This window comes from Podarcis gaigeae, assembly GCF_964106915.1.
Source record: "Podarcis gaigeae genome assembly, chromosome: 12".
In the NCBI taxonomy this organism is placed as follows: Eukaryota; Metazoa; Chordata; class Lepidosauria; order Squamata; family Lacertidae; genus Podarcis; species Podarcis gaigeae.
Window position 1 is genome coordinate 52,841,839 of NC_139688.1, and position 72,089 is coordinate 52,913,927.

The 72,089-nt window shown below is 43.9% G+C and overlaps 1 protein-coding gene across 2 annotated transcripts; it reads right to left on the minus strand.

Annotated features, from left to right (window-relative positions):
• Positions 1 to 24,763: 24,763 nt before the first annotated feature.
• Positions 24,764 to 56,225, minus strand: DCLK3 (doublecortin like kinase 3). Of its 2 annotated transcripts, none has more exons than XM_083706275.1 (6): positions 55,912 to 56,225; positions 37,451 to 39,330; positions 31,105 to 31,237; positions 29,366 to 29,533; positions 25,249 to 28,475; positions 24,764 to 25,108 (listed from the first exon to the last, which is right to left on the minus strand). In XM_083706275.1, exons 1-5 carry the CDS (start codon positions 55,997 to 55,999, stop codon positions 28,279 to 28,281), a joined length of 2,466 nt encoding a protein of 821 aa, XP_083562401.1. In that variant the 5' UTR covers positions 56,000 to 56,225; the 3' UTR covers positions 24,764 to 25,108; positions 25,249 to 28,278. The 2 variants fall into 2 exon arrangements, with proteins under 2 accessions (XP_083562401.1, XP_083562402.1); XM_083706276.1 differs by having other exon boundaries at positions 24,764 to 25,128; positions 25,264 to 28,475; positions 55,912 to 56,142.
• Positions 56,226 to 72,089: the final 15,864 nt, after the last annotated feature.

A 72,089-nucleotide genomic window follows, 5' to 3' on the forward strand; every position in this document is an offset into this window, starting at 1 on the left:
CGTAGCAGTAAGGTTGTAAGGTTGCGGTTAGGCATTGGTTTATGGTTTGGTTGGTTGAGGGGCATGGATTGGCTGTGCCTGCCCCTCTAATGCTGCTGCTGCAAGGGATTCCGTTAAAGGAATTGGGGGCTAACTATTGCTTGTCCACTCTGTCAAGGGGGCTCGGGCCATAGCAATGAGCTCCTGGTTGCATTTGGGGTGAGGGCAGGTTCCCTGCTCCGCGTAACCCCCAAGTGTAGTCCCCCATTCTGACTTTTGCATGTGTGCGGAATGTCAGACTGTCCCCCATGGTGGGGGCAGCTAGTCGCAACCAATGCCTAAGCAACCACTCACAAATTTGTATTTTAATAAAGTTGTGGCCAAAATTATGCCAAAACCTTAAACTAAAATTTTGGTGTGATGTGTGAGTTATTTGGGGTGGCCCTGGGGACCTCGACACGCATTAATTATTTTATGTGATGTGAAAGACTGGCATATCAGTGAAATCAACTTCTTATTCAAGGCTTCATGAGGGTTACATGTCTGGTGACCCTTTTATTCAACATAAGCCTTAGTTCACAATGTTTTGGAATAATAAATTCTGATAAACTAACACATAGTGGGTGGCATCTAAGAAAGTTTTACTCAGAATAGATCTATTGAAATTAATGGGCCTAACTTAGTCATGTCCATTAATTTCAATGGGTCTACTCTGAGTAAAACTTCATTGAATGCCACCCCATGCTGTGTTCTCTCTCTTGTGGCAAAATTAAGGAATTTGCAGTAAATATTTATAACAAAAAGAACTGCCGAGTATTTCCCAGGACAGACAAAATTATGCTTTTTGTTGTTGTTTTTATATACCTCCCTGCATCTTCCTGAGGTGGAGAAGCTCAAATCAGTAATTTGGGCCACAGAGAGACTTGTGAGGAAAGTGCCATAAGCAATCTCCATTGGGCTCTCTCGCTCTCTCTGTAGATAAAGAGATAGATCAGAATCTGTTGCTACGACCACAGCGTAATGTGGACACCTGCTTAGCTTGGTTAACACACAAAATCTATTGGTCATGGTAATTTGAATTCAATTAAACTGCCTCCATTCCTAGTCCTTCAGGGAATCTCCCTGTTTTGAAAGCTTTTAGCTCACTAGATCGCTTAATCACAGACCATCTGCATACTCTGCCTGAAGTAGAATGCCTTCCGTATCATCACAGAAATAATCACAACAAACTAGATTTCTAATTGTAACAAGGGCCACTGTGCCTTTAAACAGGCTCTCACTCTCTGAGAGAGGGTATGTGTGTGTGTGTGTGTGTGTGTGTGTGTGTGTGTGTGTGTGTTTAAAGCACACATCATCACTACTCAAAATAGACCAGGGGTCAGCAACCATTCTTCAGCCATGGGCTGTCCCTTCAGACCATGTGGTGGGCTGCACTATATTTTGAAAAAAACCCAATATGAACGAATTCCTATGCCCCACAAATAACCCAGAGATGCATTTTAAATAAAAGCACACATTCTACTCAAGTAAAAACACCAGGCAGGCCCTACAAATAGCCCAGAGATGCATTTTAAATAAAAGGACATATTCTACTCATGTAAAAACACGCTGATTCCCGGGCCGGATTGAGAAGGCAATTGGGCTGCATCCAGCCCCCAGGCCTTAGGTTGCCTACCCCTGAAATAGACCATGTCCCCTGGAAATCACCTCAACTTGCAGGAAAGAGGGAAATGAGACATTAAAGGAAAACACCTTGGCTCCAATTTCATTTTTCTCTCTTAAAGCAAATACCAGAAAGCATTTTGAGGGAACAATTTACAGGTGAAAGGAGATGCCTAATCCTTCCCTCACCTGCCCAGGCAAATTCCTCTGGCTGTAAAATCCAGTGTTGTGACCTCATTTAATGACACAGGTACCTGAGAGCAGCAGGATCTGGCCTCCTTTTACACCTGGATGATGTGCCAAGCAGAACACAGCCCACTTGTTCAGTCCGTGCCTTCCAATTCAAAATTATATGTGCATAAAATTAAAACCACTATATAGAATGATAATGTTTAGGGAATGTTTAGGGAAGCTTTTAATGTTTGATGTAGTACTGTATTTTAATATTTGGTTGGAAGCCACCCAGAGTGGCTGGGGAAGCCCAGCCAGATGGGCGGGGTATAAATTATTATTATTATTATTATTATTATTATTATTATTATTGAACGTAATGACCATTAGGTATTGGGGGTTAATTCTCTCTTTTTTTTAATAAATCATATTTTATTAATTTTCCATACATTCATGCCACATTACAATTTCTATTAAATTTTCAGTTTTTGACTTCCTTCGGCTTCTCTGCCAATCATCCAAATTCTAATTTCTTTAAATACACATTTCCAAATTTTGGTATTGCCTTTATACCTACCCCTCACTTCTATTTTGCCTTTTTACAATATTTCTTATGCTGTTACAGAGCTTCTCTAAATGCCACTAACGTTATTCCATTATCACTTATACAAGGTATTGGGGGTTAATTCTCAGTTCCTTGTTTAATTAATGTTGTACTTCATATTGATCAGGGTAGTGAAAGAGGGAAGAAGTGTAATTCCAAATATATAATCCAAGCAAGGGGTTAAAAGGGTAGAAAACTCACTGTATATGGCGACGAAGTTCAAATTCTTGGCTCTTATTCCAGGGATTAGACACTTAGAAATCATAGGTAGTCATGAACTAGGCTAAGGTCAAGCAGCCAAGTTCAAAGTCTGCTGGTCGATCCACACAAGAAAAGTAAAAAAGTCTGAAGGTCAGGAAGGGATGTTCAGGGTCAATCTTAGTAGCCAAGTCCAAGGTCCAGCAGTCAGGATACAGTCCAGAGTCAAACCCAAAGCAATCCTGTGGAGGTCTAGAAGTATCCAAGGTGAGGTCCATCAACATGGGCAGTTGAGCCAACACAGCACCTCAGCTCTGCTTCTGTTTTGTCCTTGTCCTGCTGGTTGCAGCTTCTGGGCTTGATGAGGCAGGTGACCCTCACCTGTGGTGAGCCTACTGCAGCTGAGGAATCACCACCCAGAGCTAGCGAGCCACACCTGGCAGGCTAGGGAGATGGCCTGTGGGTCCTTGCCTGTCTCAGCCTCCTGGAATACCCTGCCCACTGCTCCCTACGCCCCAGAGCCCACCACGTTTGTGGAGGCAGGGGTCCCTCTGGCTCTGGTGATGGGTCCTGCTGCTCTTGTTCCTGTGCACTGACCCCCACCGCCTCATCATCCTCCATCACCCCATGAGTAGTTCCTACACCAACCTCTCCTTCCCTATCCCCAGCTTGCCCCAGGGTGGCCCAGTCCCGGCTACACCCCTCACCGGGATCCTCTTCCTCCTCCCCGTTGCCCTTCTAGTTCACGACAAGTGCCAGCATATCTGAAATGATATGTCACCTTTTATATAGCCAACCGATCACTGTGTTCTGTAAGGGGAGGGCCTCCTGCAGATACCACCCTATCTTCTGAGGAAATGCAGTATATAAATGAAAAGCGGCCTTTAGTGTGACGGCATCTACCCTTTGGAACTCCCTCCCACTAGATTATCAGACAGGCATCATCTGTGTTGTTTTTGTGGCGCCTACTGAAGACTTTTCTAAGTTAAGGTTTTTCATCACAGTTAGTATTTGTGTTGAATTTGACATCATTTTATCTATGAAATTGCTTCAATGGGTTTTGCATGTGGATGTTTTTATTGTCTTTACTCTTTGTCGTGAAACTGTTTTGAGATGCTGCATAGGAGGCGGTTCATAAATGAAATAAATAAAATAAATAACACGTTTCTGGAATGAGTGTCTTCAGGAGTGCCAATAAACTGTTCATATTTACCAGGTACCCAGTAAAGAACACTCCACAGCAGGTGATTTATATAAGATTTGGGAAACAATCCAGATGCTTGAACTAAGCAATACAGAAGCCTGTTTCTTGGCAAATGCCCTCACGACCATCTGGCAGAAGCTGCTGCTGCAAAGGAGATGCTGGCCTTGACAGAGCATTGATATAACTCATTGTGATTGTTTCTGTGCTCTTGATAAAACAGGAGCTGTATATGACAAGGATTCCCTCTCCCCACTTGATCAGATGACCACGGATGAAGTGAATCCCATCAGAAACCTGAAGCTTTTCTTTCAGGGATTAAAGGGACAGAAGTTCCAAACAAGATGATTAAGGACTCAGCTGTATTAGTCAAAAAACAATGTTTTGAATGAGCTATAAACATGTAACACCAGATGGCGCCGGAGAGCACACAGAAAAGTAAGCAATTTCCCATAGCGTTTTTTCCTTTAGTTATAACGATTTAATTTCTGACTTATTTATAGTGGGGGGTTTTCCTGTGTGTAGATATACCCTAAGTTGTTTATGTATGTTACAACTGCAGCTAGGACTCTATGCACAAAAATGGAAAGAAGCAGAAATTCCTAAAGAAGAATGGATAAGTAAGGTGATGGATTATGCAGAATTGGCAGAGTTAATTGCTAAAATAAGAGAGAACTAATAATGAAAGTTTTGTGGAAGAATGAAACCCTTTTTGGATTATTTAAAGAAATATTATAGGACTAACATGTGATCAGGATTTGAGCTATGAGCAACAGAATGGATTAAAGATTCTAATAGTTTTGTTAAGGTTTCAGAGATAGAAGATGGGGTGCAGCACTGGGAAAGAAACAAAAAACACCATGGAAAAGGGGGTGGGAAGTCGGGGAAAAGTTTTTGTTATGTATCGAAATGCCTGTGTGAAATTTTGGAAAACTTAATTTAAAAAACTTCACATGCAGAGAAATTACCGTATTTTTTGCTCTATAAGACTCACTTTTTCCCTCCTAAAAAGTAAGGGGAAGTGTGTGTGCGTCTTATGGGGTGAATGCAGGCTGGGCAGCTATCCCAGAAGCCAGAACAGCAAGAGGGATTGCTGCTTTCACTGTGAAACGATCCCTCTTGCTGTTCTGGCTTCTGAGATTCAGAATATTTTTTTTCTTGTTTTCCTCCTCCAAAAACTAGGTGCGCCTTGTGGTCCGGTGCGTCTTATAGAGCGGAAAATACGGTAAGTGAATCCCGTCAGGCCCTTTGCTCTCTGGTGGCAAAGTCTATCTCCATGATTAACTAAAACCTGTGTAATTGCAGCATTGCGAGAAAACCGTACAACTTCAATTAGGACAGAATCGGTGTCAAACAACACTGCCCACTAATTGGCCACCAGAGTCTATCCCAGTCGAGACTTGAACCTGGGTCCATGTATCCCAAAATGAAAGGCCGCAAGCACTTGAAACAAAAGAAGAATTCTCACTAGCTTTGTTATTTGTTTTTATAGCATTTCCCTCTTCCCGAGCCTCCAGATTTAGGGTGACCTAATGTACAGACACCAGTATCTGTAGGCCCCTCACCCCACCCCTCAGGAGGAATCAAACTCATGACCTCTGGCACCAGAAAGACCAGTCCCTGTTCTGCGAGAGCAACAGCTTTAGCAACACATTCCATAGAGAGAAGCAATTAATTAGCAGAACAGATGGGAGATTCCGACTAAGTAGCTAGGGCTACACAAGGTCATCTCCCAGTGGAACTGACTCAGCCTTTTACCCTTCTGAGATAAAATGAACTCTTTACAGGCTTCTGTGCGTAGATCATTCGGAGAAGGCTCTTGAGAGCTAAAAAGGCACACACCAAATTCTGCACACACTTCAGCACCTCAACAGCCACTCAGCTGATGTTACAAAGGCCAATTTGGTGGACTCCCTTGTGTATGCTCCCTTCTTCTTCTTCTTCTTCTTCTTCTTCTTCTTCTTCTTCTTCCACCCAGCAATTTCAAAAAAATTAACTACAGTGGTACCTCGGGTTGCATACGCTTCAGGTTAAATACGCTTCAGGTTACACACTCCACTAAGCCACTAAGAACAGAAATCGGGCTCCGGCGGCGCGGCGGCAGCAGGAGGTGCCATTAGCTAAAGTGGTGCTTCAGGTTAAGAACAGTTTCAGGTTTAAGTACGGACCTCCGGAACGAATTAAGTACTTAACCCGAGGTACTTAACCCGAGGTACCACTGTAATCCATTCCATAGTCAGAAGTATCTTTTGAAAAGTAAGTTATTGTGAAAGGATGTTTCAGATCTAGGCCATTTCTACAAGTTTGTTGCCCCAGCTCATAAAGCAAACACACCACGTCATCTTACTAAGCAATAATGTAGGGTGGTTGCATCAGACCATCCATCAGGTCCGTGAAACTGAGCAACGTCTACTAGGGCAGATACATCAGAGTCCAAGTGAGTATCCCATCATGCTACTCGACAAACGAGGTGTTATATAACATCTGCAGCATTTTTAAGCCTTTTTAGTAAGCAATCCAGATTCTGAACTTCAGGCTCATTCTCAAACATCACATTCATTGCAAACATTTTTTGTCAACGGAAATAATCCAAGTCAAATCCACAATGGATTTGAGCAGAATTTCTTCAATTTATTCGTAAGGATCCCAGGGGAGTTGGGAAAAGAACATGAGGCTTGTTGTTGCTGTTCCTTAGATTAGTTGCTTGTTGCCCAAAAGTCTTCAAGTGTCTTACAACACTGTTAAACACACGCACACAGCATAAAACAAAACAAAGGCAGCCCCAGTAAACCGTATTGCAGCAAGGATACCAGTGTTATCCCTGTGCAGATAAGGAGCTCCAGCCTAAGCTGATGGAAAGCTCACTGCACCATCGAGGCCACTTAGATCGCAAACCCCTCACCCCCAGGCTGGCTGAAGGCTCCAGCAACGTTAAGCCATGGGGAGCAGAAAAACAGGAATACAGAAAAATCTTCCTGAAGAGGTAAAGGGAAAAATAGAGTCCAGACTGCATGGAAGAAGAAGAAGAAGAAGAAGAAGAAGAAGAAGAAGAAGAAGAAGAAGAAGAAGAAGAAGAAGAAGAAGAAGAAGAACCATAAAGAAGGCTGATCGCCAAAGAATTGATGCTTTTGAATTATGGTGCTGGAGGAGACTCTTGAGAGTCCCATGGACTGCAAGAAGATCAAACCTATCCATTCTGAAGGAAATCAGCCCTGAGTGCTCACTGGAAGGACAGATCCTGAAGCTGAGACTCCAATACTTTGGCCACCTCATGAGAAGAGAAGACTCCCTGGAAAAGACCCTGATGCTCGGAAAGACTGAAGGCACAAGGAGAAGGGGACAACAGAGGACGAGATGGTTGGACAGTGTTCTCAAAGCTACCAACATGAGTTTGACCAAACTGCGGGAGGCAGTGGAAGACAGGAGTGCCTGGCGTGCTCTGGTCCATGGGGACACGAAGAGTTGGACACGACTAAACGACTAAACAACAACAAAGGAGTCTCAAAGTGGCTAACAATCCCCCACAACAAACACTCTGTGAGGTAAGTGTGGCTGAGAGACTTCAGAGAAGTGTGACTAGCCCAAGGTCACCCAGCAGCTGCATATGGAGGAGCGGAGATGCAAACCCGGTTCACCGGATTACGAGTCCACCGCTCTTAACCACTACACCATGCTGGAAGCCAACACTAAGTTAACGGGACTTCTTTGTCTTAGAAAGGGGTGGGGCATCTATGTACCTACAGATCTTCCTGGATTATAAATCCCATAAACCCTGGCCACTGACCAAAGGTATCCCACTCTGGTAAAAAGTTAGCCCTGTTTGCCTAGAGAGGATTTCATTTTACTTTTACTTTATTTTTTTTAAGCGTTCTGAAGAGTCAATGAATATTATGTTTGGAGAGCTGTTTACCACAGCCTCACATTTTGAACTCCGAAATGCAAAACTAGTAATACTTACAGCCACTTCCCTGTTTGTGAATCCCATATGGCTCAGCCTCATCAACGACCATATGGCGGCAGCAAGATCTGCTATCCAAAAGCTGCCATGGGATGCCTTGCAGGTTAGTTATGGTCCTTCTTTTTAAAAATTAAATAATTATTATAACAATATTCCTGTCAGGTGGCAGTGACCTGCCTCTGAGAGTCTCCATCTGGATTTCAACATGTTCCAGCCTTTTAATTCCCGAGGCTTGTAAAGTAAATTCAATTTTACATGTAGTTTTCATCCCTATTGTATGCATGTATTCACAAAGGCCTCTCTTCTAAGATCAGGAAAAATTATCAGGGATGCAGCCTCATCGACCAAGACATTTCTTTGTTTTAACAGCTATTTTGTGATCTTCCAACTCATCCACATTGCATTCAAGCCTCTCAGGCACCAGCCCCCCACCCCCCAAAATAAAGAGACTGTTTTAATTAAAAAGAAGCGCATGGATACACATTATGCAGCCAAAAGAATCCACCTTCATGGTTATATTTGTTTTCCCGTTACAGCCAGATAAAATTAAATGAATAGGAATTGGCAATTTTTGATATTAATTTATTGGTTATATTTTTATCTCCTCACCTTTCCCGCATCCCCCTAAGGTTCAGTCATCCACCACTAGGGACCGAGACTTTACTGTGGCAGGCCCTGCCCTGTGAAACTCCCTGCCACTAGAAGTTCGGCAGCAATCACCCCTCCCTCCCTTCAGATGTCTTTTGAAAACTTTATGTGTTCAGACAGGCCTTCCTTTACAATATGGTTTCTTCTCTTTAAATAAAAAAAATTCCTTCCAGTAGCACCTTAAAGACCAACTAAGTCAGTTCTTGGTATGAGCTTTCATGTGCATGCACACTTCTTCAGATACACTGAAACAGAAGTTTCCAGACCCTTCTATATAGTGAGAAGGTGGGGAGGGGTATTACTCAGAAGGCTGGTGGGAATGGGTGATTGGCAGATAGCTGTGATGAGCCTGTTGACGACTAACACGGACACTGGCACCAGAGCCTGCAATAAACCCAGATGCCAACTTTGCTGCCACATACACCCGGACAACACCATTACTGGCCCCAACAACATCACACATACCATCTCGGGACTATTTAATTGCTCATCGTCTAACATTGTGTATGCCATCAAATGCCAACAGTGTCCTTCAGCTCTCTATATTGGACAAACAGGCCAGACCTTACGCCAAAGAATAAACGGACATAAATCGGACATCAGGAATCACAAGACAGAGAAACCAGTAGGAGAACACTTCAATCTCCCAGGACATTCTATACAGGATCTCAAAGTAGCTGTTTTACTACAAAGGAATTTCAGAAATAGACTGGAAAGAGAAGCTGCTGAATTACAACTTATCACCAAACTTAAAACCATGGAGAAACCTGGCCTGAACAAAGACCTTGGATTCTTATCTCATTATACATGACAAAGCCATTTTTCACCTTTTCACCCCTTGCTTCTTCCTGTAAGACCTATTGCAGTCGTTAAGAGTCGTCAACAGGCTCATCACAGCTATCTGCCAATCACCCATTCCCACCAGCCTTCTGAGTAATACCCCTCCCCACCTTCTCACAATATAGAAGGGTCTGGAAACTTCTGTTTCAGTGTATCTGAAGAAGTGTGCATGCACACGAAAGCTCATACCAAGAACTGACTTAGTTGGTCTTTAAGGTGCTACTGGAAGGAATTTTTTTTGTTTTGACTATGGCAGACCAACACGGCTACCTATCTGTAACTTCTCTTTAAATGTATCACTATTTATTGATATTGGTGTTTTATTGACATTTTTAGAGGTGTGTTTCTGGATCTTTTCTCGATTTTATCCTTACATGCTATACTCCACCTTGCTATATATATTTTTAATGGGAACAGTGTTGTAAGTTCATAAATGAAATAAAGAATTTAGACATGGCATACATTCATTACTCCATTTTGTCATGACAACAGCCCTGTGAGGTTGAGAGATAATGACACCCCGAAGAAGCTGGCACAAATGTACAAAAATGTATCAAACAAGTGTTGGAAATGTGAGGACTGTAAGGGGTCATTTTATTATATGTGGTGGACCTGCAGGATGGCAAAGGCCTTTGGGGACATGATCTATAATGAAATTAAGGGGGGGAGAATTAAAAGTGACTTTTCCCAAGAGCCCAGAATCTTTCCTGCTCATAGCTGTCAAGTGTCCCTTATTTGAAGGGACAGTCCCTTATTCCAGCACCATGTCCCACTGCTGTCCCTTATTGATAGATGTCCCTTAAATGTCCCTTAAACGATGTCCCTTAAATTTCAAAGGAAGCAGCTCCTCTCCCTCCCTCCCTGCCGGCCAGGGAGGAGGGAGGCTCCAACTGTGTTGCTTGGCTGTGTTGCTCACCCAATAAGAAGTCTAAGAACGACTGGGGGGTGGAGCTTGCATGCCTTGTGTGTGGCTAGTTAATGCAAGCTGAGGGGGTTTTTGAATGCTGGACGCCATTTTGTTGCACATGCTGCTGCAAACCTTGCAGTGTAAAGCCAGGCCAGGGAGCCATCTTAAGGTGAGGCTGCATAGGCCTTGTGGTGCATGTGATTCAGATTCTATTCAGTTGAACCTCTGGTTACAAAGTTGGTTGGACAGTGTTCTCGAAGCTACCAGCATGAGTTTGACCAGACTGCAGGAGGACAGGAAGACTGGAGTACCTGGAACAGGTGAGGCTGCAGGTCCTTTATTTTGGCTGCTGGTCCCTTATTTTCAAATCTGTAAGTTGACAGCTATGTTCCTGCTAGGGATAGTGGACAGCAAAATCCCAAAAGAATCCTCAACGGTATTTCTGTATGTGAATAGAAAAGGAGGCACAGAAATGGAAGGAGGCGAGTACCCCCTCGAAGGAAGAAGAATGGTTGATAAAAATCTTGGCATAAGCAGAGATGGCAAAACTGACAGCACTGATGAAAGATACAAATGCAGAACCTTTTAAAGAAGACTGGAAACCCTTTCTTGTCTATATAAAGAGTTATGTCCCTTATGCGAAGACCACAGTGGAGTTGGAGGTGTAAGAAAACACTGTGTGTAAGTGCACTTACACTGTGTGTAAGTGTAAGAAAACACAAGTGTAAGAATATATTAAGAAATGTGTTCAAGAGGATGAAATTGGATAAGACAATTAGAATGATGATATGGTTTTATTTGTAGATGTGTGTTTTTGTTTTTTGTTTGGTTTTTGTGTTCTTTTTTTCTTGTTTGTACTGTTTTATTTTGGGCTCAATGTTTGTATTTTTTGTTGTAATTTTGCTTTGAAAATAAAAAAATTTTAAAAAGAAAAGAAATTAGATAAGACGGAACCTTAAAGCTCAATTGTATGTAATTTGGGTTATAAACATGGATGTCGGGTGAGCGTGAAGTCATGAGTTTTGTTGAACTGGAATATAACCGTTGAGTAACACATGTAACTTTCTATATGGAAAAAAGAATAAAATATTATTATTTTGAAAGAACCCTAACATTAGGAGGCAAGTAACATAGATAAATGAGCAACCTAGACAATATGTGACAGAAATCAGGAAAGACATTTTGGACTCTCTCTCTCTCTCTCTCTCTCTCTCTCTCACACACACACACACACACACACACACACACACACACTTCTATATGAATTCATGCCTGAGGGCTGTCTAAAACCCATGCAGGACAACAATACGATGCTACTGCCACGAAAAGATAAGTACTTGCAACACATGTACATTGTTAGAAGGTGAAGGCCTTGAATCCATTACAGCAAAGTGCTATTGTCCAGGCCTGTCAGACGCTGGCAGCTGAGTATTTATTTGGAGGACAACAGAGCCTGCTTCAGACAAAAGCCATATAGGCAACGCGGTGTTCTCACAGTGCTGGCTGTCTCCTTATTCCAGCCTCATTCATTTCACAGGCATTGGCATGGATGTCCATTCAAGGTATGGCTGCTGGCCTAACGCATTCTCAGAAACAAACCGACAGCAGGGGACGTCAAGGGGTTAGAACCGAAGGCGGAACGACTGTTGGGGAAAGCGTGCTAAAAACAGGCTTTGGGTCAGCATTGCTAAGCTTTTGCACCGGTTCGCCAGCTGACATCTCAGAGCATTTGCCGCTTCCACGCAGGCGCTGTCGGCACTTTGCAGCATGATCCTAAAATAACATTCTCGCCTGGCCAAAAGGTAGGCGAACCCATTCGCTTGCCTGCGTCTACCAGGTCCACTTTGCTTTCTCCTGAATCGTATTCGGTGGAGGCTTATGGGCTACAGCCACCGTTTTGCAGAGACAACCAGCTGATTACAGTGGTACCTCGGGTTAAGAACTTAATTCGTTCCGGAGGTCCGTACTTAACCTGAAACCGTTCTTAACCTGAAGCACCACTTTAGCTAATGAGGCCTCCTGCTGCTGCCATGCCGCCAGAGCACAATTTCTGTTCTCATCCTGAAGCAAAGTTCTTAACCTGAGGCACTATTTCTGGGTTAGCGGAAGTGTATGTAACCTGAAGTGTATGTAACCCGAGGTACCACTGTACATTGCTACAAAACCGACATAGAAACATTGTACCTATTTGAAAACCCACGGAATGTTTTCTCTAACAGCAGCCAAAAGGTTCAGTAAAGGACAGCATTTTTTGGAGAAAATGCAACTTACATTGTACAGTGGTACCTCGGGTTAAGAACTTAATTCGTTCTGGAGCTCCGTTCCTAACCTGAAACTGTTCTAAACCCATAGCTGTCCACCTTCCCTTTTTTTGCAGGAAATTCCCTTATTCCAGCGCCATTTCCCACTGCTTCCCGCTGCTATCCCAGATTGTTAGATATCCCGTAGACTGTCCCCGGGACAGGTGAGGCTGCTGATCTCTTATTTTTGAGGCTGCTGATCCCTTATTTTCAAATCTGAAAGTTGACAGCTATGTCTTAACCTGAGGTACTACTTTAGCTAATGGGGCCTCCCGCTGCTGCCGTACGATTTCTGTTCTCATGACCTGCCTCAAGAGGAAAGGGAACACTTTTTGGAAGACTGTTGGTTGCTTTACCCTCAAGCTAGAGGCACTTTTAGGGTAGTGCGACTGGTTTGGGCCACCACAGCGGGAGTCACAACAATGCTTCAGAATGGAGCACGAGAGGTGCGCTGAATTTTAGTGTCGCACAGGGCACCACCGCTGAAATTCGAGAGCTTGGAGTTCACCACTGCTCCAGCTTAGCCTGCCAGGGTAAAATATGGAAATGGTTCCTGGCATCTCCAAGCAGGGCTGGGAATGCCCCTTGTTTGGAACCATGGAGAGCCTGCTGCCAGTCAATAATAATAATAATAATAATATTTATACACCACCCATCTGGCTGGGTTTCCCCAGCCACTCTGGGCAGCTTACAGCACATATAAAAATACAGGAAAACTGCAAACATTAAAAACTTCCCGATACAGTCAGTGTGGACAATACTGAGCTACGTGGAACCAAGCATGAAGAACCTCGCAAAACACACAGGCCTTGTCTTAGGGCCCTTTCCTGCCGGCCTCACGCTGCAGCGGGGAGGAAAACGTCTGTCTTTCTCCCTTCGGGGGGGGGGTCAATCAGTTTTTCTCCATATTGCTTGCTGGACTAGGAGGAGCATCAGGCTGTTCACTACATATGAAGCAGCCAAGAGTCATGGACGATGTGATTTGTAGTCCACAATGTCCCTAGATATGGATCATGCAGTGCAGGGGTATTCAGAATGAATCTTGGGCATATCCCCCCAATGTGGATTCAGTAAATATAAGGGCGAGAGGTTGGTGAGTAATCGTAGCCAAAGCAGTAGCAGACTGGGAGGAAAACGGCAGAGAATAGGCTTTGGGGGAAAGTGAACATCATAATCATTCGGAGAGTTTCAATGACATACTGAATGCTAGAGAGAAAGAAGAGATTTCTCCCCAGAAATCAAAATGGGAGCTGCATTCATAAATACTAAGCCTACGATAGAAAAGCAATTTCGTTCTCAGAAATACCCAGCTAGAAAAGCAAGTTTTCTTTTCCTTTGCCAAGGGCTCCATCTGCCGGACATAACAGAGAACTGAGCGTGAGCTGCACCAGCAGGAAACTATCAGATAAATCGAGGGAGAGTGAAAGCCTTCACCAATAGCAAGGGCAATCGCTGTGCTACAACTCCTACTCTGACCGCTTATCCTTGACCCACCACCAATCCCCGGACTCTGAGCCTTCTTCCCTTGGGGTTCCCCAGCTAGTGCCTGACACCATTCCTGCATCCAGCCAGTCCTTGACAACTGATACAGAATAAATGGGAGAAAATGGCAAGTGTGCATGAAGTGGGCAGAGGGGACGTTGTGATGGGAATTTTGAGGTCTTAGATATATGGTAATGTTCATAAGCGTACCAACCAAGCACGGACAAAGATCAGCACAGGAAGACCAACCTGGAACCATTTTGATTCCTAAACTGAGCCAATGTTTTCTCTGCAAGGTCAAAGTGGGAAACCTCCCCATTGTCTCTTTCCTCACAAATCCTGTCTTAAGGGCACATTTAAGATATGAATAGGGTGTGAGCCTGTGACATTTATAATTACAGAAGACTAGCCAGGCTACCCAGGCAATCCAATCAAGTAACCTGCCAGACAGGAGATAAACGACAGGAGAAAAACAAGATTCAAATTTCTGTTTTAAGACTGCCTTTTCTGTGACGTAGGTATGATGTATCTGAGGGGTGGTCTTAGGTTACACCCCTTCTGTGATGTATGTATGATGTTTCTGGGGGTGGTCTTGATCTACAGGGTGGTAATTTCAAAAGTCTTTATAAGGCCTTGCATGCCATTTTTCTGGGTTCCTCCTCCTCTCCTGCAGGTGAGGGGAGCACCCTGTTGCAACAGATCAATAAAGATCAAGCTTACTAGCTGCTTTGCTTCTCAATATTCTCTAGTTGGCCTCTGTTATTCTCTGCTACCAATAGAGAACTTATGTAAGGACTCTATATGGCTCTTGGATACCCCATAAGGGAAAAGGGAAGATTTTTGTTTACAAGGTTCAGGATCTGGCTTCCTGGATCTGGCCCCCTTTGTTCTAGACCTTGGTATTCAGAAGCATTTATCTAGAATCATAGAATTGTAGCTGGAAGGGACAACCAGGATCATCTAGTTTCAACCCCCTGCAATGCAGGAATATTTTGCCCACGACCCTGTGATTAAGAGACACATCCTCTACCTTCAGAGCTATCCTTCATTAACAGGACAGTAATCAAAGCAACGGGGACGGGGGTGGCGCTGTGGGTTAAACCACAGAGCCTGGATTTGCCAATCAGAAGGTTGGCGGTTCGAATCCCCGCAACGGGGTGAGCTCCCGTTGCTCGGTCCCTGCTCCTACCAACCTAGCAGTTCGAAAGCACGGCAAAGTGCAAGTAGATAAATAGGTACCGCTCCGGCGGGAAGGTAAACGGTGTTTCTGTGCGCTGCTCTGGTTCGCCAGAAGCGGCTTAGTCATGCTGGCCACATGACCTGGAAGCTGTACGCCGGCTCCCTCGGCCAGTAAAGCGAGATGAGCGCCGCAAACCCAGAGTCGGCCACAACTGGACCTAATGGTCAGGGGTCCGATTGCCTTTACCAATCAAAGCAACAGGGACGTGGGTGGCGCTGTGTGTTAAACCACAGAGCCTAAGACTTGCCGATCAAAAGGTCGGCGGTTCGAATCCCCGCGACAGAGTGAGCTCCCGTTGCTCGATCCCTGCTCCTGCCAACCTAGCAGTTCGAAAGCATGTCAAAGTGCAAGTAGATAAATAGGTACTGCTCTGGCGGGAAGGTAGACGGCGTTTCCGTTCGCTGCTCTGGTTCGCCAGAAGTGGCTTAGTCATGCTGGCCACATGATCCGGAAGCTGTACGTCAGCTCCCTCAGCCAGTAAAGCGAGATGAGTGCCGCAAACCCAGAGTTGGTTACGACTGGACCTAATGGTCAGGGGTCCCTTTACCTTTTTAATCAAAGCAACACTGAAGCCTCTCTCATTTTCTAGCAGTTTTCTTTCTAGCTTTGGTCCATTCTCCCAAGTGTTCCTTTTCTATCCATCACCAAACATCCAAATACAGCATCCAGCAAATTATACGTTCCCCGCCCCCAGTTTCAGAGCCAGAAGAACTTCTATATCACATGCTGCTCCTTTTGTCTGGCATACCAGCCCTTTGAGAATTAAAAGTGACAATCTTGCAGGCACTTAGAAATAAATGTCAATGGAATTATTGCTCAGCTGAATCTTTATTCATTTATTTATGTGATAGGGCAGTGGCAGTTTTATTTTTGATAAAGCGGGGTTGTCTTCCCCTCTCCCTACCTCACATTTAGGAAGCAATGATATCCAAGGAGTAATGCTAGGGTTATTAAGAGTGTTTACGCAGAACCACCCTTTTCCCCAAAGCCCGCACAGCAAGAACTGGCAAATGGCAACTGGAATCTTAACCATGCAAAAGAAAACATTCTTTTATCTCACCCGCTAAAGACTTGTTTCAGTTGTTTACAGCATCGATTAACACAAGAAATTAATGGCGTCATGGGGAAAAGAAAAGGCCACTTGCCTAATTATTTAGACTTTGATCTCTTCTGCTTGGTGTTGTCAATTGTCTTCAGATGCCTCTTCAAATTTATATTTTAACGTGCAGTAATAATACATCATACCAAAGTGCTTACTTGTGAATGTCTGCCATGGTTCATGTATTTGCTAGAGCGGGGGGGCATCTTTGCATGCTGGTGAAGGAATGAACCTACCACTCTCCCCTCCACCATTCAGATCCAAATGTGGTAGAATTGCCCCGGTTATTTCAGTCTGTAGGTACCATTTTTGAGTACAGTGTGGCACATTAAAACATGAGAACGTGGAGGGTTTAACTAGGGATGTGCGCGCATCAGATTTGGCCGAATGCTGAATCCAGAACCAGGCCAATTTGGGGGAATCTGGGCTTCAGCCAGGTTGGTGGAAACATCCCTGGATCAACCCTGTTGTATCAGGTGTCGTAGAGCAACTCCAGGAATGTCAGGGAGCAGCATGTTGGGTGGGAAGAAGCTTTGGCTGCCCAACATTCACACATGCAGACAAACTGAGAAAGATTGGGGGGAAATGCAGGATTAACTGCGATCACCATCACTGTGTCTGTGGCTTCCTCTTCTGCCTTTTACAGAAACCTAGTGCACAGTCTAAACCACTGAGCCTCTTGGGCTTGCCGATCAAAAGGTCAGCGGTTTGAAACCCCGTGACGGGGTGAGCTCCCGTTATTCGGTCCCAGCTCCTGCCATCCTAGCTTTTCGAAAGCACATCAAAGTGCAAGTAGATAAATAGGTACCACTCCAGCGGGAAGGTAAACGGCATTTCCGTGGGCTGATCTGGTTTTGCCAGAAGTGGCTTAGTCCTACTGGCCACATGACCCGGAAAAACTGTCTGCGGACAAAACGTCAGCTCCCTTGGCCTGTAAAGCGAGATGAGCGCCGCAACCACAGAGTCGTCTGCGACTGGACTTAACTGCCAGGGGTCCTTTACCTTTTTAGCGCACAGAAATTAAGCAAGAAAAGCTTGACCTGGTTATCTTATGTGTAGCAGGATGTTGTTAAAGGCACAGGAGCAGAACGGGTAGATGGTAACCCACGCCACCTAATTTACAGACTACTGCATGGTTAATCCTTGAGATTTTGCACCTCTCCAAAGATTGAGGTGTGGTTGTCAGCTAAAAATAGAATACCAAAAATGCACATCAAAATGCTTATTTTTAGAAATGCATTATGAGACTATATACTTTTAGAATTCATGTTTTGTCGTTAGAAAACAAGTTTAGCACAAAAGATGCAGATACAGGACAGAATAGATTTATAAAGGAGCATATGCAAAATAGACACAGTCTGAAAACAGTGTCAAAACTGTCCAAGAAGCATGCCTGCTGAGTTTCATTAACCAAGGGCTTGTTTGATTCCCTCCAGTTTCTTTTAATCAAAAGTGGAGCTTCTGTAACCATCAGCATTAATGATTATACTACTTTCTCTTTGCAGGGAGCAAAGAGACTGGTGGGGCAGCTTTATATCAAGGTTCAAAACCCCACTCTTGAGTACATAGTCAAGATTGTTAGTGCAGTCCTATAAATCAGGGCAAAGAACTGTGGGATTCCTGTCCTGTTTGTTTGTTTGTTTGTTTGTTTGTTTGTTTGTTTGTTTGTTTGTTTGTTTGTTACATTTGTATGCCACACTTCATCTGTTAGATCTCAGGGAGGTTCACAAAAACAAAAAAGCACAGAATTAGACCCACAAGACCTCTCCATTTGGCCCACCAAACCATTTCATCCAGATCACATCCACATGTTTTACACCTGATGTCATATGAACAGCCTCCTGGATCAGGCCAATGGCCCATCTAGGCCACCATCCTGTTTCCACAGTGGCCAACCAGGTGCCAGTGGGAAGCCCACAAGAGAAGAAGAAGAGTTTGGATTTGATATCCCGCTTTATCCCTACCCTAAGGAGTCTCAGTCCTTGCTGCTCTGGTTTGCCAGAAGCGGCTTAATCATGCTGGCCACATGACCCAGAAGCTGTACGCTGGCTCCCTCGGCCAATAAAGCAAGATGAGCGCCTGCAACCCCAGAGTCGGCCACGACTGGACCCAACGGTCAGGGGTCACTTTACCTCACTTTAAGGAGCCTCAAATCAGCTAACATTCTCCTTTCCATTCCTCCCCCCACAACAAACACTCTGTGAGGTGAGTGAGGCTGAGAGACTTCAGAGAAGTGTGACTAGCCCAAGGTCACCCAGCAGCTACATGTGGAGGAGCAGGGAAGCGAACCTGGTTCACCAGGTTACGAGTCTACCGCTCTTAACCACTACACCACACTGGCTCTGAACACAAGAGCACTCCCCACTCCTGTTATTTCCAGTAACTGTAGGGCTGCCATACGTCTGGATCTTCCCAGACATTACTGGGATTTCAAAGGTGGAATTGATATCTCGGGGGAGGGGGTGTCCGAAAGGTAGTGCTTTGTCCAGGATCTTAGGCAAGTCAAATGAAAAATCACAGGTTCTGTTAAAAATCACAGGTTGGGTTTTTTTAAAAAAAAAATCTCTACAATTTTGGTGGTTTCCTTAGAAAAAGCTCAACAATGTTGGGGTGTTCCTAAAAAAGAAAAAAGGGGCTCAGCACCCCTAAGCAACTGGTAATATGTGGCACAAGATGTGGGGATCAGCCAAAAGCAGGTTTGCAGAGGTCACCAAGCAGTGGTGCCGTAAGATACCACTTTGGAAAGGGCTCACAAAGGCTGTAACCCCTTTGCAAAGGACAATCTAGTGAACCTTTGTGAACCTGGCTAGTGGAAGGGTGGTGGAGATAACACCCTGGCCGACCTACCAGATCCAAGACTACAGCCCTGCTATATGTGTTTATGCAAAATATTGTGTTCACTGGAGCTTAAAGGTAAAGGGACCCCTGACCATTAGGTCCAGTTGTGACCGACTCTGGGGTTGCGGTGCTCATCTCGCTTTATTGGCCAAGGGAGCCGGCGTACAGCTTCCAGGTCATGTGGCCAGCATGACTAAGCCGCTTCTGGCAAACCAGAGCAGTGCACGGAAATGCCATTTACCTTCCCGCTGGAGCAGTACCTATTTAGCTACTTGCACTTTGACGTGCTTTCGAACTGCTAGGTTGGCAGGAGCAGGGACCGAGCAACGGGAGCTCACCCCGTCGTGGGGATTCAAACCACCAACCTTCTGATCAGCAAGTCCTAGGCCAAGTTTAACCCACAGCACCACCTGCTTACACTCAAGTAAATGTGCAGAGAATTGCACCCTAAAAAAAGAGTGTATTTTAAGAACCGTTATTGACTGGCAGTCTCCGTTGATAAGAGTGACTATACTTACTATGACAACGACAGTGCTACTGAGAAATTATCCCATCTGATCTGAAACCGTTCTTTGAGAGGTGTCGCAACTGACCCTGTAGAAATTATTTTTCACAGCAAAAGACTAAGTTTTATAAATTGCTTCAATGGTTCAGAAGCATCTAAAGTTTCTGTCTTCACCAAAGCAAGTTTGCTACCCTCCTGTTTAGCTGAATCCTCGTTTCATTTATGAAAAGGTGGTCGCCACCACCTCATACATATTTGGACCCAGTCTTAACATCCAAATTGTTGCATAGTCCCCGGGGCTTCCCCGGGCAGACGCCTCTCGTGACACCTACTACTCGTCTCCCGTGATTTTCATTCCTACACTGTTCTGTGCGTTTTAGAAGTGGGAGCAAAAACAACACATTGCATTGTGAAATCGCCCTGCTCAGGGTTCCAGAAAGCGACACTATTTTCCAAGATAGTCCGTTCCACCAGCACCTTCCCCATCTAACAGTCCACATTCTGTGGCCTCATTGCGACAGTCTGGAAACCCCTCCCCACAAATTAGGGTTTTCCCCCCCAAGGTTTTTGTACTTCTACAAAATCTCAGAGTTCTCCCAAGACTGCCACTACTCTGTTGTGCATAAATGGCCTTTTTGCTACACTCAGACAATGAGCTCACTAGCTAGGCAGAGTTAACAGGGGCTGCAGGAATCAAGAGAAGCATTGACTGGCTGGCTTCAGTTTTCTCCCCATGATTTTTGTTTAGCGTTCACACACACATCACAATGTGGGGAAAACCAGTTCAGCTCTCCCCGGCTGCAGGGACCAGCGAATCACAAGAGCAGGTGCCAGCAAAAATGAGAGGCGCAGACAACATGGAACTGCAAGCAGTGGCGTAGTCGTAATTTTTGCAGAGCAGAAGCCTGCTGTAACAGAACCCACTAATATACTCCAAAGTCCTAAATGGTTGGATATATGATCCCACAGAAAGAGAAAACAGTGTGCGGCATAATATATATTTATCAGGATCAAGTCACATGACTTTTTTCCATGCTAGTATGATGCAATATATAGTAAAACATGAAAGCCCCGTTATCACCTCACTCACTTCCCAGAGCTAAGGGTTCATCTGCTTTAACAGATTTTACGTATGTATAGTTAATTCATTTTTTAAAAATTAAAATTATACCTTTTAAGTGGGCCTTATTTTTATCTGTAAGGCACCTTGAGAACTGCCAAGGTAAAAGGCAGGTTATAACTAAATATATTACAATAATATTCAGTTGCCCTGGCCCTTCAGCAGGTGGTATCATTCCAATTTAGCAGTGTTCAATTTGGATCAAAAAGTCTTATTGTTTTTCAAAGTACGTGAATAGCAGATCTATTCACATGTATGGCATTCCCCCTGCCAGCTATACCATGCCCACTTGTTACAGCTGATAATGAAGGTAGCTACCAGAAACACCTCCCTGTTGCCTGCCTTAAATTGAGAGTCTCAAACCTGTTAAAGAGGGCAGGATCACATCCAAATCAGACACAGAATGAGCACATAGGCAAGGAGAACAATGGGTTGTGCAAGTGTCAGGTTTAGCTCTGGTTCCTTAAGTCTTTTGTCTGCCTATTTCTGCCAGGAGTTAAGCAGCCCAAGAGAATGGCCGAGTCCTTTCTGGGCTGCCGGTGATACAAAGCACATTAGTCAATAATTGATTATACGAAAAGTCTTTTCCTCCTCGGCGCTATGAAAAGTCTCAATAGGGTGCTTCTTGAAGGACAACAGAATGCAGCCTGAGCTCCAGACTGGCAGCGGCCCTGAACTTGAGAACATGCCTTCGTCTTGCACAACTATGCCCTTTCAAAATTACCATGGCACAAAGCCGCCCACATCCTTGGATCATTCACAGGTCTGAGAACTTTCATAAGCAGCTGAACTCTGCAGCGGACATCTAATCCACACTTAATTAAGGCAAGGCAGCTAGGAATCCTCTCTTAATACTGGAAGCAGAATTTCCATTTCAGGTCCATCCTAGCTTTCAAAGCTTTATTCCCCCACAGAGCAGGCATGGAAAATACACCATCACAAAAATCTCGTTCTTTATATTCTTGCTATACAAAGATGGGGCCATTGTCAGCTGTAAATTATCTTGTTTAGTCGTTCCACTTTCATAACCCGGGGTGAATAATTCTTTCTCCTCCCAGTCCTATCTCTTTGCGTGACCAGGCAGCGACAGCCCCAGTCCCCAGGGATCATAAGAAAGGAATAAAGACTCTGGCACCTGTTATGGAATTATAATTAGGCCACAACTTTATTAAACTTCTGAATCAACGCCGCAGGGGGGTAAGTCACCACTTCTCACACACACACACACACACACACACACACAAACACACACACACACTCATTATAGGGAAGAAAAGACTAAAGGATTCCACCCGAGGCTATAAACCACCAAAGTTGTGACGAATTGCTACAGGGAAGACAAAACCTGCCCACGCAGGAAAATTTATTCCCGGTCCTTCAACAGCAACCAGTCAAAGACCGCAGCAGCGCCCACAAAAAGGAAGAAAAAGTTAACCTGCAAACAAGAAAACATTAAAGGGAGGGGAGGGTGGGTGACAGCATCTTAAAAAGCATCTTAAAAAGCAGAGACATCACCTTGCCAACAATGGTCTGTATAGTTAAAGCTATGGTTCTCCCAGTAGTGATGTATGGAAGTGAAAGCTGGACCATAAAGAAGGCTGATCGCTGAAGAATTGATGCTTTTGAAGGAGGAGGAGACTCTTGGGAGTCTCATGGACTGCAAGAAGATCAAACCCATCCATTCTTAAGGAAATCACTGAGTGCTCACTGGAAGGACAGATCCTGAAGCTGAGGCTCCAATACTTTGGCTCCAATACATTGACCTATTCCATCACTGAGCTGCTGCATCATCTAACTAACTACTTAATTAACAAAACTAATGATCCTGAAGCTGAGGCTCCAATACTTTGGCCACATCATGAGAAGAGAAGACTCCCTGGAAAAGACCCTGATGTTGGGAAAGATTGAGGGCACAAGGAGAAGGGGACAACAGAGGACAAGATGGTTGGACAGTGTTCTTGAAGCTAACAGCATGAGTTTGACCAAGCTGCGGGAGGCAGTGGAAGACAGGAGTGCCTGGCGTGCTCTGGTCCATGGGGTCACGAAGAGTCAGGCGACTAAACAACAACAGGGTGGGTGAATCTCCTGAGCCGACTGCCTGGCTACTGTCAGCTCAACCCCCTATATATAATTGGGACTGGCCCCACCTCCCAGCAATGAAACTTGACTACTGAGGTTAGGTGCAAACCTCCAAATAATACCACCGAGAGGCAGGCCAGTCCCTGTTTGCCATTAAGTTCCCTGGAAACTGTAGCATCACGTGCGATCCCGCAAAGGGTACCCACAATGTAAAGTGTGAGTGTGATGGGATGCTATGATCCTACACATGACTGTGGCCTGATGGGAAGTCTTGCACATGACTGTGGCCTGATGGGAAGTCTTGCTTCTAAGCTTCGCTTCTGTACATGATGCTGTACAAACCGTTCTAATACTAAGACATTCACTCATCACCTTAGAATGTTCAGTTCACATTGAGTTCAGGAAAAACATTGTACTTTGACCTGTTCTTAAATGCATAGTTGATCACATCTAGGGAACATGCTTGTTATGCTCTTTTAAGTCTCCTATATCAATCATTAGTAATTGTTTTAAGTCCTACTATATTAATCACAAGTTACAACTTAATTAGAAGGTTTTCATGCCTGTCTAGTTTTGTGCTCCCTTTCCCAGCCTTTAATCTATCGGTGATTAATGCCTATATGCAACCCTTTGCTTTTACTTGTGTTAACCAATCAGCAACAATCATGTATGTGGCAATGCTGTAATATTCAATAAAAGGGACTCCCCGAGACGTGCTCGAGAGATGCCTCCCATATGACGCTCACCACTTGTCTGTCGTTATTTCAACCCAACATGAGTGCTCATTATAGATGTGCAAAATGCTGATACTTTGTGCAGAACCTCAGCAGCCAGACTTAAATTTTTTGCATGAAGGACAAAACTTACACTTTTCGATGGAAAAAAGTCACTTTGGCAATGCCTACTAATCAAGCAGAACCTTTTTTATGCAGAAATTCCAAACAGTCAAGTAGGTGAAGCCCCATTAATAGCTTTCTGAAACAAAAGCTTAGAAGCAGCATTACAATAGATAAACTGACATGGAATGCCGCTTGCGGGCCGAATAGACCATTGTCTGTATATTTTCAAGATAAGCAAATATGGCTGTTTCATCATGGAAAACAGGTGTTTTTCATTCTTAACTAAGATGAGGGGTAGAGTTTAATTTTGACACCAAAAGGAACACTCAATGTATGGAGCTACCTCTCCTCTGCTTTAAGTTATCACTTCATATTTCTTCTACGTTGAGCTGGTACAAGTATTGAGCTGGGCTGGCAAGTTCCTGGAAAGATGGAGCAGGTAACTAAAATCGGAGAGGGGTAAATATTCACCCACACACTCTTTCAATGCACTAAAGTAAACTCCCCATGTACTCTATTTTGGACATGACTACGTCAGGCACATGAAGAACGAGCCTAGCTCTCCAGGTCAGGACTTCCCAAACTGTGGTCTGCAGATCAGTAGTCCATAAACTCGATTCAGGTGGTCCACGGTGTGTCTCTAAAAATCATACAGCATCTAACAGAGCATGCTACAACAGAGAGGAAAGAAATATTAAGTGGTCTGCCAAGACTCTAAGCATTTTTCAAGTGGTCCATGGAGAGAAATGCCTGGGAACTACTGATCTAGCTTGTTTGTGAGACGTGTGAACTGTCCCATTCTCAAAGTTCAAACATCAAAATCTAGTGGAATGTATTTATACTGTTAATTATCATTCGTGTTTTTAATAAATTTAATTTTTTTTATCCCCCCCCTAAAAACTTGGTGCGCCCTATGGTCCGAAAAATACGGTAAATCCATGTTGGCTTGATTAAGGTCCATAGCATTTACAAGTCTACTGTACACAGCTTCCTTCCTCAAATTTCCCAAAATGAGCTTCCCCACCGCACCAGAGGCTATTCTGTAAAGAGAGAGAGAGAGGACTGTTTAACAGACAGACACCACCAAGGAAGATATTCCTGAGTTTTTGTTTAATTTTTCAGTGTTACGATCTAGAACAGTAAAAACAAGGGATGAAAAGTTAAAAGAGACAAAAAGAGTGCTGGCAGATTTGCAGCAGAGACCTGGCAACAGGTTTTGATTCCTCCCACCCCGTGAAACTGAAGATGGAGAAGGAACAAAGGTGAAGCTCTGGATGAGTTGTGTCGCAATCAGCCACTTCCATGCTCCACATGAATTTCCATCCATTTCCATGCTCTAGCTGAATCTACACATGTGGACCTGTTTCCTTTGTAAGTAGTAACCAGAGTTGCTGGGGAAATTGGAACTTTCTTCTGGAAACATGAAAAATTGGTTTCTCTAGAGCAGTGTTTCCCAACCTTGGGCCTCCAGCTGTTTTTGGACTACAACTCCCATCATCCCTAGCTAGCAAGACCAGTGGTCAGGGATGATGGGAATTGTAGTTCAAAAACAGCTGGAAGCCCAAGGTTGGGAAACACTGCTCTAGAGTGAACATCAATTTGATTGATTGATTGATTGATTGATTGATTGATTGATCAGTCTTCTTATTTCTCCCTGCATATCACTAGCTTCTCACAACATTATCAGGGATACAGACAGTCAAAACCAGGGACGGCTCAAGACATTTTGGCACCTGAGGCGAAAAACAAAATGGCGTCATCCTGCCCACCTGGGAGGTAAAGGTGAGCAAAGATCTACAAGGGACAAGCGGGGAATAAATATCTACATCAGGAACAAAAGGGGGAGGGAAGATCTGTATTGGGGAAAAGCGAGGGAATCAAGCCAACCTTACTCAAAGTGGGAATCAAAGGGCATAATTGGGGAGAAAAGGGTCCGCTCTGAATCACACCAGGCAGGCACAGACCCCAGAAGGCAGCCCCTGGTATTTCCTCCATAGCGGTGGGAAGAGACCTCCTATTTGCTGAGGCCACTTCTATTCACCAGATCCAGCCAACAAAGACCATGCTGCAGCCATCGCTGCAAGCAATGCATTCCTTGGAGGCTGGATCTGCTGCCCTGCAGATACTGCCACCTGAGGCAGTCGCTTCCCCTTGCCTCATAGGTGGGCTGGCCTTGGTCATAATTCAGTTAAAGGTAGAAGCTGGAGCCTGACGTGAAGGAGACAGAAGTGAGTGAACAGGGCAGGGCAGATGGCAAAGTGTTTTTACCGAATCCGGCAACCCCAGTGGCTTTAGATGCTGATGTTGCAAACCCCCGGGGCTGGAATGTATGCAACCTCAGAATTTAAAGTTTCCTGGTTGAAGTGCCAGACTCACTGCTAAAGTTTATGTTGAAGCAGGAAATATGCGTATTGTTTTTTCTCTCATGGGCTTTACAGAGCAACAACTTAAATATGATGTTCCAAAGAAAGTATGAGAAATTAAAGATTTGAATTGCATAATATTGGAAGTAGAAATATCTGCTGCAGCATAGATTTGTAGACTGACTGTGTTTGATACCATACCTAAAAGAAAAGGAATCTGGTTCTTATATGTTCCAACTCTTCACTATTTATAAGGGGATAAAATTTCTTAGGCTATGAAGATAATTCACATCCTATTAGCACAATATCCTATTAACTTTTCTCATATTTTCTATTACGTGTCCAGAATATTATATTTTTATGTGTGTGTATTTGTGTATATCTATATATATCTATATATTTATATCTAAATACACCTGAAACAAGGTTCCCCCATACACAACATGTACAGGGAGAACCGTCCCAGTTCTTCAACAATAAAGGATACAAATGCTTTAAATCTACAAAGAAAATTATAACACCAAGGCTGAATTCAATAGCCAGGATCCAAAGAACATGCAGCTCATTCTAGATTTCAAGGAAGCTTTTTGCTTATGTTTCTCAAACAGCCACTTGTGCCCCGTGGCAGGCCTGGGAAACTATATCCACCTGGGGGCAGGGTCCTTAATAACCAAGTCACTGACAGGTGGGTAGGAAATTTCAAAGATAGGAACCAAGAGTGCTGTCTACGTGAGCTCCCAATGCTTCATTTATAACCTGGTTTGAATTCAGGCCAGAGATACAAAGGAACAATGTCCCTGCAAAGGAAGAATTGAGAGCACACTCCCCTTATTTGTCATCCTTTTTGCCATAGCTTCTGCTTTAGCTGAGTTTCCTGCATTACAGAGGATTGGACTCCCTTAAAACTCCAAATCCTACAATTGTATTATTCTAGTTGCTGCTTGAACTCACCCTTGCCTGACATCATATGTAACATCAGACCAGGGGAAGGTGGCCAAAAAAAACTGGTAGGTTAAGCTCTGAAGCCTGGCAGATCTAACTAGACCAGAAAGCCGGAAGTTCCCTATCACTGCCCCTTGGCCAGCTGCCTTTGTAAATTGAGGACACTTTCCAAAAGGAAATACAGTGGTACCTTGGAAGTTGAACGGAATCCATTACGGAAGTCCATTCAACTTCTAAAATGTTCAGAAAGCAAGGCAGGGCTTATGATTGGCTGCAGGAAACTCCTGCAGCCAATCGGAAGCCGCATCAGCCGTTCAGGTTCCAAAGAATGTTTGCAAACCAGAACAGTCACTTCCGGGTTTGCGGTGTTCGGGAGCCAAAACATTCAATTCGCAAGGCATTCATCAGCCAAGGTACAACTGTACGAACATTTACTCTTAAGTAAAAAAAAATGCCATTGGTCACACACATTCACAAGTCCTCATGCACACTTAAAAGTAGTTCTTAGGATCCTGACCAGTATGTAAACTTATTAAAACATGTGGACGGATTACAAACAGAATCAATCATATCCATTTAAGTTAACAGTTCAACAAGGACTTTGCAGGTAGCATTCTCCAAGTGAGTTCTATTTAAAATATGCCTCCTCCACCAGGACGTGGCGTCTTCACTCCAAAGAAAAGGTGCAGGTGTAAAAGTTGGAAGCATTCAGAGAACTAGATGAACATTAAGGCAGCCTTTTGGTGCAACGCAGACGTACCAAAAAGAAAACAAGAACAAAAATCGCATATTTCATGGGCCAGAAACTGAAGAAGCTGCCTCATCTGGAGTCAGACCCACAGTGCAGCTAGCTCAGTACTGAACACAATGACTGGCAACATCTCTCTGGGGCTTCAAGTCCTACCAGGAGATGAATCTGGTACCTCTTGCGTCCAAAGTACATGTTCTGCCATGAAGCTATGACCAGCCCAACTTCCTTCTGCATCTGGAGAGCCAGTGACAAATGTGCTAACCAGAAAACCGAAGGCCAATTCCACCCTACGCCAAAATATTTCAAGGTTGGGTTCCCAAGGTTGCTCAAACAGGCTGTTCACCACCACCCCTGCCCCAAATATCTTTTTAAAAAAAACAACTGTAGAAAGAAGGAAATGGGGCACATAACATCACAGGAAACTAGCCAATCAGTTTGGGGGCACAGCAGGCTTCATACTGGAATAATGGATTTCCCCTGAGCTCAGTCCTTAAGTGTATATGATAAGTGTGCTTTTACAGTGGGCTCATGAAGTACACCTGGTTGCACCTTTTACGAGTCTTTGTTGCTAGCTTCAGCCTTGCGCTGGCTCAGAAAGTGGCGCTCAAGATTGATGGTCACCTCCCTCTGGAGGTTCCTGCTGCTGTTTTTCCCCGCTGTGTGGATCCACAGGTGCTGAAGAACTTGCTGGGCGGTGTAGCGCTTCTGGGGGTCAATCACAAGGAGTCTGCTGATCAGGTCCTTTGCAGCTGTCGGGGGCAAGAACAAAGCAGTGAGTGTGAGGTTGTTTGGAACAAACTGGAGAAATGGGGTGACAAGTTAACAGTCAGTATATAATAATAATAATAATTTATTATTTGTATCCCGCCCGTCTGGCTGGGTCTCCCCAGCCACTCTGGGCAGCTTCCAACAAAGATTAAAAATACATAAAAATGTCACACATTAAAAACTTCCCTAAACAGGGCTGCCTTCAGATGTCTTCTAAATGCCAGGTAGTTGTTTATTTCTTTGACATCTGATGGGAGGGCATTCCACAAGGCGGGCGCCACTACCAAGAAGGCCCTCTGCCTGGTTCCCTGTAGCTTTGCTTCTCGCAGTGAGGGAACAGCCTGAAGGCCCTTGGCGCTGGACCTCAGTGTCCAGGCAGAATGATGGGGGTGGAGACTAGTAGGTCTAATTCAGGGATCCCCAAACTCAGCCCTCCAGATGCTTTGGGACGACAACTCCCATTATCCCTAGCTAACAGGACCAGTGGTCAGGGATGATGGGAGTTGTAGTCCCAAAACAGCTGGAGGGCCGAGTTTGGGGATGCCTGGTCTAATTCAACAGAAGATTCAACAGATACAGCGGCTGCAAACTCTACCACACCGAGTGAGACTTGTAGGCAGATCATGGGAGAGGTTTTTGCTGCCCGTGGCAATGTTAAGAGTAGTTCTCAAGGCAATTTTAATAACAGCATTTTCTTATCAGATCTAACCAAACTCATAATGCTAAAATTTAATGGTATGTGCCAAAAAGACCAGTGAAACTAAATTCTGCAGTTCTCGAGAAAGACGGATGCCAACAACATAAATCACTGAAGTGTCCAACACACACAGTCCTGGCCATCAACACCCCAGTCTGTTTTTAGGAAACTTACCAGCTGAAATGTTGTCCCAGTATGGTGAGAGAAATTCATAATGCCCAAGTTGTATGATTCGAAACAGCTCCTCTTGATCTCTTTCATGACTCCGGAAGGGGGGGAATCCACAAAGCAAAATATAGAGTATAATGCCAGTAGCCCACATGTCCACTTCTAGTCCATAGCCTAGGGGAGCAGAAAGATAAATCCAGAATCTTTAACATATGCAACTAGTTTATAAGGAACAGCCGCTTTCATTAAAAATGTAAATGAAATATTGGAATAAAATGAAAAATCCCCTTTCAAACGGCACAGAGATTATACTCATGCAGTGCACATACATGCCTAGTTAGACGTAAGTTATGTTGGTCTTCAATGGGACTTACTCAAATGTAAGGGTGCATTATTGTCAGTGACTGGGCAGAGGATGAATGGTGGAGTCTGCTTCCCATTCTTGACCCTTCCAGGGAGGAGGAAGAGGGAGACAGTATAGATTTACAACAGGGGGTTGAGGGAGGTGGCAGCTCAGAGGCAGATGAGGGGGAAAGTTAGGAAATTGTGGGAGAGCCATAGCAACACCTGGCTGACACATTGTCATTAGAAATCATTCCAGACCCTCCATCTCCCAGAACCCAGCGAGCCTTGAAAGTAGGAGAGCAAAGAGCTTAAAGACAGAGGGCACGTAGCAACACCCATAGAGGAGGTGATGAAGATGACGAATGAGGAAATGGAAGAGAAGGGGGGTGGAGATTCACTTGGGACAACGCCATTATCCAAGAGGCTGGGTTCTACAGCCTCTCTCTGTAAATACTGAATAAAAAGGGACAGTAAGAAACTTTTCCTTGTCTTTATACTTTCCTGGGAAACCAGCCGGGAGCCGCTGACACATCCTGACAATACTAGTGCAGTCTGTGTGCTTCTTAATCATTTTAAACTTGGGATTCCCCATTAAACTTTCTCTAGCTTTTCTATCATCTCCCATTCCCAGGACAGTACCAATAACCTATTCTTTAGTAAAAGGCGAAAGATTTATACGATCTGAAGAGAAACCAGAGTATAGCACCAATAACCTATTCTATAAGTAAAAATGCACAAAAGTTGTGTGCAAAGAATCTGCTGGTGCTATATTGAAAAATTCACTAACACCAACACCACCTTTAGCAGAGAAATAGGATGTGCAGGGAATCATAGTAAGAATAAGCAGCAGTTTTTAAAGCTCTCTTTTTTCCAAATCACATTAGGATGATGGAGCAGTGAGGGTGCTGTCACTTCGGGGGGGGGGGGGGAATCCAGTGACTGCATTCTTCCAAGATGCAATCCACCCTGGACTTTCCTAGAAAGCAAGGAAGGTACGACTTGCTTCAGGTTTCTACCCTTTCTTAGAACATCACAACCTAAGCTTTCATGCTACAAAGTCAAGAGTGAAAATTGCCCCACAGCTTACAGAGCAGTGGTTTTCAAGCAGATTTTCAAAAGAAACCCAGTACGGCCTGTCCATCAATTCTAACACTATTAAGGAACTGAATATGGAGAAGTGGGATACGTAAAAATAAGCTAGTGGTGATCCCAATATCCTAGAGTATGTTTATCTGCCCTGAACAAGCTCTCATCCAGAAGACAGCAAACTGTTGGAAAAAATAATAATGAGAAGCCCAATTATATTTCTTGTTCAATACTGCATCTAACAAATATTTGGATAATTGGAGAATGTACTAGGTTACTTGGAGCGTATTAAAAGAGTTAAACTTTATATTCACCAGTCTCAGCCAGTATTTCAGGAGCAACGTAAGTTGGAGTTCCACACACGGTGAATATGGGTTTGGTCACCTGTTTTGCAAGGCCAAAATCTGCTAGTTTCAATGTGGTAGTTTTGTCTGGATTACGCTGGACCTGTGCAGAAACAAAAAAAATCAGAACAAGCTGCACCTTAAGAATATAAGAAAACGAGTAACTTTCGCCTTAACACAAACCTAACATGGGCTTTCCAAATGAAGAGCAGCATTTATTTCTATAGCACATGCAGGTGGGAAAAAGTGCATCATATATAGCTGGCTGTCACTTGTGAGCTTTCCCTTGCCACACACTGCGATGTCATGAAGTGGTTATAAATATCTTTGCTGGTTCAGGAAAAGTCCACAGATACAATTCCCCCCTGCCCATTTATTATTATTATTATTATTATTATTATTATTATTATTATTATTATTATTGTAAACACTGACCCTGTAGTTTAAGCAAGCAACTTTCAGGCCTTTCCAAGCGGGGGTTTTAATACCTTGGACAGTGTTCTGGAGCAATGATCACAGCTTAGCCCTAAGTGGTAAAGCTTTGTATATGAAAAGGTCCCAGATTTAGTCTCTGGACTCCAGATAAAAAGCATATTGGGGAAAACATCTCCCTAGGATTCTGCGGAGATTAATTTCAGTCAGAGTAGGCTATAATGAGCTGCTAGATGGATCCTTTGTAGAAGACAGGTCCTTGTAACTGTTATAAGAATTTTAACGTCTTATATATAAAATAGGTGTTCATAAATGTACCAAGCAAACACATACAAATATGTAAACCACATGTCTGAAACCCACAGAAAAGTCCTGAAACCATTTTCTCTCTCCCAAAATGACCTCAAATATTTCTCTGCAAGGTCAAAGGAAATGGGAAATCTCACCATTGTCTCTTTCACAAATCCTGTCTTAAGGGCACATTTAAGATATGAATAGGGTATGAGCCTGTGACCTGGATTCAGGAACTGAGTAACAAAAGAGTGGCCAAAACCCAGATAATGCAATCAGTTAACCTGCCAGACAATAGATAAACAATGCACTCGGATTTCTGTTGTAGACCGCCTTTTCTGTGATGTAGGTATGATGTATTGGGGGGTCTTGGGCTACACCCCTTCTGTGATGTATGTATGATGTTTCTTGGGGTGGTGTTGGACTCCAGGGTGGGCAATTAAAAATGTCTATATAAGGGATTGCGTGCATGGCTTTGGGTTCCTCCTCCTCTCTCCTGCGCGTGGGGGAGCACCCTTTGCAACAGTTAATAAAGATCAAGCTTACTAGCTGCTTCGCTTCTCAATATTCTCTGGTTGGCCTCTGTTATTTTCTCCTACCGACAGAGAACCTACAAAAGGACTCTATATGGGCTCTTGGGTACCCCATAAGGGAAAAGGAGCATTTTTTTTTACTTATATCATAACTATATCTCAAATGACAGAATTATATTCCAAATTACAGTATGAATTTATGTGTGAGTCCTTACAGTAACCTGGTTAGCAGGTCATTAGTGATTTCAGGGAAAGAACAAGTGCCCATGGCTGCCCGCTTCAAATCTTTGCATTTCTCTATGCTGTATCTCTTTACAACACAAGATGGCAACACTACATTATTATTTCAAAACATTTGCAGGAACTAGACTCCCTCTATATTCCCAGGCCTGCATAAAACCAATGGAACAGCACAAAGCCTTGTTAATACTGTGGTACCTGGGGTTACATACGCTTCAGGTTACATACGCTTCAGGTTACAGACTCCGCTAACCCAGAAATAGTACCTTGGGTTAAGAACTTTGCTTCAGGATGAGAACAGAAATCATGCAGCAGCAGCACGGTAGCAGCAGGAGGCCCCATTAGCTAAAGTGGTGCTTCAGGTTAAGAATAGTTTCAGGTTAAGAACGGACCTCCAGAACGAATTAAGTTCTTAACCCGAGGTAACCACTGTATTCTTTTCTCTATAACCGCTTAAGCTTCTATTAGAACCTAGGCGTACAGTGGTGCCTCACAAGATGAAATTAATTCGTTCCATGAATTTTTTCGTCTAGCGAATTTTTCGTCTTGCAAAGCACGAAATCCCATAGGAATGCATTGAAAATCAATTAATGCGTTCCTATGGTCAAAAAAAGTCCAAACAAAGACAAATTTGGTACAACAAGAGTTTATTAAGTGCTCTTTAAAGTCACACATACTGTAAAGAGCATTTCAAAATTCAAACCCAGAATTTTTTTAAGAAAACAGCAGAGTGGCCCAGTGGTCACAGAAAATCATAAAAATGCAGGGGGGAAAAACAAGCTTCCAGATTCTTGCAAACCCCTCCCCAACTGTTCCCCCAGCCACCCAGCACACAGAAATTCAAATCCAGATTTTTTTAAAAAAAAAAACAGCAGAGTGGCCCAATGGTCACAGAAAATCATAGAAATGCAGGGGAAAAAACAAGCTTCCAGATTCTTGCAAACCCCTCCCCAACACCAAGTCCTTGAATTCCAAACACCCCAACCCAAAATCCAACCCCCCCAAAAAAAGTTTTAAAAGCTTAACTTACCAAATGGCTGCAAAAAAAGTTTTGGAAAAGCTTCAAAAATCACCAAAGTCTTTTAAAACCTCAAAAAAGGCTACTATGTACACTGCGTTCTATGAGTTGCTCCTTGAAGTCAAGTCGCAACTGTATTAACGGTGTTAAGAAAAAGGAAACAAACTTGCAAGACGTTTTCGTCTTGCGAAGCAGCTCATAAAACGGAAAACCCTTTCGTCTAGCGAGTTTTCCGTCTTGCGAGGCATTCGTCTTGTGGGGCACCACTGTAATCTCCATTTCCAAGCTTGCTATTGTCAAAGAAACTGAAGTGTGCTTATGTAATGCAAATTAATCTCAAGGGTGGAAGGTGATGCATTCTCCTTCCTTGGAGGATTTTAAGCAGAGGTGGCCATCTGTCCTGGATGTTTTAGTTGAGATTCCTGCATTGCAGGGGGTCGGTCTAGATGACCCTCACGGTTCCCTTCCAACTCAACATTTCTATGATTCTATAACTGGCGATGTGTTTCATCCTTTGCATTCTCCTTTGCACAATTTTGCATGGGAAAGGGGCTGAGATGCTGTGCAAAAGCATTATCAGAACGATTATTAAACAGGTGGTGTCGGGTGATTCAAATTCAAAGGAAGAATCAGGCAAACTAGACGGAAGGAGGGACTTTAACTAGCAAATATATTCATATAATGGAGAGCAGAATACAGGCATATGCCTCATCAGAAACAACTGGTTCTACTTGTCCACCTCTACCCACATATCCATGCCCACTCATGGATGGACCTCAAATACCTTGGCCTTCCCAGTTCCACACCAAGGGTTCTTTTACTGGGATGAGACAGGCTGCTGGTGGTGGTCGTTGCCTCCTGTCTTCCTTTTCCTGGTCCCCAACCGCACATCCATCTTCACAGCTAATCACTAGAAAGGCCCCACCACCTCAATTTACCTATGTGGCTGTTTCCAGCTGCAAAATCTAGCAGAGGGGAGGGAGAAGCCAGCCTAGACGAGAGCTGGAGACTACCAGAATCTGCCTGCTCAGCCTCCTGTCACAACAAACAGTTAAATCAACACTTCTTACTCAGATGCATCAAGTATGTGTTTTGGATGGGGGACGTTCAGGTTTCTGGTTCGCTAGGAAGGTTTTCTGTCCGAGGGAGGCTATAAATCTGCTATTTATTGTTTTAGCTTCCTTGAATTTTCAAGCCTGGGTACAGAGAATCAATCTCAGAGAAAGGGGGTGGAAGAAGAAGTACGGCTGCGAGTTTGAGAGGAGATATGTGGGAGGAAAAGAGATGTAATCACTGAACTTCAGTATCACAGACTAAAAAGAAAGAGGCAAAAACAAATGAGGTGCCAGTACATAAGGTATCTGTTCTAGTCAGTATATTTTTCCTTGCAAGTGCGAGTTATTCTCTTATGAAACCTGTGGATTTTCCGTTAAAGAACAAAAGCAAAGCCAGGGAGCCACACAAAAGCTGTTTAATGTGCCTCTTTACCTTTAAGTTAAACATTCAAACACCACCAAGGGCATTCTAGTGGTTCCCTCACTGCAAGAAGTGTCACTACAGGGAGGGCCTTCTCGGTGGTGGCGCCCACCTTGTGGAACGCCCACCCATCAGATGTCAAGGAGATGAATAACTGCATAACTTTTAGAAGACATCTGATGGCAGCCCTGTATAGGGAAGCTTTTTAATGTATAATGTTTGATGTTTCTATATACAGTGGAACCTCTACTTACCACCATAATCCGTTCCGGCGGCCCGTCCTTTAGGCGAAACGGGTCGCTGGTAGAAGCGCCGTTGTGCGCATGCGCCTGTATCGCGGCAAACCTGGTACTTACTTCCGGGTTGCCGCGGTCACAACTTGGATCGGGCCCAAGTAGAGGCGGTCATAAGTCGAGGTTCTACTGTATGTTGGAAGCCGCCCAGAGTGACTGGGGTAGCCCAGTCAGATGGGCAGGGTACAAACAATAAAATTGATGTTGTTAATGTTGTTGTTTTTTAAACTTCTATGCTGCCCTTCATCAGAGGATGGCAGGGTGATTTACAATATAAGAACACAAAAATATGTAATATGGTAACAAACAAAAACTGTACCCCCAGCATCTAGTATTGCTAAGCAAGACCTAGAATAATGTGCTCTGATGGAGGCTTCACATTATAGGGCCTGAAGACTTAAGAATTTCCCCATATGTGGACAAACTAGAGAGAACCAAGGCTGGTCAGAAGGTCCATGCAGCATATACCCATATCAAACAGGTATTTATAGCAAGCTTGTAAAAAGCCACTTGCCTGAATAACAGAGAAAGGTACAAGTTACCTACAGATGAGAAGTCACAGAGGACGTTTTGTATACTGAAAGAGGGTTGATTATTGTTAATTTTCAAGGTGTCACTATAGCTGACACTAATTAGCAACAGGATGTATGGAAGTGAGAGCTGGACCATAAAGAAGGCTGATCGCCGAAGAATTGATGCTTTTGAATTATGGTGCTGGAGGAGACTATTGAGAGTCCCATGGACTGCAAGAAGATCAAACCTCTCCATTCTGAAGGAAATCAGCCCTGAGTGCTCACTGGAAGGACAGATCCTGAAGCTGAGGCTCCAATACTTTGGCCACCTCATGAGAAGAGAAGACTCCCTGGAAAAGACCCTGATGTTGGGAAAGATGGAGGGCACAAGGAGAAGGGGGCGACAGAGGACGAGATGGTTGGATAGTGTTTTCGAGGTTACCAGCATGAGTTTGACCAAACTGCGGGAGGCAGTGGAGGACAGAGGTGCCTGGCGTTCTCTGGTCCATGGGGTCACGAAGAGTCGGACACGACTAAACGACTAAACAACAACAACAATTAGCAACAGATGCATGGATAGGCAGGCCAGTAATGGTTTTGTGGGATAGTAGTTTTTGTGGACTTATTTGCAAGGGTGGTTTATAAGCACTGCACGTTGCATTTTTTGTACCATCGGCGTATAACTCTGAGTGCAAAAAGGTGTCAGTTGTGTCCCAAGCAAGGATATTAGAAGTTATTCCGCGTCTCTCGTTCCAGAAATAGCATCCTAACGTTCACACCCTACAGTGTATATCCATTTCCTGAAAATTAGTATTTCTGTCCAAAAAGAGCATACACAACAAGTACCGTATTTTTCGCCCTATAGGACGCACCGTCCCATAAGGCACACCTAGTTTTTTGGGGGGGAAATTATTTTTTTCCCAGGCGCGGGGCTGGGGCGGGGGAGGTCCGCCCGAGCTTCCCCCGACCCCAGCCCCCAAACAGGCAGCTCTCTGCAAGCCGTGGGAGCCCAGTGCTGGCTCCGGCTGCTTGCTGAGAGGTCTGCGAAGCCTGGACGCGCTGAGCTCAGCGCGCGCAGGCTTCAGCATGCAGGCAACTCTCCGCAAGCAGCGGGAGCGCTCCCGCTGCTTGTGGAGAGGTCCGCGAAGCCTGGAGAGCGAGAGGGGTTGGTGCGCACCGACCCCTCTCGCTCTCCAGGCTTCACTGAAAGCCTGGATTCTCCCCATAGGACGCACACACATTTCCCCTTCATTTTTGGAGGGGGAAAAGTGCATCCTATAGGGCGAAAAATACGGTACAACCCCTCAGTTGTACTATATTATTATTATTATTATTATTATTATTATTATTATTATTATTGATTGCTTGATTGAATTTATATACCACCCTAGACCCAGAGGTCTCAGGGCGGTTCACAGAACTAAATCAGAATATAATACCACAAAATATATAATCAAAATAAAAACAACAACCCAATAAACGCCACCCCGCCCCCCTCCCAGCACATTTCCCAATACTTACCAGAAGATTTTCTGGCTTAAGATCTCTGTGGACAATGTTCTTGCCGTGAATATAGACGAGAGCCTCGCACAGATCAGTTATCATGAGAGCAGCATCACGTTCCGTGAATTTCACACTCTCGATTATGGCATCAAACAGGTCCCCACCGGGAACGTACTCCAAGATTAGGTATATTTCTGCATCGGTTTCAAATACTTCAATCAAACTGACAATGTTTGGATGGGAAAGGCTCTTTATGATCAGTATTTCATTTTCAAGCATGTCTTCCTTTCCTTTCAGCTTGGACTTATCGATGATTTTCATAGCATAGTTCTGATTAGTGCTGCGGTGATGACACTCCATCACAACAGCAAAGTTCCCGTCTCCAATGGTTCTGCCAATCTCATAGCTCTTCTCCACATCTGCTCTGCTTGAGACATCGTGTCTCAGCTTTGCGTCACTGGCCCTACGCGTCTTGTTAATCTCTTTGATGACTTTATGTTCTTCCTCCTTTTCATGCCTAATCAGTTCACCCTCACTATGACCTACTTTCTCTTCTCCTCCATTAGCTTCCTCCTTCGGTTTCCGTACCTCTTCCCTATTCCCCTGAATCTTCAATGGTTTTTCAGTATCTGTCCGAGAACCCTTGATCAACCAACAGCTTTGGTTCACTCTAGAACATTTTCGGTGCTCCTTCTTCAGTTCATAGGCATCTCCTACTATGGTACGCTGACTTTCGATGGGCTTCATCTTTCCCAGTTCTTCATCATGATTCTTATGGCTTTCCAGAGTTTGCTCTCTGTCAACGCTCCTTTTTTGCTTCTCCGAGTCTTTTTTGGCATGGCTGAGAGGGGCTGCCCAGGTACTTTGAGAAGCAGCATCGTTCCATGTAATTTTGCCCTCTTCCGCTGAGCTTTCTGACAATTTCCTGCAATTTCTCAATTTCACTGGCCTTTCTACATGGTATCTCTGGCAGGTTCTCATACTCAAGTCCCTGCTCTCAAATGGAAGATCAGTCTGTCTTTCCTTCTGCAATTTTTGCCTGAGTTCCCTTTCTCTTTGGCACTTCTCACACCTCACTATCATGTCCGAACTCTTTTCTGCTTCACTTTCAAGGCATTTCTCTTGATTAAAATATCTCTCGCATTCTCTCGCTTTTCTAGATGGCTTTGCATCTTGCTCTTCATTCCAGTTGTCTCTGACCCACCTCTTTTTGGTCCTCACCTTCTCCTCTTGCCTGACCTTGGTCTGAACTTTCACTTCATGCCTATTAATTAGTTTAGGAGATATGGCATCCAGACAGTTCTTGGCAGCTATGGGCTCAAGGCTCTTTTCCAGTTTGGAAGACTTTTCATACAGCCTGTTTTTGGGTTTCTGAGTTTGTTCCCAGTTTTGTGTGGTTCCAGTGCGGGGTGCATAGGGGTTGTCAGGGAAAAGCTCTTGGATTGCCGCCTCCAGGTTCTTCGGGGTTAGCTGTTCCTTTCCCATAGCTATAAAGGCATCGCCTTCTCTAAAGAAGTCAGAAACACTTCGGATTTCCCTTCCCTTCAAATTATACAGTTTTCTCACGCGGTCATTCTTCCATCGTGGAAACCCAAGGGCTTCTGAGATGTCAGCGATCAGTTGTTCAAATGTCTGGACAGATCGGCGATTTAGGAGCAGTGTTATCTTCCTCACTGTGTGCCCACAAGGTTTTACGACAGTGACAATCCTCGGTTTTACTGGGCTGTTCTCGGAATGAATTGTGTGGAAACCAGTCCGGGAATTAATAAATGGGGAACTGAAACAGTTTGTACCAAAGATTGGCTTCCCAAAACTTCCACGGCCAATTGGTGGGCAAGTGCCTTGTAGTCTCCGCTCCGTTATGCAGTTTAAAGAGTGGTCAAAAAATCCTCGAGGTTCTGCAAAAGAAAAGAAAGCCATTCAACTTTTGTTCCCCATGAACTTCTAGTGAACATTTTCTGCAAGTTGGGTGGGCCTAATAAACAAAAACTAAGGCACTCAGACCAAAGAGCTGCTAACTGTTAACTGATCCCTATTAGCATATTCATATCACTTAACATGTCCCTTTATATCAGGAATACATTTGTCCAGTTTGGAACCCCAATTTTCAAGGAAGATATTGACGTGTCTTGTCTCGCACCAAAAATAGACTGTGAGGCGTTTGAATGGAACAGAGAGATCCCAAATATATATTAGAAAGCCAATGGTGTGAATTTAAAGTCTATTTCCAAGTGTTTGTGCCATGTTGAGCTTGGTGGGGTTTTTGGCTAACTTTCATTGGAATATTTTCAGGTGGAGAAAAACACACTATAAAGCAAAGTACCATAGATCTGAACAAACAAAAGCTGTCCACGGAGGACTTTTGGAACACTTGTAAGTTAAAACCCAGTGGCCACAACACGGCAACTGGAAGTTTAGGGAAACAAAACAAATAAACATACACACATTTCAGTACCCTGTTCTACTTTTAAGGCTATCGGAGGAAGGCAGCCCTCGAGACCTGCTGATTTTTCCCCAGCAGCCTACATCAATATAGAAAAGATATTTCTCCCAAGAAAAGGAGTCAATTCAAACAAAGCATCCGCTCCCAAAAGGCAGGAAGGGAATTCAAACTCTTCTAAAATAGAAACCAGCATGTTTTGGGATTTCAGAGAATGTCATCTCTAACTCAGAAGTTCTTACAGACAAGGTCACTGCAAATATCACAATCCCCTCTATGGAAACAACGCAAAGAGAAGTGATAAAGCCATTTTTATACCACAGCATGACTTTGGTGCTGCAATAAAAATACAACTTAGTCATTGTGGCCTATGATTTATAAAAGTGCTATTTTTCTAGAAAAAGAGGTGCTGGAAATCCCTTGTTCTTTTATAATGGCAATGGCACCCACCTGAGAGGGGCCGGAACTGAGTTTCAGCAAGTTCTGGCTGGGGAAAAAACCCCGGCTATAACCGTATAGAGTAGTTCTTCCAACTCCAGAGATACTATAGTTGTAAAGTTAGGAACAACTGATTGCTTCCAATGATTTCTCTCCTTTCCTAATCTAGTGGAATCTCCCACAGTCAACAGGCTAGCTACATATACAACTGAAACGCCCATTATTTGAGCTGGAAGCGCCGAGTGCCTCTGAAACCCCAGTCTTCAATAACCTTTGACAACGTCCTAAGTCAATAGTATATTTACATTGAACCTTAATGGAGAAGACAGCTTGACCTCAATGGAGAAAGAGAGGATTGGTCAACTGGAATATCAGGTACCTGGAAAGCAATGCTGGCATCCATGAGACTGATCTCTCTGGGTATCAGGTTGGGGCTTATACAGCGAAGAGTCCTATTCAGAGCTTACCAAACCCCACAATGGCTTTCCCAAAAAGATATGAAGCACAGGCAATGCTGCCCATGTGCTACCCACTCAGAGATCACATGTGGTCCTGCCCTAAAATTACAAAGCTTGGGGCAGAGACTGTCAGCCGTTTTAATATATCTCAGATAAATACCTGAGGTTCAAGGACATCAATATCTTGTGAAATTATGTTCCAACCCTATGGAACCTGATGGAGGGACAAAAGGCCATTATGGTGGATAAGCATTCCGGCACTGGAAAACACAATCATCCTCTTCAATTGCGCAGTGATCAGAAAATATGACCACCCTAGCTCCATACAAGAAAGTAACTTTTCAAAAATGGAAACAGAAAGGGAAATTCTTAGATATATAATATGTTTACGTAAGGTTGCATAAAAGGAGTTCTGTTAAATTGTGATTGCCAACTGAGGGTCCCCAAACCTCTTATTTCAGTATATTAAAAATGTAAATTCTAAAAAGTGAGGCTGTGAAGGACTATGTAATTGGTCACACCTGCCAAACAGGTCTTTCTTTGTTATTTTTTTTAAAAAGTGGGCAAGTACAAGAGACTTGTTGGAGACCCTTCTGGCAGGGAGAACAATTTGGAAATTGGCTGTAGAATGTGCAAACTTAGTGTCTGTTTGAAAGAAGCAGTTTAGTTAAATTAAGATGAGAGAAAAAGGTGGACTGCTTTATGCAATGATCCTACAGGAGCTTGTGGTTTCACTTGGAATTTGAAGAGGAAGCAGTGAATTTAGGGCATTTGCTTGTGTTAAGTGGTATATATATTCCCCTATGCTCAACCTGTATATATGTGTATATAAATCACCAACACAAACGCCACAGACACTAGCAAGTCTCCTCCAGTGACCTCGTTTCAAGGGAATAGGATCTGCGTACACTGTGCCCCTTGAGTTCTCATCATTTGGAGAACTGGGACACATGCAAAATATTATGAACCCAGCTGTACACTGGTATGTCATTATTAGTCCTGATCAGAATAGACTCCCATTTAAAAGGGCTAAGGACAAAAGTTTAAGAACATTGTCCATGTAGGTAATGCTACATTTTCACAATAGCACACACACAAAAACCAGTAGCCTCTTTCTTTGTAAAGTTATATCTGAGAGAGTTTCTGTAATGCCTGGAGACGTTTGAAGCCAGGGAAGTCTGTGTAACTTTGCTTGAGAGATACATTGACTGATTTAATAAATAAATAAATTGAATGTAAGTTGTTGAACACACTGCTCTACAGGGAGGGTGAGGTTTTACTGTCTCTCATAAATCATTGCCCCTACATATAACTAAAAGAATAAATGGTGTCAAGCAGCAAAACCTAGGGAATAGATGATGCAAAATCAGAAAATTCAAGCAAATCCATGTGTGTGTTTTACATTGGCTGCAGAATTTGGCTTCTCTTCTCAAATGAACTTTGTTAGTGTAGTGTACTGTATATGTTTTTCGTTGATGGGGATACATGCCAAAAAACTAAGAATTCGTGAACATGGTTCTCAAAGGAAGAATACTTTATCCCTCACAGCCTAGGCATAACGCCCATATTTGAATTACATACCCCAACTTTAATATGTGCCAAGTCAATACATGAACCCTCTTCAGATGTTCAGTGTGGTGTGAACAAAAGTGCATGGGTTGGAGAAGAGGAATGTGGCGCCAAGACTCCACCTCACACCTAAGCATGTACATTTAAAAAACTGAAGAGAACCTGTGAGCCCACAAGGAAATGCAAGTAGGGACCTCTATACACAATTGGGAGCTTTGACTTTCACCAAGTTCCCAATTACACAGGGAAGTCTGAATGTACAGTCTTAGGGGTGAAGCTTCTTCATCCTGCATGTTCATTGTACGTATGTTAAAAGGTCCCAGAGAGGGCCTTATATTGAGGCCAAAAATGTCAGTTAATCTATTTTTTTTATAATATATTTATTAGCAATTTTTTAATTTAATTACAATTCCAATAAACCATACCATATAACATATCTTTTAACATAATCTTCTTAACTTCTTTGGACTCCCTCACATCTCCCGCTCCTGCGTTCCTAGCCAAGAAGGTTTTTCCAGCAAATTTATCCCCTTGTTTCGATTCTTATTATCTAATTTTCCAATATTATATCTCTAATTTTTAATATCCTTTATTCAATTCTAAAAAAATTTAATATAACTTTAAAAATTTCCAAAAATTTGTCTTTTCTTAAATTTAACTTATCTTCATATATCACTTCCTCTATCTCAATGGTGCCCAATTGTTTACATTCTAGCATCCTCCTTAACATTCATATAATTTACAATATTTTTGTAGATAGATCCCAGTCAAACTTGCAAAAATATACCACTTGTCTGATAACAAATGTTGGAAGTGTAAGGAAAATGAAGGAACATTCTTTCACCTCTGGCGGACCTGCCCTAGAGTGAAGGCTTTCTGGGAAATGATATATAATGAGCTGAAAAAGGTATTTAAGTATACCTTCCCTAAGAAACCAGAGGCCTTCCTTTTGGGTATTGTCGGCCAGAAGGTGTTAAAGAAGGACCGAACATTTTTTATGTACGCAACAACAGCAGCAAGGATACTTATCGCTAAGTATTGGAAAACCCAAGATCTACCCACGCTGGAAGAATGGCAGATGCAACTGACAGACTATATGGAACTGGCTGAAATGACGGGCAGAATCCGAGACCTGGGAGAAGAGACGTTGGAAGAAGACTGGAAGAAATTCAAGATCTATCTACAAAAATGTCAGTTAATCTAGGCTTGACAACGTTTCTCACAAAGAGTATAAAAAGTTTGAAAGACATACCCAACAGGCAGAGGAAGCCCTACAAACAGGAAGACACTCTGGGCATTGCCTGCATGACTTTCCTGAATCACTTGAGACTCCTGCTCAAATACACGCAAAAATTCTACCGGTTCTGGGCTGCCATCGGGGGGACCAGGGAGGCCGAGGCACCCCAAAAAATTCAAGCGGGGGGCAGGTCCCGCATAGCTGCGGTAGTCTCTGTTGGGCCCTCCCGCAGCGGTCCCCATCGGGCCTTCCTGTGGCCACAACAGACCCTGTTGGTCCCCCTTCCAACACATGACATCACACATGTGCAACAAGCCCCCCCAGAATTTGGGGGGAACCCAGCACGTGTGCTAGGGCACAAGGATAACTATTTTGAGCCAGACATGCCATTTTGTTTTTAAAACAGTGAAGCCAGTTCTTTATATTCCTGCTCCAATTCATTGAAGGTGGGGTCAAGGGAAGAGAGGCTTTGTTAGATTTAGGGGGGGGGATTTCTATTACTAATAGTTTCTCAAGTAGAAAAACCCTTCAAAACACATTCTTATTATGCAGAAGGCCTTTGAAAGAGCATAGCTACCAAAAACAACGTTTGAATTTATATCACCAGTGATCCATTATTTATTTCATTATCATGCAAAAGACCTTTCATTGGCTAATTTACGAGGCTGATGACTAAATTGCAACTGCCTTTGATTCTTGCCCCTTCCCCAACTAAAGTCAGTGCATTAATCCCAACGATACTAAAATTATAGTACACAAAGGTATGCGCTGTGACAGACCCACAAATCACTGCATACAAGTATGTGTAAAAGCAGGCTAAAGGAAGGCCACACTGGCATCTGTATGCCTCAGCTGAGCACAGTTCAGAACAGCCCTTTGTAGGACATGGCTCCCTTGCGTAAACGTACACAGGTTTGCAATGTGCAAGTAGCCATTATCTGTAAGGTGTAACCTGAGTCTTTTAGAACTGTATTGACTTCGATCTCTTGTTCCTTAAAGTAAATTATTCACAACGGCAACTTGCAAGGCGAATGTACACTGTGTGTGCACGAGACTGTACAGAAAGGGGGAGCAAAGAAGGCAGGAGACTACACAGCAAGTGTATTGAATTAGTCAGGTGGAAACAAAATGTGACCACAGGCATCCTTTTACAGCACGTGAATTTCACACTGGCATTGTTTACCGGCACCTTAGAAATGGAATCCTGCCTTCTTAGCCTAGGTTAGCAAGCAGAAATAAAAGCCAGCAATGAGGGATTTAGGGAAGCAAAAATTAAGGTTTTAATTTTTTAAATTTAATATAAAATTATTAAAATGGAGGGAAATGCAGACAGGAGCAAATCTGAGAGCTCAAATATACTTTTATCCATCTAAAAATGCCCAATTTAGTACACAGATACAGAATTAGTACAACTGGCTTTGCAGTGGCTTATGAACACAACCAAGACATCAAGATTTCACGCAGTGTTGGGCTTCCCACCTAACCCCCCATTTTCCAAGATCAAATTTAAGATAGAGACTTCCCTGCACGTATTTACTTACCTAAGCTAACCATTCTGCAATGGATAAATCCAGATTTGTCCAGGGTCTGGAAGGAGGGGGAAACCATCTGTGTTGAGAGCTTGAGAGGTTGCTAGTCTAACCTGAGACTAACTCCTGTCTGAAGAAGAGTTCAATGTAACCTGAACCTGCCAAAACCGTTCAATTCACTGCTTCAGTCTTGTCTCTTGTAGCTCTGTACCAATTTAATGCTGGGTGTCAATCAAATTTAAGAAACCGGAGCAGACCAGAGAGTTGCATCCACTTCCTTAACTGTGATTAAAGCAGAAGGTGGAAGCGCATCTGCTCTAACTATGGTTAAGGCTGCCCAAGGGCAAATGCAGATGTACCAATTTGCCACATGGCTGATGCTGGAGAGCAAAACCCCATCTTTAGCCTTCCCCTCTGTCCTGTATATTTCAGCAAACATCTCCTCGGTCTGCAATAAAGTCTAGACTACATTTACATTTTATGTTATTATTGAAACAGGAAAGCAAAACTGAATGTTACAAATGCTAGACATAAGCAAATATTTAAACCTTTCAACACACACACACACACACACACACACACACACACCATGTGCAACACTAATCTGAAATATCAATCAATCAATCTTTATTACGGTCCAGAGACCCTACAAATCAATAAACAGTTCATACAGCCTACATCCAGGTTAAACAAGCATTTTGTTTAGAATATAGGGCTCATTTGTTCTTGCAACCACTGATAAAAACTTTGCCACTGCTAATGTTCTAGCATTTGCCCACCACAATGAAGCCAAGCCAGTTATGGAATGTGCAGCCTTAACATTATCTCATGGAATATAGCAGGTTGGGCCAACAAACTAGGGGATGAGCCATTCCGTGAATATATAACAGGTTTTGATAATCTGAAATATTATTAAACTTCTAATCTGAAAACCTGGTTCTTTAAAGACAACTCTACTCACAAGACTCTATAGTTCAGGGAATATACCTCCTCTGCTCTTTTATCATGTGTCATGGATCGCTAATGCGGATGACCAGTTTACAAGTGGTTAACTCCCAAGCCTTGAGCACTATTCAGAATGCAAGTGAGGCAGGGGAAAAACTCACATGAGCAAGCAAATTCCATGGTTGCCAGACTGCTTGTTTTGGCCACAAGCTTGCTGCGTAACCAGTATAGCTCAAAATCCTTGTTTAAGAATCTCAGGATGGAAATTTGATCTGCACAGGTAGTGAGCATGTGATTCTGCAGCCTATTCAAGATTTCTTGTTAAGAGAGTCCCAACTACATCACCCTTAAGAAACCAAAGCAAGGCATTCTTTTAATACCTGCTGAGAACTGAAGTGTAACTCCCAAAATAATTTTGTTTCTAAGTGGACTAAGTGGTTACATAGTGGAGATACAGATCAAACACTGCTAACAAGGCAGCTTACAAAGGGGAATCAATGTTATGCATTAACTTGCAAAGCGGTCTTAATACTCCCCCAGATCTATCAGCTGCTCATGCACTGAACAAGACCGACTTAATTTTATACGACAGGACAAGTAATTGATCATTTCTGCAGAGGGAACAGGTTTTATCTTGATCCATAGGGACAGTCTGAATAAAAACATCTGCCAATATTGAAACCAGGCTTTAACGTTAACATATTTGTTCACAAAAAGAACGCATTTGTTAAAACAGGAATATTCATATTATAAGAAAACTATAGATTGTGCCTTCTACCCAAACAGATGACATTTTCCAGTTTTAAGGCCTTTTCAGTGGCAGCCCCTCAACGATTGAATGCATCCCATAGCAAAGTTCCCCAACTGTTGCCTTCTTAGCATTAAGCTAAGATTCTTCTGTTCTCCAGGGTCTTTTAAGAACTGGATTCTGAAGTTCCCATGATACAGCTGGCAGTTTTGATGTACACATTTCATGGGTGTTCTTCGCCAGATTTAGGATAGTGAAAGTGGTTTGCACACACAAGGCACCATCAGAGCACTCCTGACATATGGCTGTCAAGCCTCTGCTTAAAGACCTCCAAAGAAGGAGACTCCACCACACTCCTTGGCAGCAAATTCCACTGTCGAACAGCTCTTACTGTCAGGAAGTTCTTCCTAATGTTTAGGTGGAATCTTCTTTCTTGTAGTTTGGATCCATTGCTCCGTGTCCGCTTCTCTGGAGCAGCAGAAAACAACCTTTCTCCCTCCTCTATGTGACATCCTTTTATATATTTGAACATGGCTATCATATCACCCCTTAACCTCCTCTTCTCCAGGCTAAACATGCCCAGCTCCCTTAGCTGTTCCTCATAAGGCATCGTTTCCAGGCCTTTGACCATTTTGGTTGCCCTCCTCTGGACACGTTCCAGTTTGTCAGTGTCCTTCTTGAACTGTGGTGCCCAGAACTGGACACAGTACTCCAGGTGAGGTCTGACCAGAGCAGAATACAGTGGCACTATTACTTCCCTTGATCTAGATGCTATACACCTATTGATGCAGCCCAGAATTGCATTGGCTTTTTTAGCTGCCGCGTCACACTGTTGGCTCATGTCAAGTTTGTGGTCAACCAAGACTCCTAGATCCTTTTCAAAAGTACTGCTCTCAAGCCAGGTGTCACGCATCTTATATTTGTGCCTCTCATTTTTTTTGCCCAAGTGCAATACTTTACATTTCTCCCTGTTAAAATTCATCTTGTTTGTTTTGGCCCAGTTCTCTAATCTGTCAAGGTCGTTTTGAAGTGTGATCCTGTCCTCTGGGGTGTTAGCCACCCCTCCCAGTTTGGTGTCATCTGCAAATTTGATCAGGATGCCCTTGAGTCCATCATCCAAGTCGTTGATAAAGATGTTGAATAAGACCGGGCCCAAGACAGAACCACTAGTCACTCTTCTCCGTGATGAAGAGGAACCATTGATGAGCACCCTTTGGGTTCGGTCAGTCAGCCAGTTACAAATCCACTGAGTGGTAGCATAGTCAAGACCGCATTTTACCAGCTTCTTTACAAGAATATCATGGGGCACCTTGTCAAATGCCTTGCTGAAATATAATACAATACAATAAAACAACAACAACAACACCTATATTTATTCTGGGGTACCTATTGATACGATCATTTTTAAAAGCAACTGGACCAAAAGGAATTGTTGTGAAAATAAGAAATATTGGTAGGGGAGGCAGGACAAGCCAAATTTTGTCTGCTCAGGACGCCATATTACCAAAGTCTGTCCCTGCAGGTGTTTTCAGTTCTGTGCTGTACACAGTATTATACTGAGCTTGTTTTATTGTGCTGGGTTTGTTTATCTCTCTTAACTTTGTGGTTTTATTGTTGCTAGACCTCAGAATTCTGCAAATAAGCTGCTTGAGTGACAGATCATTTTCACAAGGATTACTGAAAGCCTCCTTTATGCGTAAAGGTAATTGCTCACATTAGCGCTGTAATTGGACTAAATAAAATTATACTAGGAACAGAAGGAAGTCAGGAAATGTTCTATTTTAATTTACAGTGAAGCAAACTATTCCTAGGTAAGATAAACAACTTTCAGACACCATAGACTGTATATAATTCAATAAACTATTTAAGTAAAGGGAACACAGGAAGCCTGCCTTGAGTCAGACCGCCTCTCTGGCTTCGGGGCTTTGGTTTTTTTTTTTTGTTAAAACAGGAGCAGGTTCTAAATTAGTCTGTTCAACCCCCTGCATTGTGTGATATAGGGTGATATAGACCACCCCTCAAGGGACACAAAAATTATTCAGAGATCACAAATGTTAAGTAAGGGATGAGGGGGCTAAGTGGCAACATATTGCTCTTATGATGCCAGAGGCAGTCAGGTTGTGATTTTATTTTTATTTTATTTTACTGACTTACATAATTTTCTATTATGTGGGTGGCAGTCAGCAAGAAACAAACACAAAGTCTGTTGCGTTAAAATGCCCAGGTTAAGCAAAATGCAGAGAACCAGCAGGCCCCAATTGCTGTGCCAATAGCACATTCTAGCAATTACATTCATTCCTCGGTGTTTGCAGAATATGGCTACATATGCATAGGCAGAAAGGCACAAGCCCTTTCTTCATATTTATTTATACCTTTAATCATAAGGTATGGGGAAAGACCCCATAACGGAGAACATATTGTGCATGCAATAGATTTGGTTTCTGTCATCTCCAGGTAGGGTGGAGAAAGACAAGATGCTGGAGTTGGTACTAGAGATCATTCTAAACCTAGTACCTGCTTGGCCTACCTCTGCACATCCAAGATGGTGGCCAAGCCACCACTATTTATTCTGAAAGCTTCCCCCCACTTTTTTTTCAACCCTTGTAAACAAGGTCAGATGCTAGTTAAAGCACAGTTATTTTGGAATAGGGTGCATGGGATGCTCCTTCTGGGGTAGTTTGTCCACCTTTGGTCATCACTCTGCACTCAGCTCTCACCTGTGGCTCTTAAAAGCTGTCAGCATGCGACAGTAGTCACATACCGGGAACGGCGTCCACTGGCCAGCTAAACTAGGTGAGGGTAGCCGATGGGTCTCAAACCCTTGGTGAGTCAGGGACTTTCCCTGCATGCAAAGACAGGCTCTGGAGAATGAATAGACCAAGTGGGTTCAATGGTCAAGAAGGTGGTTTCTGCACGTTATAGAGGGAAGTGAGGGGCAGATGGGGCTCATCAACCTGGGAAGGGAGTCCATCTAGGAGAAGGAAAACTCTGATCCTAAGCCTCCGCTGCCTTGTGGAATATATTTGGGAGGAGGAGAAGAGGCTAAGGAGCTACTAACACACAGAGAAGCCAACAACAAATTTTGGAATAACAGATCATGTAAAAAAGCCATCTGCAAACTGATCTACTACAACTTCTTTTTCTTCAGATTTCCCTCTGTCTGCCTCAACAAATCTCAAGCACCCTCCTACTCAATCCATTATGAGTGAATTGCCATTCCTTGCATAGCTTTTTCGAGAACAAAAAAAGGAATGTGTTGGTATATTTGAAAAGGCAAGTACCTTGCTGAGAGAGAGAGAGAGAGAGAGAGAGAGAGAGAGAGGTGTGAAAACAGTGGCAACCATCAAAAGCAGGACACAAAATAAATATTCAGGCTTGTAGCTAGAAATTGAGTTGACTGGGTCATCTTACTTCAGTGCAAAACAGCAAGGGTAATGTCTTTTATTTAAAGGTAATAAAACATTTTAATTCAAAACCACTTCAAAACCATTGCTAATTATCCCCGTCTTTTCACATGGATCAGAAACAGCCAGGAACAATGGGGTGGGCAACTGCCTTGAGTGTCCGGTCATTTGTTCTTCCAGAAACATAAGAACAAGACACTTTTTTCCTGAAAACAAAAGGAAGAGGCCTGAACCCCCTCTAAGCTTGGAGTCTAGGGGTGAAACCCCAAAGCTTTCCTCCCCTTCGAGCTACAACTGAAGCTCATTATACATTCGCAAAAGTGGATCATTTCTAAGATTCTGATAAGTTTGTGGACTCTAATCCACAAAAACTTATGCCATACAACAGTTCTTCTTGGTTGTTAATTGAACTGCCTCAAGAGAAAGGAGTTTACATAGACTCCGTCTGACTGAACCAGAATCCTTCTTCCTCTCCCACATGCCAATTTCTTCTTCCATTTGTTCTAACCACAGTTTCAAGTGGTGATTGATAAGGCAGCTATGGTCAGCTCCCAAGTCCAAGCCTTGGTTTACACTGCTATTTCAAACCATGGTTTCAAATTGCCTTTTGAAGATGAACACTAATTACTGTTTGCCCAATTCAGCTATTAGGGCGTTGTTTAAAGAAAACCCAGAAATGAGGGAGGAAGCAACAAACCATTATTACCTTGATGGATCATAACATAGACCCTGAATACAGCCACATCTCTCTCTTGTGGTGAGGAACCCATCCCTTGCTAATTGGCACTATACTTAAATTTTAACATGACACCAAAGTAAATTTCCATTGTTCCTCTTATTACTAAGTACACATTTCTTGTATGGACTGAAAGAGAAGTGGATAGCTTTTAGAAAGGAGATGCCTTTCTAAAAAGGGAGCATTTTCCCCCTTTAACTCATAGCTCTGAAGTCAAGAGCAAAAATATTCGCACAGCATAAACACCATATTAAAAGGAAGCATATTAACTGTTCACATTGTTTTTTTCATGGTGACATCTATCGAATAATGAAAAAGTTATGCATTTCTTTATGAAGTGTTCGACGGAAATAAAAGACTCATGTTAACTATCCGCCCACTGCACTAACACAATCCATGCAGCTTGATTCTTTAATGTTCAGGCATCTATTTATAATATTTTAAGCTTCCACCCTCTCCCTACGTCACAGTATCGAGCTTAGCATGAATACATCATACGCACAAGTTGCTAAGGGGCAACTGGCTCTAAAAGAGAGATTACTTTTCGACTTTTGGAGGACTATGGCAGAAACGAAAAGACAACGCTGTCGGTGTTGAGAGATCCAGGCGGATGTTCTGCAGGCTAAAGCTGCTCGCTCCCAGACTGCACATCATAGCCACCTTCCCTTCTTGGTGGAATGCTTTCCCTTTGGTCCCTGTGTACTCCTTTCCAGTCATTCAACATTTAAAACCTAGGCAACCTGAAAGCGAAAGCCAAAACTAACAACCTAAGCTTCTTCCAAGGGCAGATATGCATGACTGACAAAATACACAGCTGGAGCTCTAGCACCTTCACAAAGTCTGCTGTTTGCTTGTTTCTCAAGCAACTAGAACACATTCATTTTATGCGGAGTGGAAATATGCCCCCTTGCCCCCCAAAATGACTGTAGAGTCCCAAACCTGTTCTCATTTAAGTACAGTATGGCATTTTCTGTTCTCATTTGAAGCTACTGAATTTTAGAATCACGCTTTAAAAACATAAAAATGATTATTTTCAGTGGAATTGAAACCAGTGTTAGAAATATGAAAACTGGGAGCTAAATGGCACCTTAAACCTAGGTTATGGGCGCAACAAAGGAATGTCTAGGCACACTTTTTAATATCAAAAATATAAATCTGAAAATGAATGAACTGCAGCCAAAATATTATGTTTATTTTCCACATAGTCTAGTCCTTCCCCTGCCCACGCCCTTAATATTCTTAAGAGGGTCTCTTCTCCAGTCTTCAGAGTAGCTAGAAGTGGGAAGGCAGAAAAAGGTCCTCCTTTCCTTCCACTCTGCAGTTTTAATCTGAAATCTTAGCCATGGTACTGTGCGCAGAGCTCAGAAACTGCTTGTGCTAATTCTCTGTAGCAAAATGCACCTAGAACAATGGGAGTTTCAAACACTGATTGAAACATCAAGATAGCCTTGATTTTCCCTATAACGCTAAAACAACTTGGATTTTTGAAAGGTTTGGTTGTTTTTCCAATCCACCAAATTCCTGCAAATTGAATGACACCTGTCTGAGTTTTATCAAAAGTCTTCGCTTTGTTCTTTCTTAACAAAAAAGGATGGATGGCAGTATGCACTCTACCAACAGTATACACAAACCAGAATCTATTTTTCCTGAAATAAATTATTTGCTCATTTGCTAAAAGGGTTGTTAACATGAACTCCAATGAACTCTCATCACAGGCCATGGGAATGTGTACCATGATGACAAGCCAAAAAAACTTTTTTAAAAAGTTGTTTTTCATAAGTGTTTTTTTGTAGAACACATCAATACAGTGGTCCAATTCTCATATCACAATAAAACATACAGTCGTTTGCAAATTCACATTAAAACGTATTTAAAAACAATGTGTTCGCCCACCCTGCTGAAAAGTTCTCACTCTGGCTCATGGTTTGTTTTTCTTCAAGCTACAAGCAATAAACCAAGAACAAACTGTTGGTTACCAGTCATGGTTTGCTTAGAGAGAAACAAACCATGAGTCAAGGTTTAGATATCACAAGAAGTCAAAGTGGCTAGGGAGGACTAGAGCAAGAACTTCTGAGCAGCATTTACTAGCACAAGGCACATTCATATTAAAATAATAACTTTAAACTGTAGTTTAATGTGACATGCAAACTGAGCCAAGCGTCCCTGGTTCAGATTTGCCACACACAAAAAGGAGTTTTAATACAGCTGTTGAATTCAAAACTAGGCAAATGAGAATACTGTGATGCTTTTCACTGAATGCAAACTTAACTAAAAAAAAAAGTCTCTGAAACAATATTCACCTCGTTCTCCAACCGCAATTATTTCACCCTCCACAGCCATAGCTGACTTCAAGATTCTCTAATTAAATATTTTCCAAGTTTTGAAAAGGAAGATAAACAAACGTTTGGAGAAAGTAACTCATTAAGAAGCACAAAGCTGAACGCAACCAACATCATTAATATCCATTTTAACATGCAACCAGCTGGAGGCGACATAAAAAGGACCAGTCCCTTAACCACTTTGCTGATAGATGCATGAGATATATCCATCCCACACACACAAACTACATTCACTATCCTGCAAAGATGGAAACCTAGGCCTGCATTTCTGACAGAAACAGTCCCTGCCCTTCACAACATGAGAACAACTTTGTCACCAAGGCATGACCTTCTAATGAGAAATAAACTCAACGACAGAGCAGGGTCCTGCAGCAAGCTCTGATTCGTGCCTCTTCCAGCCTACACCTACTTAGTAAGGTTGAATATTCCCAAACAAAGGGTCCTCATTGATTCACACTTTGCAGAAGGGCCATCGCTTAGTAACAGAGCATCTGCTTGGCATGTAGAAGGTCAGTCATTGTAGACAGGACCTGCCAGTGTAGTTAGGTAGATCAAGGCAGCTTCTTATCAAGATGGGGCAAGTAGCTTAGTTTGGAGGGGAAGAGCTTTCTGGTTTCAACAAGTCTTAGAAAGTTTACCTGTGCCTATCACATGGAAGCAGAATAAGCAGCAGGTAGAGAAACAGTGACCCAAAAAGTCAGCAGCCACATAGTCTACTAATGCATTTTAAATTTTTATAAAGCAGGAAAACATATAAAGGATCTCCATAACACTTAATTTGTGTAAAGCGACTCCTGAGAGTGGAATCCGGCGCAACAAGAGATGTGGCTTTCTGGAACTGGCCAAGACTCATCTGGTCTGGCAAAAATCCCAACAGGTGGCGCTACCCCTATTGGCCATTAAGTCACCAAGGGACCACAAAGTCCATCTTCTGCCCATGCTTACTTACTCTCCTAATTTTGACAACTACTGTATCTGATCACCACTCACAGCCACCTGGGGAAGAAAGTCAGAGTTATGAACCGACATGCTTTCAAGAATCAGGGAGCAATGGGAGGGCTCTTTTGTTCCTCCTATCCCAGGATACTAGAGATCCCAAGACCAAAAAGAAACAAAACTTTTTTCCAACTCCCATCCCAGCCAATGAGAGGAAGCGGACGTTTAGTTCACATCACAATTTGCTGTTGATGCTGCTGTTTTGCAACTGCACCATACTTTTCACGGGCAATAGAGAAATGACAGCATGTCAGTGTGCTCACTAGCACAGGAGTCAACTTGTGGGGGCCAAGGTCCCTTAACCCCCCCCCAATAAAATATTTGAGGGGGCTACCCCCCCAAGTTGATGGGCATTGCCATTCAAATAGTGTGTGTGTGCTGCGTCATGCAATCGATTATGCCCCAACCCCCAATACTCTATTCAAGCTGACACTCCTGCTAGCTAGCTATCCCATGTTGGGCAAAAATAATCGTCCGCTGGAGGGGGTTGGACTAGATGACCCTTGTGGGTCTTTCCAACTCCACGATTCTCTGATTCTGTTAACTACAGTGGTACCTCGGGTTACATACGCTTGAGGTTACAGACTCCGCTAACCCAGAAATAATATCTTGGGTTAAGAACTTTGCTTCAGGATGAGAACAGAAATCGCATGGCGGCAGCAGGAGGCCCCATTAGCTAAAGTGGTGCTTCAGGTTAAGAACAGTTTCAGTTTAAGAACGGACCCCCGGAACGAATTAAGTTCTTAACCCGAGGTACCACTGTATTGTGGTACCTCCTGCATTGAAACAAGCTCTGCCCAGGATAGAAACCAGTCGATACCCAGCTAGGAATTGCCTTTTCAGGAGACGATTCTCCCAAGGACTCAGAAGACAGCCTTACAAACCCACTGGATCCTTTCTGACCAGCAGATCTACCAGGCATTCCCCCACCTGCTGAAGCCGAGGATCCTCTTTTTTAAAAAAAACCTCCACCACGGACCACCCCCCTCCACCTGAGGTAACACAGAATGAGGGCAGATAAATGTGGGGGTGTCAATAAGGAGGCTGATATGGGGGGGGTTAGGGGTAAAGAGTAGAAGAGGGGAGTAGGAGGGGTGGGGTTCGGGGTAGAGGGGAGGAGGAGGGTGGGGTAGGATGGGGTTAGCAGGAGGGGTGGGGGGCAAGGTGGGGTAGGAGGAGAGGTGGGGTAGGGTGAGGGTAGAGGGTAAGAGGGGTGGAGGTAGGGGTGGGGGTAGGATAGGGGTGGAGGTAGGATGGGGGTGGAGGGTAGGAGGAAGTGTGGGGTAAGGGATAGGGTGCGGGTAGAGGGCAGAGGAGGGCTGTAGGCTGGGTAGAGAGTGGGGGGGGGTAGAGTGGGGTCTCCAAGGGATCCTGCGCGGGCGGGAGAGGCTTTCACACGTTTCCCCTCGTCACGTTTCCCTCTCCCGTCTCAAGTTGGGGCAGCGAAACTCCCGCCCAGGGGAGCGCGCGAAGAACTCACGCAGCAGATATCAAACCGGGAGACGGGGAGGCTGGCAGAGGAAACGGGGAGCGCGGGGGTCCCACAGGGGCGGAGAGGCAAAGGGGTCGCCCCCGCTGCCCTGCTAAGGAAACGGGGCACGGGGCGTTTTTTTCCCCGGCGCAAGGCGGGCACCACTCACCGGGATGGTGTCGGGCGCAGGGGCAGCCGCAGGAGGGCGCCGGCCCGGCGGCGGGGCGCAAGGGGGGCGGCGGCGCGGCGGCAGGCATGGTCCCCGCTGCGCTGGGTCCCTCCGTCGCTCTCCTCCTCCTCCGTCTCCTCGCGCTCTGGCGGCAGACGCGGGCACGAGATGGCGAGGCGGCGCCTCTTCCGCCCAGAGGGCTGCGCCGTTCCCCGCGGAGGCGGCGCCCCGCCCGGCGGCGTCGCTTTCCCGGGAGGCTGCCTGGCTGCCTCCTGCCGCTCTGCCTTCGACGCCCGGCTCCGAAATCTCACCCAGCCTCTCGCTGTCGCCACCCTGCCGGCGCCAAGCCGGAATTCCAACAGGTGAAGCTTTCCTCCTCTGGCATTGCCTGGAAAAGCCGCCCTTCTGAACCTGTTGAATGTCTGCCTGCACACACACAGATTGCGGCAGCGCTCCAAGGCACTCAGGATAGCTCCGTCGGCAGAGCAGGAGACTCTTAATCTCCAGGTCGTGGGTTCGAGTCCCACGGTGGACAAGAAATTCCTACATTGCAGGAGGTCCCAAACTTGGGTCTCCGGCTGCTTGGGGACTACAACTCCCATCATCCCTAGCTATCAGAAGCAGTGGTCAGGCATGGTGGGAATTAACAGCGGGAGACTCGAGTTTGGGAAGCCCTGATGACTCTACAATTCTATGAATGTGCCCAAGTTAGACTGTGAATGTAACTGTTATGTACAGCTGAATAAAGAGCATGAAATCACTTTGCGACTCTGAGTATATTTCAGTAACCAGTGATGAATAATTTCGAGCAATAGAGTTGCTGCCGTTTCCTTCCCGTTCCTGTCGCTTGGGTCCTCAACAGCTTGTGTGGCAGGCAGAAATTCAACAGGTCTGAAGCACAGCTTTTCCCAGTGCCTGAGCAACTGAGCTGTTTGCTTTCAGGAGCAACTGTTCCTGTTTCCCTTATTCCCTTTCATGGGAGTAGCACTATGACAACCCTGTGTTTTGAGCCATTGCTCGGCCAGGCAGTCTTATTTTAATGCCAAGACTCAATATCACCTAGCTCCTGGGACACAGTTCACCTTACAGCATTTCCACCTTGTGACTGGCCAATACTTAATTTGAAACATCTCTCACCTGCCCTTCAACAAAGCATACTCCAGGGCTGTGTGAAATAATATAGACAATGCATTAACTAACAGTTAACAATAAAACACTTAAAATTAGCAACATAATAAAAGGCAGCTGGTAAAAACTGCACAGTCGACTGAGACAGACCCTGGTGCTGAAATGAGTGTGATATAAATGCCAGGTGTACTCCTTGGACGAAAGCATTCCAAAGCTGAGGTGCCACCACCGAAAAGTCCACTCCTTTATGATTGCATCATGGCACACGTCTGAGTTGGCCGGCACTTGAAGCAGCAGGACTTCAGTGGCAGATCTTCAGACACGGGCAGGTTGGTCCAGTCTCCCCACCATTGTGCAACTTACTATTAAGTTGCTGCGAACTTAACTTCTCGGTTGTCTGCCTGTCGTGTTGCCAACATGGCAGACACAGCAGAGAGGGAAGACCCAGTGCTTTTTCTTCCCCCTTGCACTCTTATTTTTCTGTAGCTGCCCTGTCATTTTGAAATGCCAGACTCAAAGACCCACAGAACACCTCATGAATCCTCTATGGTGAATATGAGTGAATAAAATAAACATTTTTCTGATGAAAAGTGGTTGCTTGCATTTGACCTATAGGCAAGCACTTCAGGGCCGGTCCTCTTAGTAGACAGAGTCAAGCAGCTGCCTCAGGCACTGGATTTTGGGTGTCACGAATGGGCAGCAAATGGTTAGTTATTTAATGTCCTGTTGCTTTGTTTTGACTACTATGGAGGTGTAAGGTTGTTGTTTCCTCCCCTCAAATGTCAGAATGACTGGACAGACGTTGAGTACTAGGCCCACGGACTCGCATGGGTGTTGTGTTGTTCCGTCTTGAGAAGCGGCAAAATGGCTTGACCCGGCTTGGGTGATGAAAGGACCTTAAACTTTGCCCGTCCATCAGTTTAATCTGGCTAAAAATCTGTGAAATTGTACAGCCTGAGTGGCAGGTGATGGGAAGGGGAGTTCAAGCCTTCCCTGTTCTCCATCACCCTGCTGTTTCTCCCCCACTTAGATCTCACCCCTTTCTGAAGCCACAATCCAGGACTGGGGACATAACTGGAGGAAGGTGGAGCTCCATAAATAACAGACTCAGGGACTAGTCACAGGTCCAGCTGCCACACAGCACCTCCACGTTTCCAAGGCTCCATGTTTTCAAAACTCTTCTTCACTTCTTCACAATTTTAAAAGGAGAAAAGTTTTTTTAAAAGCATTTTCAATTGCCACTTGTAAAATGTGAGCATTTTCCTGCAGCACTGAGAGACCCGTCCATTTTCTAATAATCAGAGGCTGGTTAGCAATGAAGGCCATGCATTAACATTTTTTAAATTTGCTTTGTAATTTACCCAGCAGTTAATTAGAACTTAAATAAATACCCATCTGTGTACATTAAGGCCCTGTTTCATGTTGCTATCAAGAGGCAGCCGAAGACATTTTGGAGACTGAAGTAGAAAATCCAGCTTTTATTTAGCCTGTGTACACGATATACCTTTAAAGCATTTGAAATTCTGCTCATCGGAGAATTAACTGCCGTTTACCTCTCGCCGAATTATGATTCCCAGCAACCCTGAACAAACTACAGTGCCCAGGATTCTTTGAGGGTAAGAATATGTTTTGAATGTGCTTTAAAGGAATATTATAAACAGTATTCTGCAACCACAAAAGGGTTTCTAGGGCAGCTAAATTGCACAATCAATAGTGGTAAATAGATTAAACTGTTTCTATTTGATACTTCAGAAAGAATCTGCTCCCTGTGGTGGGTTGCCTCCCCTGCCTAATGGTAAGGCTGGCCCTGGTGTTGTTTGACCTACATAGTTACTATAGCAATCGCCTGCCTCTGTTTCTCTATGCAGCATCTCACGGTCACTTCATTGCTCTCCTTCTAAGGATGACTAATGATAACACTGTTGCTCCCCCCATTCTGTACAATACAGTCAAACAAGGAGTGTTGCACTGTATTGCCATGCAGAATGAAATTGCCACAAGAATGAAAATACCCGGTATTTTTGTTGGTCTGGCTACTTTTGGAAGGGACAGGGATGCGGGGAAGGCAGTAATTTCATCTCCCACTAAGATGGAGATGGGGAATGAAATATACTCGGAGTCGAGTGTGGATTTCATGCTCTTTATTCAGCTCATAGTGGTGAGGAGGAATGGAAGTTCCACCAGAATGTCTGCTTTATATGCATTATTTACACAATGGGCCCCATGTGATTGGCTAATTCCAGGATTCTCCTGTAGGCCAATCAGGTTGCGGATTCACTTCCACCTAGAGCTGGATTGGGTGGCTCCTGTGGACCAATCAGACTGCTGCATTCTGGGTCCTATTGTTCTAGGACCAATCAGACTGCTGCATTCTGAATCCTATTCAACTCAGTACATAACAGGGAACATGTGGCCTGCAGATGTTGCTAGAGCTCAGCTCCCATCATTCCTGAGCTTAGGCTGTGCCGGCTTGGGGTGATGGAAGTTGGAGACCCGCAACATCTGAGCAACCACAAGTTCCCCAGCCCTGCTGTAGAATGGCCACAAAAAGTTAGAAGGGTTCAGACAGAATGGCATGGGATAGGACAAGCCCTTTGTCAATGTGGTTACTGAGCCATAACCTCAATGCTGAAGAGGCTCACCCAGGAAGACCGAAATGTGGCAACAGAACTGAGCTGAACAAATGAACCTGTGCTCTGGAGAGCCACCGTAATCCCTCCTCCACTCTGTTTTGAGCTTGCCTATTGCAAATAGTTGTTCCAAAACAGAGCGGGGAAAGCAGCTTGCAGAGATCAAGCCTACAGACTCAGCACGGGCCAAATGGTTTGGTTTGTTTGATTTGTTTACAAAACACAGTACCGCCGTCTATGTGTGCAAGATGCGACTTTAAAGCCAGCCCATTTAATTTTTGCAGCTCCTGGGAGCTACCATCTGCCCTGCTGATCAGCAGACACCTGACACATAATACAATATAAAAATAAAAGTGGTTGTTTTGTCTGTTATATTAGCTTCGGTAGTAAAGCAATTTATACGCAGTTATGGCATTAAAAAAACACAGAAGGGAATTTCATTGCTATACAAATTCTTCTGGTGCAATATTTTTGCACTAGAGTTGCAATGTGATATCAGTGCCTGCCAGCTCTAATCCCCCTTGGTACTATGATATTGATCCTACCAATAGCAAGGTGCCTGGCAGCGATGACACACTGGGCGCTATAGACATTTTATGAATCATATAATCTTGTTCAGAGTGCATTGACTCTGCTGCTTTTCAACAAGCTGTCCTGTACTTCAATCACCTCACTGGTGCTGAAATACCGCCAGCTGAAAAGGATTGATCTAACACCTATTCAGATATTATTCTGTTCAAACAACTTGAAAAATGTTGTCCTCCCCCACCTCAGTCTGCCCCATCTGCCCCTGCTCCACAGGAGGTGAATGATCCTGGGATCTGCAGATGAAGGGTGAGAGCTGGACCATAAAGAAGGCTGATTGCTGAAGAATTGATGCTTTTGAATTATGGTGCTGGAGGAGACTCTTGAGAGTCCCATGAACTGCAAGAAGATCAAACCTATCCATCCTGAAGGAAATCAGCCCTGAGTGCTCACTGGAAGGACAGATCCTGAAGGTGAGGCTCCAATACTTTGGCCACCTCATGAGAAGAGAAGACTCCCTGGAAAAGACCCTGATGTTGGGAAAGATGGAGGGCACCAGGAGAAGGGGACGACAGAGGACGAGATGGTTAGACAGTGTTCCCGAAGCTACCAGCATGAGTTTGACTAAACTGCGGGAGGCAGTGGAAGACAGGAGTGCCTAGCATGCTCTGGTCCATGGGGTCACGAAGAGTCGGACATGACTAAACGACTAAACAACAACAACAATAATGGCATTAAACATAGGAGTCAGCAGTAGAGCAGCCAGGGCTGGCTCATGACATTTCTGTGTCCTTTAGAGATAAAATAATGCTTGAATAGAGTTGTGAATGTTTGCAGACTAGGCAGCAGCAAAACCCTGCCATGGGAGAATCCCTTGCAGAGACAGACAGTCGGGTTGTGCATCCACAACAGGGACCAGGGGAGGAATGACCCCTGGGAGGAGCATGGAGAGAAGAAACACCCTGGTTCATCTGAAGCAGCACGACTGGACGCCTTCATTTGCCCCAGCTTCAACAAAACATGTCTCTTCCATATCTACAGCCACAGCAGGCGCTGCGACCTTCCAACAGTGTGACTTCACTCTCACAGGCTCACTCCTCCGTTGTCTCCCAAGACAGCTGGATACCAACAAGTCCCATATATGGCAGAAACCGATTTCAATGCGTTCATAGCATGAGGGGTGGGGTCCTAAATTCCCCTGCGTAGACTGTTTGGTAAGTCGTACATGTACTGGTAATTTTGAAGTAGTGCATGGGAAAGCTTTTTAATTAAACTGCAGCCAACAATCGGAAACTCACAAGGGACTAGCAGCTTGATCTGATAATTAGAGTGGAAGCACACATTACTTTAGCAAACATGTATTCCCAAGCTCATGTTTGTAAAGGTAAACACAGACGAGGAGGCAAAAGGAACATTTATAGGGAAGAAGAGGGGGAAAGGATCCCTCTGGCACCCACCAATCCTGCTCTGTAAATACCCTCCTCCACCTAGGCTGCTGTTTCTCTGCCAATCTTCTTCTCATTTTAGAGTCTGGATGTTGAAAAGGCTTATTAAACATGGCCCAGGAAGGGCATTTTCCAGTGAAAAGTTGTGGTCGTGAGAAGGGTTAAGCCGCCTCTTCCTCCTGGCTGATGGAGTACAATTCAGTTGCCGCGTTGTGCAGCCCTTGCCTGGTGACAAATTAAGAACCAGACCAAAACCAGACATTCTCTGGCAAAACGAAATCTCTTACAATACAATCTGCGTCACGTTTGCTCAGAATTAAGTCCCACTGTGTTCAGTGAGGTGTACTCTTTAGTGAGAGCGTCTAGGAATGCAGCGTGACACATCTAATGCTGTCGCCGCCGCTTGTTACCTAAAGGGATGCCAGATTTTGAAACCCAAACATATATACATTATACCATAGGGGGGAGGGGACATTTATATAAAATGTTAACAAGAATGAGGGATCTTATTTCTTATCTGAAGGGCCATTGATGGTGCAAACCACCAACTGTTTTCTTTTTGTGAGTGAGTGGCCTGTCGGATGCTTTTGAAAACATGGATCAAGTAGGCTGTTAGCTGGCCTGACCTGGCCTGATAATCTGAGAGCTTTGAAAGTGCAGATTGTGCAGCTGGCAGCCTCCTGCCAGAGGAGAGCTTAAGGGCAAAGCATACCCTCCAACATTTCTCCAGTGTAAATAGGGACATCCTATTCAATCATCATCATCATCATCATCTGCTCATCTGACTGGGTTGCCCCAGCCACTCAGAGCAGCTTCCAACTTATATAAATACATAATAAAACATTTTTTAAAAAACCTTCCCTATACAGGCCTGCCCTCTAAAGGTTGTACAATTATTTATCTCCTTGGCTGGGGGAGGGGGTCACATAACTCCATACCCTCCAACACTTCTCCAATGAAAATAGGGACGTCCTAAGGAAAAGGGACGCAGGTGGCGCTGTGGGTTAAACCACAGAGCCTAGGACTTGCCGATCAGAAGGTCGGCGGTTTGAATCCCCATGACGGGGTGAGCTTCCGTTGCTCAGGCCCTGCTCCTGCCAACCTAGCAGTTTGAAAGCACATCAAAGTGCAAGTAGATAAATAGGTACTGCTCCGGCGGGAAGATAAACGGCATTTCCGTGCACTGCTCTAGTTTGCTAGAAGCAGTTTAGTCATGCTCTCACATGACCCGGAAGCTGTACGCCAGCTCCCTCGGCCATTAAAACGAGATGAGCGCTGCAACCCCAGAGTCGGTCACGACTGGACCTAATGGTCAGGGGTCCCTTTACCTTTACTTTAAGGAAAAGCAGGACATTCCGGGATCAAATCAGAAACCAGGACAGCTTCCGTAAATCCGGGTGTGTCCCTGGAAAATAGGGACACTCGGGGCATCTGCCAAAGCAGTGGTGTAGCGTGGGTTGTCAGAGCCCGGGGCTGCGTGGAACGGTATCTGCATCACCCAAAAGATCGTAACCACAGAGATAAGGAAAGAGTTGTTTCGTTGTCTGGAGAGAGCACTTCCTGGTTCGCAGGAAGAAGCCGTTTTGAATGGAGCTCAGCAATAGAAGCATGCAGCTGTATGGGGCGAGCACGGGGTGTTGAAATTTTGTGCCCCTGTGGCCCCCCCATGCTTTGCCACTTGGCCAAAGGACTAAAGAGCTGGTTTGCGGCCTAGAGGTTCCCTGCCCCTGGTTTCAAAAGACCTAACCATAAAACAATATTCTGTGGTGAAACAGGATTGGAGCCTCTGCAACAAGATAGGTGCTTGGCAGGGGACAGTATGTGGAGGCTGCGTTCTCCCATCAGCCACCATGGCTACGTCTCCAATTTTGCCATCAGTCAAACGTGGAGTGTGATGGAAGTTAGCTACTTATTCCGGATACACAGTTCCAGAGCGAATGGCCTAAGGGAGCCAGCATCTGTTGGGTGGTTTGAAAAGGGCAATGGTTCTTACTCTGCTTGCATAAAAGAGAGGGTGTGACAAAATAATTGCCTAGCATCAGAAACAATGCCTGAAGAACACTCAAATGATATCATACGTACAGTAATGTTATGCTTCCAGCACTGATATACATTGCAACAATAGCACACTTCATAAAAGCAAGAACAGTTGCACAGCAACAGCACGGCTCCCAAATAACTGTGTTGTAAGAGTTGGGGATTTGGGGGGGGGCTGGGTTAATGGTGCCAGAATGACTGCAAATTCTCCTTGATAATCACTGGGGAAATTGTCAGTTAGGGTCCAAAAAGGCTAGAAAATTGTAAAAGAAAGTAAGTCATTCTTCTTTTCCCCTCCCCTTTCCACCTAAGTAAGGGGCAAGCTAGGCATGCGTGGAAAAATTAAGAACAGCATATTCAGAGGCAGACTACGTTTTTGGAGAGAAAATGCAAAGAGGAAGCAAATGCTGGGAAAAACAACAACACTTTTTTGGAGGGGATGACCCTCTTTGGAGAGCTGAGAATTTTCTGCTGGCGTATTTAAGCTGTGTGCTTCCCTTTATGTTCACCCTGTATATTTGTAAAATATTACTAAATAGTTACACTTTACAAATGCTATAAAATGCCAGAAGCTTCCAGTGGCTTCCTTCCAAAGGAAGCCAAACAGGAATAAACATGCCTGGAACTTCTCACTACTCTGAGAAGTCGTGGGTTACAATACACTGGTACCTCAGGTTACAGACGCTTTAGGTTACAGACTCTGCTAATCCAGAAATTGTACCTCGGGTTAAGAACTTTACCTCAGGATGAGAACAGAAATCGCATGGCGGCATTGGGAGGCCCCATTAGCTAAAGTGGTACCTCAGGTTAAGAAAAGTTTCAGGTTAAGAACGGACCTCCGGAACAAATTAAGTTCTCCTGAGGTACAATCTCTGTCACATGGACCAACAAAAAAATACGCACTCATCAGGCTGCAGCAGAAGTGCAACATGCACTGATGCACCCCAATAGAAGCATCAGTTGTACAACAGGTGTGGGGGAGAGGAACTATGGAAATAGATATGTTGCCTTCATCCTAGCATTCAGACCCAACTCACCAGACTCAGTAGGGATAATGCATAGAAGGTGTTTCTTCTCATGATCAAATCCCAGAGTGGACACACATTAGCAAATGGAATGTGTGAACTGGGTGGTTGCATGTTTAGTCAACAACATTTCCTGTGGTCTGTGAGAGAACATGAGCGGTATTGTATAGGCCAAGTGACTTCAGGTTCCAGGTCTTCATACAGTGGTACCTCGGGTTACATACGCTTCAGGTTACATATGCTTCAGGTTACAGAGTCTGCTAACCCAGAAATATTACCTCGGGTTAAGAACTTTGCTTCAGTATGAGAACAGAAATCGTGCAGCAGCGGCAGCAGGAGGCCCCATTAGCTAAAGTGGTGCTTCAGGTTAAGAACAGTTTCAGATTAAGAACAGACCTCCAGAACGAATTAAGTTCTTAATCTGAGGTACCACTGTACTTCCTTAGCAGGAGTTACCTATCCAGAAACCATTGTGCTCGTGCATGTCTTCCTCAGCTGAATGCTAGCTCTGGAAAATAAGATTCCTTGGCTCAGATTATAGACACAAAGTGTTAGAAGGGACCCTGAGAATAGTTCTTGTCCAATCCCCTGTAATGAAGGAATATGTAGTTGTCCTTTACGGGGATCAAACCTGTAACCTTGGCATTATCAGCACCATGCTTTAACCAACTGATCTATCTACCCTAACCTGGCCAGATGTAGCAGAGGGCAAGACTCTTGCACATTTAATATTCATCCAGGTGAGATAAATTATCAGCACTGGCCCCAACGTGGTGGAACGCTCTGTCACAAGAGACTAGGGCCTTGCGGGATTTGACATCTTTCCGCAGGGCCTGCAAGACAGAGCTGTTCCACCTGGCCTTCGGCTTGGACTCACTCTGACCACTTATATGGGATTTGGTATATAAAATTTCCCTTGGTTTTTTTGCCAGTAGGACCAGCATGGATAGCTGGCCTGGGTGAATACCTGATGTTTCCTCCCTTTATGGTCTTGATTTATGGGCTACTACTAAAATGAGGCTGTATTTTAAGCCATATTTTAATTAACTGTTTGTTTGTTTGTTTGTTTGTTTGTTGTTTTCCTATTACATTTTATTGTAATTCATATTTTGTGTTAGCCACCCTGAGCCCAGCCCTGGCAGGGGAGGGCAGGGTATAAATAAAAAAGTATTATTATTATTATTATTATTATTATTATTATTATTATTATTATTACTATACACAACTATTAAAGGGACAGAAGCCCTGCCCACTGTTGCATTTGCTTAGATCTTCTAATAATTACATCATCGATTAGACTGAGATCCTATATACCAAGAGCAAACTTCGGTCTCCAAATGTACTTCAAATAACACCAACACAAGAGAGGGAGGTATCTCCAAGGTTTGCAGAAATACAAAATATTTTAGGGAAAAGCCAAACGTTGGAGATGGCAAAAACAGCACAATGAGGACCAAGCATCCTCAGCTGTCACAGAATAGTGGCTGACTCTCTCTTTTTTTTGGGGGGGGGGGGAAGGGGATGCAATGGAAAGAAGGCATGAACTGGTAGACTCTGCACTATAACTTTTTGTTACAGGTCCCACTTGTAGAATATCTGACAACTTTGAAATACAATCATTTGGGAAGGTTAAAGATTTAGCACCTGACACTGCCACAAGTTTTAAACTAATTAATCCATAGGAGCACAAGATAATTAGAAACCAAAGTGTAGCAGGGGTATCTTGATGGGCGGTCGTTTTTAAATCAACTGTGGCAGAAGCTGGAGAATTCTCAATAGATACATTATTATTTTTTAATGGCAAATGTGTCATCTCACAATTGTATGTCAAAAGTAAAATGAGTAGAAATTATGACGGCCTGGCATTCTATGCTCTTTTGCACCATAGATTTTATTATGTGTGATTTGTGTTGAGCTGCAATTATGGCCGCTGTGTTGACCCCTATCTTTAGGCTGCACACTGAGAGATATGTACCTCATGAAGTAGGCCTCACAATACGCTGCAAACCACAATTATAATAATTTGCATGGGTTGAGTGCTATGCCTTTTAATTAAAGCTACCCAAAACACCGTTTTTATCCTGTTCTGATGAATGAATCATTTTTTGCAACTTTGTCTATATACGTGTAAAAAAAGGCAGGCTGGTACTGAGCTTATCAAATCCAGAAAAAATATCTCCCACTTATTAATGAAGTAAATATTTGTTTGGGAGAAGTGAATTAAAAATCAAAAGCTGGATCAAACCAGAGGCTTTTCTAGTTGTGCTCTCTTTGGTAACTTGCACACAGGACTATTGCAATGCATTCTATATAGTGCTGCTCTCGTTACTATGGCATGTATTCCTGTGTTTTTATATTGTAAACTGCCCTGTGATCCTCGGAGGAAGGGCGGTATAGAACTTTAATTAATGAAATAATAATACATTTTAAAAGTTCCATCAGCAAAATGACAAACTCACTTGTGTTTCCTTCAGCATCCGATAATCAGAGAGAGTGCTCCTGTACATGGAAGCACAGTTACGAGCTATTGAAGCTAACCAGTGTTGTGCAGAACTAGAAATGCTTCTGTCCACTTGATAAGGGAGGGTCTTCTGAACTGATGCACCCTGATTGTGAAACAGGTTGCCTAGGAAGAAGCGCCCGGCTCCTTTACTAACTGCCTTTTGACAGGCAATAGAAGCAATTACCGTATTTTTTGCTCTATAAGACACACTTTTTCCCTCCTAAAAAGTAAGGGGAAATGTGTGTGCGTCTTATGGAGCGAATGCAGGCTGCACAGCTATCCCATAAGCCAGAACAGCAAGAGGGATCGCTGCTTTCGCTGTGCGGGAAGAATGCTCCCCCTGCCCTGAAGAGGCTTCGCGTGGCTGTTTGATCCCTCTTGCTGTTCAGGCTTCTGGGATTCAGATTTTTTTTTTCTTCTTGTTTTCCTCCTCCAAAAACTATGTGCGTCTTATGGTCTGGTGTGTCTTATAGGGCGAAAAATACAGTAAGTTCAAAAAGCAAATTCCTAATTTGACCTGGTGGACGTCCGGTCCCGTCTCCCATTAATCATTGTTTTTTATTTAATGATTTGTAATGATTATTCTGAGCAGACTAAAGGATTAGGGTAGCTGGATGCAAAAGAAATTGGGGTTTCTGCACTATTAGTAGTTGTGAAAAAGAAGGAATAGCTGCTGCAGCTGCTAAAAATTTTGTGGTCTACTTGAAAGAATCAACGCACTAAAAGCTTTGTCTGAATGGGTAAGATACTACCAAAATATTCAGAAAATAAAAACTCCACCTGAAGTATGTAAGAATTGTCTTTTTGAATCACAGGAGAACCAGCGTGATGTAGAGTGAGTTGTCTCCAACTGAGTTCTACTCAGAGTAAACCCATTGAAATCAATGGACCCAAGTTAGTAACACCCATAGGTCTACTCTGCATAGAACTAACTTTGGATGCAACCCTTTGTTTTGGACTGAGAGACTTGAGTCCAAATCGATACCCAGACATGAGTATCACTAGTCCAGCATGTTGATTCTGACAATGTATTGCATCTGAGCATCCAAAAAGGGCATCAAAGCTGCTAGTCCCTCCCGTGTTGGTTGCCCTCACTACCTTGGATGCACAAAGTATGCCACACCTGCACAAAGATCTTCTATTTATAGTTATCCTGACTAATAAAATTAAGGAGAGCATTATCTACAGAGTTACAATGACATGGAGGGCACACTGAGTTTTGGACAACTAGGAGTCTCAAATAACCAAAGCTCAGATGACAGCCGTTGCACTACTAACTTAGTGGAAAAAGCTGTTTACCCATGTTTTATTTATATAAACCAAGTAACAAACTCTCAGTAAGATTTATTATTTATAATGCAATGGTATACACAGACAATTCTCAGTTTCATTAAAGAATATCATGGCATTTGGGTCTTTCTAGAAGCATTTTCTCCTGAAGGCTAAGAAATTTCAGTCAACTTGACACAAAACTGGATTTTTAGGAGCCATTGATGTTGAAACAATAAGATGTATTTGTAGGGCTTATAGACTGCATACAGGTGAGGCTATGTACACATTTAATTGCTGCATATCTGTTTACTTACTTCTCTCAGGTAGATGATCAAACATCTCATGGGAGATATTGTTTTTCAGAGTTATTGATGTTTGCCCTGCAAACATCACGAAATGCTATTACAGCACAGACTCTTATGCAGCGTATTTATAATGAACAGGATTCAGTTGGTTTAATCACCCCCCAAAAAGAATGCATGCTTCTCCTTGGCATTCAGTCTGCTAGACCAATTCTCGTTTCGTCTCCCTTACCTTCAGTAAAACTGAGAATTAACAGACTCAGTATTTTATTTGCTTGGGGCGATCGCTGCTGGCTAAATCAAGTAAGAAGCAGGGCTCCATAATAATAATGCTCAACGTGACTTTCATTTCAGGGCAGAGCTAGTGTAGCTAAGAGCTATGAACCACATAGTATCTAGTGCTTTCCACAGTAAGGCATTTTTGAATTGTCTAGGCCAGGAATAAGCAAACTCGGCCCTCCAGAAGTTTTGGGACAACAATTTCCATCATCCCTGACCACTGGTCCTGTTAGCTAGGGATGATGGAAGTTGTAGTCCCAAAACATCTGGAGGGCTGAGTTTGCCTATGCCTGGCCTAGGCACTGTTCTCCTGCAATTTGCTGAAAGTGGAATTAACTGGGTGTTTCCACAAGGTGCCAAACAATGGTGATATATTCTCCAGAAACTTCCCAGAAACCAAACCCTTCAAAGGAAAGAACAGGGAACACTGGAAGGCAAGAGGTTGTCTGTCTGGGTTCTCTGTTATTATTGAGTGCAGGAATTACGTATACTCTGAAGAAGTGTGTGAAACCAACCCCTTCATACCCGACCTCAGCCAGCCATTCATTCGCCCTTTGATCAGGAATCTGTGGCCCTTAATGTTGTTGTAGTTTAGTTTCTATCAGCCAGTGTGACCAATACTCAGGGAGAATGGGCAATGCTATCAACCAGCTACTGTAGCAAGGGCAAATTCTGGTAATCTCTCGTAATATGCCACCTGGTGCAAGGCCAAAATTTGGCGCCCCCAAATGAATCTTCTCAATTGTGGATCTTCTCAGTTTTGCACCCCTTCGGCTCAGCTCCCTGTGCGTGGGAACTGCCAAAACCACCCTAGATCTGGTGCTGTCCGTAGGCCTCCCAGGTATCAAATACCCGCCTTAGGGCTCAGTTCCTTATCCAAAACATGGGAATAAAACAGGCCAACCTTAAAGGTTCACTTTAAAGATGACTGAAATCATGACTTGCAAGTACCGTATTTTTCGCTCTATAAGATGCACTTTTCCCCTCCTAAAAAGTAAGGGGAAATGTGTGTGCGTCTTATGGACCCAATGCAGGCTGTGCAGCTATCACAGAAGCCAGGAGAGCAAGAGGGATTGGTGCGCACCAATCCCTCTTGCTCTCCTGTCTTCAGGGATAGCCACGCAAAGCCTCCTGAGCGCAGCAGACTTTGCGTTTCCATTTCTCCTCCCGCTTTCCTGGAGAGGCACTGCACAGAGAGGGAGAGAATTTTTTTTTCTTGTTCTCCTCCTCTAAAACTAGGTGCGTCTTATGGTCGGGTGTAGAGCGAACAATACGGCACTTTACGGTTTTAAAGCATTTCACATGTATAACCTATTTCAAATGCTAAGGATCGTTCATAGGAATAGGCAAAATTCCCAGCCTATGTGGGTTCAAGCTGTCCCAGGTATTTAGCACAGGTGTCCAGTTCTGGTAGGTGGATGGGGGAGAAGAATTATCTCATGCCATGAGGAATTAGGAAAACAACCTAATTAATCCATCATTGCCTCAGGTTTGCCTTTTAACTGCAGGAGGTAGTTAAGTACTAAAGTAATCTCACCTGCAGGAGAGCAAAAAAGAAACTCAGGAAATGCCTCTTTGGGGAAGAAGAATGTAGAAGAAATGTATTTATCCTCTCGCAGGCAAAGTCCCTAGCCTGGATTCTCACCTGCCTGATTCCTGGCTTTGTTTGTGCTGACACAGATGATAGCAAAATAACTTTGGGATGTCTGCCCACAAACAAGCAGCTGGGACAAAAAGCAAGCAAGCAAGATGTTATGCACAGGTGATGGGTACAAAAAAAAAAAGGTTACATAAGGAACTCCGCCCTGACCCCACGAGACACCAGCAGAGAAAAGGGACTGCGCAAGACTAGAACAAGGCACAAACTTGTGTGCATATAGTAAACACCTAAAGAAACAGAAAACGGCATTAATCAATGACAGGTAATAGCAAACACTGAAGATTTTGCCGCCTCTTTATACAATTAGCAGCTCAGCATAATCTTTACTAATATATATAGTATTACTAGTAACTAGTCCAGGAATGGGGAGCTTGTGGGAAACTCATTTTATGTCAGGTGGACAGAAAATGTGGAATGGGCAGTTTTGAGAGATATAAAATAATAATAATAATAATAATAATAATAATAATAATAATAATAATACATGCATTAAACTCCAAATAAGGGCATTACTCATTCAAGGGCCTCTCACCAATTAGGTACTGAAGATAAATTTCATGATTTGAATAAGCTAAGGGGAAAGAGTTGACAAGACTCATTGGGAACAAGATAGCGATTAGTTGTTGTTGTTTAGTCGTTTAGTCGTGTCTGACTCTTCTTGACCCCATGGATCAGAGCATGCCAGGCACTCCTGTCTTCCACTGCCTCCCGCAGTTTGGTCAAACTCATGCTGGTAGCTTCGAGAACACTGTCCAACCATCTCGTCCTCTGTTGTCCCCTTCTCCTTGTGCCCTCCATCTTTCCCAACATCAGGGTCTTTTCCAGGGAGTCGTCTCTTCTCATGAGGTGGCCAAATTATTGGAGCCTCAGCTTCACGATCTGTCCTTCCAGTGAGCACTCAGGGCTAATTTCCTTAAGAATGAATGCGTTTGATCTTCTTGCAGTCCATGGGACTCTCAAGAGTCTCCTCCAGCACCATAATTCAAAAGCATCAATTCTTTGGCGATCAGCCTTCTTTATCAGCCTCACTTCCATACATCACTACTGGGAAAACCATGGCTTTAACGATACACATCTTTGTTGGCAAGGTGATGTCTCTACTAAGCTATTAGTAGAATCCGTATTTTGTCTTCAATCCCACAAGCTACCTGCTATGTGGCTGAATTCCCACCTTGACCAATCACTTCCAAGTATACTTCTTTAGTTTGCCACCATAGAAAAGATCCCTCTCGTCTTCCACCGTTTAAGCCAAAGGTCAATTTTTTCTTGCCTCAATTTACATTTGTCTGGCTGCCTTTGGTCCAGGCGATGTGGCTGCTGTTCCACTCGCCTCCAGGTTCAGGGAGTGTTGCTGATTGTCACTGCAGGTCCT

Excerpts from the sequence above, each read along its gene's own strand:
- DCLK3 (XM_083706275.1), bottom strand. The coding sequence starts at position 55,999 with ATGCCTGCCGCCGCGCCGCCGCCCCCCTTGCGCCCCGCCGCCGGGCCG. Across the intron at positions 39,331-55,911 it reads CTGCGCCCGACACCATCCCG|AACCTCGAGGATTTTTTGAC; the intron begins GTGAGTGGTGCC and ends TTTCTTTTGCAG. Across the intron at positions 29,534-31,104 it reads TGAAATACTGGCTGAGACTG|GCTATGGACTAGAAGTGGAC; the intron begins GTGAATATAAAG and ends CTGCTCCCCTAG.